General features: G+C 40.4%; 3 protein-coding genes across 3 annotated transcripts; 2 read left to right on the top strand and 1 right to left on the bottom strand.

Annotated features, from left to right (window-relative positions):
• Positions 1–7,858: 7,858 nt before the first annotated feature.
• On the top strand, positions 7,859–8,966 carry GPR141 (G protein-coupled receptor 141; the record flags this gene model as incomplete). Its single annotated transcript, XM_082661626.1, is given in 4 exon segments — positions 7,859–8,104; positions 8,108–8,178; positions 8,398–8,539; positions 8,541–8,966. Coding segments are annotated over 4 exon segments (885 nt in total).
• Positions 8,967–21,352: 12,386 nt separating this feature from the next.
• On the top strand, positions 21,353–49,126 carry NME8 (NME/NM23 family member 8; the record flags this gene model as incomplete). The annotated part of the gene is made up of 15 exons (XM_082661935.1): positions 21,353–21,385; positions 21,464–21,521; positions 21,720–21,826; positions 24,438–24,509; positions 28,062–28,178; positions 34,362–34,428; positions 35,756–35,829; positions 37,287–37,379; positions 38,475–38,662; positions 42,172–42,344; positions 42,988–43,132; positions 43,814–43,921; positions 47,298–47,449; positions 47,994–48,138; positions 48,889–49,126. 15 exons carry the CDS (start codon positions 21,353–21,355, stop codon positions 49,124–49,126), a joined length of 1,770 nt encoding a protein of 589 aa, XP_082518061.1.
• Positions 49,127–57,755: 8,629 nt separating this feature from the next.
• Positions 57,756–68,768, bottom strand: SFRP4 (secreted frizzled related protein 4). The gene is made up of 6 exons (XM_082662262.1): positions 68,043–68,768; positions 66,653–66,733; positions 66,489–66,554; positions 64,367–64,565; positions 61,906–61,969; positions 57,756–59,957 (listed from the first exon to the last, which is right to left on the bottom strand). Exons 1-6 carry the CDS (start codon positions 68,485–68,487, stop codon positions 59,772–59,774), a joined length of 1,041 nt encoding a protein of 346 aa, XP_082518388.1. The 5' UTR covers positions 68,488–68,768; the 3' UTR covers positions 57,756–59,771.
• Between the last annotated feature and the right edge of the window lie 3,321 nt (positions 68,769–72,089).

Below are 72,089 nucleotides of genomic sequence, written 5' to 3' on the forward strand. Positions count from 1 at the left end.
ACAGTGCAGTTAGGGTCAGTGAAATCCATCTTAGGAAAGTGGTAAATAAATCGGTAACTGCTAATTCTCAAACCCTGTTTACATGCCCAAGCCACTGACTGAGACTCTGAAATGCCAGGCAGTGTTCTCTGTTTGATCTAAGGTCCAAAAACTAAGTACACAGCATATCCTTATATATGTTAGAGGGGGTATATCTCAGCGGAACAGAAGGCAGGCGATGGACCGATAACGAACAATTAAGAAATTAAAACACCTCATGGAAAATCACATGCAAAGACTTCAACCAGGGCAATGTGGTGGTCCCTGAGCAGTTGCCTAACCCTGTGGCAGTCAGAGAGGGCTTCTCAGAGGTGGTAACACCAACGCTGAGAACAGAATGACAAGAGGCAGCCTGACATGTGGAAGTGAGAAAAGCACTCCGGGCAGAGAGACCCACAGATGCAAAATACACAATGTATTTGGGTGGGCTCGAGGAGCAAAAAGAAACCAGAGAGACGGAGCATAGCATAGTGTGAGCTGAGGTCAACAGAGGGCTTCACAGACCAGCATAAATCCCTCTCTGCCTTTATTAGAGTTTTTTCCTTAATGTCTAACCTTAATCTCTCTTGTTTTACTTAAAATCGCTTATCCTTTTATCAGATGTAGGGAACACTGTGTCAGGACAACATACACATTTATACATGTTTAAAGACCAATAGCCAGGGCTCTCGACCATCCAAGGCTTTTGGGTGCCAACTCTGGTTTCATTATTTGCGACCATATCTATACTAGAAAATAAATGCCAGAAAATATTTAATTTAGAAAAAACAGGTTTCCTACAACATGCTTGTTTGATATGCTTCAGTCTGTGTGGTGTCTGAAGATGCTCAGAGATGCTGCCCTGGGTCACCTTCCTCAGGGGGAGGAGTGGGAGGGACAGAAGGGCCTCCGGGGCCTCCATCTCCCATCTGGGAAATAAGGGGAGGGCTGGAAGGCGCTGTCCGGACTCCTCTCATTTCAAATCTCACTGTCTCCATGAAAGAAAGTTACATTGTATCTGAGAGAGACCAAGGGAGCTAGACATAATCACAAAGGGAGAGAACTGAAGAGAGGAACTAGAATGCAGGTCCTAGAGTGAGGAGAGGTCCAAGGCCCAGGTGCTGCCTTGAATATCCAGGTCAGCTGAGCCTTTGTGTGTTTTGGATCAGACAGGGCGCCAAGCCTGGCATTTCAGTGTCTTGGCTAATGACTTAGGAGTGTAAACAGCTTTGAGAATTAGCAGTTGCAGATTTTATTACCACTTTCCTAAGGACATTTCACAGTAGCAATTTAACAACTCTAGAAAGACAAGCGACCCGCACCCCATTCTTTCAGGAGCAGAGACTGCCCACCAAATGGCCATCTCAAAGGGCACCTCCCATGAAGGGGGAAGATGGGGCAAGATGGTGACATCTCCAGCAGCATCTGCTTTGGACCTTCTCCTGCAGAGGACAGATGAACTTTTCCTTCTGAAAACCCACTTAGGCTTATCACCAATGCTAATGTCTTACTTTAATCGTTTGTCTGAGGGGCAAGCTATGTTTAAAGAAGAATTTTAATTCTCTAGGATTTTAAAATATACTTCTATTTAAAGATTAAGGTCCATTCCAAAAATAAGATTCCAGATATCACAGAGAAGTAGATGGAAAATTAAGCTGTTGATTGTTAATGTGTCTGCAAGAGACAATCTCAAGTTTACCACGCATGCATCATGCAGTGGACATGAAGGCTTGGAATGGGGTATGTATTTTCCATCCTTATCTGATTTCTAAATAGGCCTGTGACCTTGTGGTAATTTTCTAAACCTCTGAATTGTGGTGGTTTCCTCTGTTAAATTAGAGGGTCATAAAGAAGACATACAGATGGCCAAGTGGCACATGAGAAGTTGCTCAACATCACTTGTTATTAGAGAAATGCAAATCAAAACTACAATGAGGTATCACCTCACAGTGGTCAGAATGGCCATCATCAAAAAGTCTACAAACAATAAATGCTGGAGAGGGTGTGGAGAAAAGGAACCCTCATGCACTGTTGGTGGGAAGGTAAATTGGTACAGCCACTGTGGAAAACAGTATGGAGGTTCCTCAAAACACTAAAAATAGAGCTACCATATGATTCAGCAATCCCACTCCTGGGCATATATCCAAAGAAAACCATAATTTGAAAAAATACATGCACCCCAATATTCACTGCAGCACTATTTACAATAGCCAAGACATGGAAGCAACCTCAACCTAAATGTCCATCAACAGATGAATGGATAAAGAAGATGTGGTACACATAACAATGGACTATTACTCAGCCATAAAGAAGAATGAAATAATGCCATTTGCAGCAACATAGAAGGACCTAGAGATTATCATACTAAGTGAAGTAAGTCATACAGAGAAAGACAAATATCATATGATATCACTTACATGCAGAATCAAAAAAAAGATACAAATGAACTTATTTACAGAAGAGAAACAGACTCACAGACTTGGAAAACTAACTTATGGTTACCAAAGGGGAAATAATGGAGGGGAAGGATAAATTAGGAGTTTAGGATTAACACATACACACTATTATATACAAAATAATCAACAATGATCAACTGTATAGCACAAGGAACTCTACTCAGTATTCTGTGTTAACCTATTTGGGAAAATAATCTGAAAAAGAATAGTTATATGCTTATGTGTAACTGACTCACTGTGCTGTATACCTGAAACTAACACAACATTGTAAATCAACTATACTGCAATAAATCATATTTTCTCTAAGAAAAAAAAAGGTTGTACTGTACTGAACTGGGTAATGTCTAAGCTCTCAAACTAAGGTTTTGTTATTTTCTTAAAAATCTTGGTACTCCTGAATGAAAAGAGCTGAATTCTGAGTGTAGTGAGAAAAAAAAAATTAAATACAAGCATTCTTCTAGATGTGTTTTAAACATAATATACACACATTTTAGTACTTTGAATTCCTTATATTGTCAGTGTGAATGCTATCAATTTGTGTGCTGGCTATAGTTCTGAATTATAGCCGATTTTTATTTTTAGGCTCCACTGTCGGTCACATCTATCTTGTTTCCCAGTTAGTCCTTCGTCAAAGAAGCAACCTCTAAAAATAGCATGGTTTCTATGGGAACATACTTTATCCCAAAGATTCCAGGAAACACATTTTATCTGAAAAATGAGACCTGCCAGACAATATGTCAAAATCCAGGCCTACAACCCAGATTTCGTATTTTTGAAATAATTTGATTTAAGGCGAGATGTTTAAAATGGGTTGAAAAATTGGTTCCATGAGAAATTTTCCAGCTGAGTTGAATTGGTACAAATTTGCTTTTGACAGTAAGACTTGGAAATCCCATCTTATACTGAGCGTTTTTCTTGAAATAATTAAGCATATGGCTCTATGAGGTTTAGATTCTGTTGTTTTGTATCTCTGTGGCTACAAGCACTTTTGGGTGATCATCTAGCAGATGGCGTAGGAGGAGATGATATTCATTCTTTCTGAAGCAAATGAAAATTTTATCAAGTTGTTACCTATATGTAGTCCATAATGAGTTTGCTTTACAGTTGACAGAGTTTTGGTCCTTTTGAATTCCTGTAGCTGAACCGTAATATGATTTGGGGCTGAATTTGCCCGCAACTGTTGAAGGCATGTTGGTCTCTTTCATCTTTAGGTGTACTAAACCCAACTTCCTTAAAATTATGCTTTGAGGTCTTAGCACAGCTCAAGGTGACTATGAAGTTAGAACAGGAAGTGAGAAGACTGATGTAAGAAAATTTACTTTTGAGAAAAAACGTGCCCTCTTGTGGAAGTTACATCACCAGACAGTCGAGCTTCAAAAGGAACCATATCTCCAAATGGCAGTTACTGAGGGAAGGGAGTCTTGGAAAGTGAAAGCCAGAGATATAAATATGTTGAGTTTACTGTTGAGAATATAAAAATCTCACAGAAAGTACTCCACTCCGTCATTCTTATACTGAATATGAAACATTTTGGATACAAGTGTGATAAGAAAGAGCATTGGGAAAAAAATTCTAAGTTTTTCATGTTAATAAGAAAAGTTACTGCAAATAAGTCATTGATAGTGAAAATGAACGTCTTAGAATACTTTGAATCTGTCTCACCACTAGCTGCAGAGCTACACATCCGTTTGTGGCCCAGATGGTTTATCTGGGTCCTCCATCTTGACTGTTTAACTTTGGAAGACCTCAGTCTAAAGCTTGAGCTCTTTGCCAGTTCATTATTCATCCCATGACCTTTCTTGACTGGAGACTTGATTCTAGCAAACCGTTCTTATTACCTGTTCTGATGTAGATCACCAGCAAATGATCAAAGTGCCTTGCGGCTTCCACGAGCAGCAGATCATAAGAGGAAAACAACAAGTAAGTAGTTTGGGTGTTCATTTAAATGTTTCTGCATAGGAAACAGATCTAGAAATTTCAGTACTTGCCTTTTTTTTAAAATTTATTTTTATTGGAGTATAGTTGCTTTACAATGCTGTGTTAGTTTCTACTGTACAGCAAAGTGAATCAGCTATATATATATAGTATATATATATATATACTATATATATACATATATCCAGCTATATATATATATATATATATATATATATATATATATATCCCCTCTTTTTTGGATTTCCTTCCCATTTAGGTCACCACAGAGCACTGAGTAGAGTTCCCTGTGCTATACAGTAGGTTCTCATTAGTTATCTATTTTATATATAGTATCAATAGTGTACATATGTCAATCCCAATCTCCTAATTCGTTCCACCACCCCGCTTCCCCCCTTGGTATCCATACGTTTGATCTCTACGTCTGTGTCTCTTTTTCTGCTTTGCAAATAAGATCATCTATACCATTTTTCTAGATTCCGTATATATGTGTTAATATACGATATTTGGTTTTCTCTTTCTGACTTACTTCACTCTGTATGACAGTTTCCAGGTCCATCCACGTCCCTACAAATGACCCAATTTCATTCCTTTTTATGGCTGAGTAATAGTCTCAGTACTTGGTTTTTTAAATTAATCTATTTATTTGTTTGTTGGGTTTTTGAATTTTATTTTTTTATACAGCAGGTTCTTATTAGTTACCCATTTTATACATATTAGTGTATATATGTCAATCCCTATCTCCCAATTCATCCCACCCCCCCCTTCCCTCCTTGGTATCCATACGTTTGATCTCTACGTCTGTGTCTCTTTTTCTGCTTTGCAAATAGGATCATCTATACCATTTTTCTAGATTCCATATTATGTGTTAATATACGATATTTGTTTTTCTCTTTCTGACTTATTTCACTCTGTATGACAGTTTCCAGGTCCATCCACATCTCTACAAATGACCCAATTTCATTCCGTTTTATGGCTGAGTAATAGTCTCAGCACTTGGTTTTCATGAGCAAAAGTTTCCAGGGGATGGTGGTCGTAACGGTAAGGCCCTGAGAGCAAGGAAAGTGATGATCCAACTCCTCCCTTCCCTATGAGTTTATCTCAATGCATTTAAATACTTATAGCATGATTCTGGGAGGTAACTAAAAAAGGATGGCATTGTATGTTTATGATACATCTTTGTGTACATTATTGAGGTAGAAGTGGCATTGACGCTTTGATGACCTAGTTCCTGTCAGGGAATTTGTTGGGTCTTTAGACATGCAATTTAACTTACTTCTCATAACATCCTTACAAAATAGATCTCATTCCCATATTTGCGACTGAAGAGGCAACTTCAGTGTTAATTATTTGTCCCATTATTAGCCAGCTAATAACCTATTTCCAAACGTCACACTGCCTTGGCAGTTGTGTCCATTTAAACCAGTGGGACCTGATAAATTATTTAAGTTTTCCTTTCTTTAAGGTCATATCAAACTTAAATCTTGTCTGCTTGGACTTGAGGACTACCAAAATTTTAAAACTAAGTCAGTAGTATCACATTTGTTGTTCATAAGTCACATAAAACTATTTTGTTTCATACAAAAAGTGTACAGGCATTATGCATTTTATATATATATATGTGTGTGTATATATATATATACGTATATATATATATAGTTTGCTAAAATGCATATTTCAGCACATAAAGCTTAGATTGTTATGCAAATTATAATTATATTTCTAAGTTACAATAAAATCTTATTTGAGGGTAGTCAATGAATGTGACAGGTCCAATGTAATTTTTCATAAATGAAAATTTAGTTATTCTAAGAAGATTCCATAGCAGCAGAAGAAAAATTCTAAGATATTTAGATGTTCACTGTGGAATAACTTCTCCCTCAGATACAAATGCTCAGACTCTGCTTCTGGCCAGGTGAGCAGCAGATACGTGAGGAAAATGGACACAGATCCTTCCAGAGAGAAAAGTCTGACCTGTTGATGCCTGGGTCTAATACCATCTGATCAAAGGTCTGAAAAAGTCTGCTTTTAATTGTAGGATATTTATTAAATGCTTAATAATGCAACAACAATTTTATGTCACATAACTGTGTATCTGCCCTATGTAGACTAAGGAGAAAGCGGTAAATAATGTCTTTTTGCTTTTGTTGTTTCGCCTTAAGAATCATAACTTTATGTGGCTTTTTTTTTTTTCAGTTATAAAGCTGTCTCAAATGCACTGGCTCATTTCATTTTCCAGTGACAAAGGCAGTGTGACCCTTTGCATTTCATAGCCAGAGCTCCGTGAGGCCAGGAGACTTATACACACCCTAAGAGCAACCAAATGGCCAAGTGACACTTAGATACAGGAAAACACATTGCCAAGCAGTCTGCCTCTCTGCTATATGATCACTATCCCTTATGCATCCGTACCTGAAAAACTTAAGTGAAAACTAAACAGAACCCACCCCCGAACCCCAACTTTTTACCAAAATGTAACATACCAGTCCAGGAAAAGTTTCAGAGTTTGGAAGAAGAGTGCAGGTAATATGTATATTATATGCTGCTCTTTCCCCCAAAGCTGTTCACAGGAAAAAAAAAAAAATATATATATATATATATATTTTTTTTTAATTTTAATTTTATTTTTTTTTTGCAGTACGCAGGCCTCTCACTGTCGTGGCCTCTCCCGTTGCGGAGCACAGGCTCCGGACGCGCAGGCTCAGCGGCCATGGCTCACGGGCCCAGCCGCTCCGCGGCATGTGGGATCCTCCCGGACCGGGGTACGAACCCGCATCCCCTGCATCGGCAGGCGGACTCCCAACCACTGCGCCACCAGGGAAGCCCAGGAAATATTTTAAAGTGTCTGATATACCTTCTTCCAATAATTACATGTGATTTACATGGTCTTCTCTGCGGTATCTCAAACTGGACTTTCTGACAATAGGATGGACAGCTTTTACAGATCTGAGATGAACGAGTGTTGGGTGTATATGGACCCTGCCTTTATTTAAAATTTATTTTGTTCATCATCAATTTTTTTGCATTAATTTTGATTTTTTAAAAATATCGCATTAGACTACTATTTATTTTGATGACTGAGTCTCTAGCCGTTCCTTAAACTTTATGCCAGAGGCTAATATGTCTTATGCTCATCCCCGCCCTGGTAGGTGAGTTTAGACATATCTGTGAATAGAATGCCTGAGTGCAGTTACAAGTTTTATATACAGGCAGTCTTATTTTTGTCATTTTGTTTCACTCTCTCTGTCTCTTCAATATCTTTGGGTAATTAAGACGAGTCTCTGACAGTACTTATTGGGTACCCAGTTTTAGGCTTGTAAACAGTGGGCTGGGATGGCAAAACAAGACTATTCATGTGCAGTTGCTGTGCAGTTTCAATATATCCATTCTAATTTTGTAAAACTTTTGATTTAGGGGTTTATGGTCTTCTAAGCATTTCGTGGTGAAATATGGAGCCGATCAATACAACCGCCCTGTCAAACGCTTCCAACATAGACCTGGGCCGCTGCGACAGGCACTGCAGGACGATTCTCATAACACTCCACGGCGCGGTTCTGCTGGGAGGTGCTGCAGGAGCTATTACGATGTCTTGTATGACGCCAAGAAGGAACAGCCAATCAGTGATTGCCACCATCGTTCTCAACATCATAGTGCTACACTCCATCCTCCTGGTCAGCCTTCCCTTTCGCCTCAGCTAGTATATAACAGTCGTCTGGGAGTTTGGATTCTTCACCTGCCGATTGGTTAGCAGCATAATATATGGTCATATGTACTTCACCTTAGCTTTCTTTCTTTTTTTTTTTTGCAGTACGCGGGCCTCTCACTGTTGTGGCCTCTCCCGTTGCTGAGCACAGGCCCGGGACACGCAGGCTCAGCAGCCATGGCTCACGGGCCCAGCCACTCCACGGCATGTGGGATCTTCCCGGACCGGGACACGAACCCGTGTCCCCTGCATCGGCAGGCTGACTCTCAACCACTGCGCCACCAGGGAAGCCCCCACCTTTGCTTTCAATGTGGCCATCATCATACTCCGATTGCTCATGTATTTTAAGAAACTCCAAATGCAGCAGTTCCAAAAGTACCATGCGGTGGTTTTAAGCATGATTATTTGGATGGTGGGTGGTGTCATTTTTTTTGCCAATATCTTTTTTACAATATGGCACCCATCCAAGTTACTCAGAACAACGATGCTTTGAGTTCTACAGAGACCTCAACCACAGGGAATGCATTATCTTGAACTACTCTACGATCATCATTATGATGACAATGGTTGCGACCCTCTTTCTGATACAGATGGGGGTTATCGTTCAACTGGTAAAGACTCTTTGGCCAGACATGTGGGCCCATCAAGAATGCAGAGCTCAAATCCAGAGCTTCTTCTTCCTCCTCGTAATAGTGGTCTGTTTTGTACCCCACCATGCCTTCCGGGTACATTTCATTCAACATTATTCAGAGATAGAAAATTCTGAGTTAGTTCTTTATAATGAAATTTTTGTTGCTTTAACTACTGCTTGTTGCCTGGATATGCTGTGTTTCGTAGGGGGTGTTATCCACTAAATACTCCTATGTTACTTGCTTTGTAATCAGTTTTTCGCTATTGTGATAAAATAGTTTTGATTTAGTGGGCGCTTCCATGACTTCGAAATTTTTCAAATTCTTGCTCTTAATCATCATCAAAATTATTTTTCCATGAAAAGGTAATGAAGATTGATTGTTTCCCTCTTCTCGGAGAACTGTTATCAGTTCTTCATTAATGAAGAACATGTTTGATCACCTTAACTCTACACAAGTTGACCCCGACCATCCAGACTCAACCCCTACCTCTTTTTTCTTGCGCTGTTTACTTCTGCTAAGCACAGCTATTGCCTTTCCCCATGCACTCTCCAGGCTGTTCTCCTCTTTGCATTTACTCCCACTGAGCTTTGATCGTAGAACGTTGTTTCCCTCTATTGCTAAATTATTCTTCAAAGTCCAGAGAACCTGAAGATAAAGACTCTACAGAAGCCTTAACTTATTCAACTTATCCTCAACTTCTTGAAAATTTCTGATAGCCAGGAAAGCTATGGCCGCTGGCTGTGGTATGTGTAGGAAAGGATTAGCTCAGATAGTCAAGAGACGTAGAGGAAATTCTTTCGGGACTGATGGGGTACTGATGTGGTTTGATTCTGATTAAGGTAGAGAAGGTAGTCAGGAAGCCGAGGTTACGTCCCAGATCTACCTTCCCAGACATGGATCCGTGAAGCAGGAAAAGAAATAGGAAAAAGTGGAAGCCAGCTGGACTTAGTTTAAGCGTGATGACAGACTGTTTTAGAGCCATGCCTTTCAGACTGTGGGACTGTCCTTAAGCTGGTTCAAGGCATCCTATATGACCAAGTGGTTTTATACAATTAAAATCAACACTGGTATCAGTTAAAGTCAATAAAACAACCAAGACAACCAACTCAGAACTCAGATTCTACTTAGCAAGTACAGACATTGATACGCCCTTATGCTTTGCTTTGCATATAATTACGCTCCATAAAGAGGACTTACGACTTCTTCCAACTCATTCTGGATTTTGGAGAAAACTGAAAAAATGCACCAATGATTACAAATGTACATGTATCTTGAAATTGGCTTTTGAGTTTCCATTTCCACATGATTTTCTACTGGGTCTATCAGGCAGAAAGTCAAATAGATTACTTGAAAAGGAGGGAAAATGGTACCCCCTGCACCAGGGAGAAATGATGCAGTATCTAAAGTTCACCATACTGTAAGGTCATCATCATAAACCTGTTATATGGGGACAATCTTTTTTTTTTTCTTTTCTTTTTTGGTTGCGTTGGGTCTTCATTGCTGCGCGCGGGCTTTCTCTAAGTTGTGGCAAGCGGGGGCTACTCTTCGTTGTGGTGCGCGGGCTTCTCATTGCGGTGGCTTCTCTTGTTGTGGAGCTCGGGCTCTAGGTGCGTGGGCTTCAGTAGTTGTGGCACACGGCTCAGTAGTTGTGGCTCATGGGATCTAGAGCACAGGCTCAGTAGTTGTGGTGCACGGGCTTCGTTGCTCTGTGGCATGTGGGATCTTCCCGGACCAGGGCTTGAACCCATGTCCCCTGCATCAGCAGGCAGATTCTTAACCAGTGCGCCACCAGGGAAGCCCGACAATCCTTTTTTTTTAATGCATTTGCTTTTGAGCAGTAGTCTTCAGAGTGTGAGTGGGAATAATAATAATTTAGTGGAATGCAGAAATAGTAGTAGAAATTTATTTCTATTTATTTTCTATTAAAATATAGTATGTTGTGCTGATATTCATAAAGGAACTATAGCAATGCATGGGTATAAACTATGAATAGTACTTTATGGGGATGTATACAAATTTTTTTTAATGATAAGGATGTAAGATCAAAATAACCTGAAATCCACTGTTCCTGAAGACCATTCAAGCAATGACAATATTCTCTCTCAAAAGGTTTTTCTCTTAGGGATAAGACTGCTCTTTGTTTAGTGAAGTATCTTGATGAAATGTAACGAAATGTAACTATCAAGATAATATAGAAAAAAACATATCAGGTATTACTATCAGATACCTGATGCATGTATTCGTACAGACCATCTATTATTGCCCTTGTCAAACTGCCTTATAATTATCTGTCTGTATGTAATTATCTCTTATACTCCCCACACTTCAGACCATGAGATACCTGAGAGCAAGGAATGGGTCTTATCTGATTGTATATATTTAATCCTACCCTACAAATCAAACCACTCTTGAAGCTAGAAAAGGGTGGAATCAGATACTGGGGGCTGGATATTGTGAAATCTGGAATTGTGAATTCTGTCCTCAAGGAGTAATCACCTGTTCATGAGCCCTCTGCCTAGGGCGGAAGCTGCTCACACAACAGATAATAAACCAGTGACCTCAGAAATCTGGTCAGATGGAGGTTTGTGCAAGTGTCTCCCAACCTGGATGATGATAAACATTGGTATTTCAGAGTGAAAATTACTGAGATGGAGAGTACTCTAGATTTCAGAGATTAACCAGATCAAGGATAGATCTTCTGATTAATTGATTTACTGATAATTTTCTTTTCCTCTCAACCAGTTATTTTGTCCCTTGATAGCAAATAAATCTTCAATAAAACTCTGTGCATAAAAAGTTACTATTAAGTCCTCCACTTATAAGGAACTACAACAAAGATAAACTCTCTATCTACTTTACTAATACTAAACCCAGAATCTTCAGTCTTAGAAAGGGGCTATCAGCTGGATCAACTCCTCTGAGCTGATCCAGTCAAGGTCCCACGAGGAAATGATGTTCCACACAAATCAGGATAATTCAAGGATAACTCAATGATGAGAACTAGTTATAAAGAAGTGGATACAATGCAGGGAAACCAGAAACAATGGTATTCCAGGGCTAGTAACCGTAGCGCTGCCACTATCCCTATGCCCAAAATGGTAAACAGGGAGAGTGGTGACCAAAAGCTGGAAATAGGAGTAACATGGAGTGAGCTGCTTTGAAAGAAGCTCTGACCTTGTGCTGACAAATCCATCATCTCAAGGCAAAGCTGCAGAAAATAAACCAGTGGAATAAATACCACCATCTTATTGTTCTCCATCCCTCCAATGTTTTGGTGATGTTCTCTGTTGGCTGAATTCACCAGAAGCCAGAAGGCAAGGAAGACTGTTGAGGAGGTTCATACACGTCGGCTTCTCTGGGCGGACAGCAGGGTAGAGAATCATGGAGAAAAATGGTGACAAACCCCGGCTTTCAAAAATATTCCTTAATGAGGTCATTGCTCCTCAAACAGAAGCAAAAAGCAGAGATCAAACTTGGTAGTAAGATGTGATTTAAAAAAGAAAACAAAGATGATAAAATATAAGCTGGCACATTTCAAGGAATAAGCAACAAAAACATTTCAGAAATGAAGGTTCTATTGAAAAACCTCATAAAAGAGAACTGAACTGTTTAAAACATAGTAAAGAACCTGGAGATCAGGATCAGTAAAAGCAAACATAATTATATGAAAAAATTTTTTTAAATTGAGAAGAATTAGCATGACAATGATGGTTGAGGAACACAGCAAGGGAGTTCTAATACACACATTGGTATCTTCTTATTAGTTGTTATTTCATCTTTTTTTACAAATACACTTTTGCTGGGTATAGAATTCTAGGTTGACAGTTCTTTTCTTCCATTATCTTCTCGCTTAGAGCTTTGGTTTCAGGATAATTCTGTCCTCATAAAATGAGTTTGGAAATAGTCCTCCTCTATTTTCTGGAAGAGTCTGAGAAGGATTGGCATTAAGTCTTCTCTAAATGTTCGCTGGAATTCACTTTTGAAGTCATCTGATCCTGGATTCTTCTTTCTTACAATGTTTTTGATTACTGATTTCATTTCTTTACTTATAGATCTGTTGAGATTGTCCCTTTCATCTTGAATCATTTTATGTAATTTGTATGTTGGTGGGAATTTATACTTCTTCTAAGTTATCCAAGTTATTAGTGAACAATTGTTCATAGTATTCTCTTAAAATCCTTTTTTATTTCTGTAAGCTTGGTAGTAATTTCCCCACTTTCATATCTGATTTTGTGTATTTGTGTTTTCTCTCTTATTTTCTTTGTCAGCCTAGCTAAAGGTAAGTCAATTTTTGTTATATTTTCTAAGAATCAACTTTCGGTTTTGTCGATTCTCTCTGTTCTTTATCTTTGTCCACTGTAAATTTCATTATTTCCTGCCCTTTACTAGCATTCATTGTAATTTTACCTGGTTGGATGTTGGATATTTCTGTATTTTTGTCAATATTCTTGAGCTTTCTTCTGGGTTGCAGTTTGATCCTTTAAGGTGTTGTTTTGAAGATCTGTTGGCAGGTCCAGAGCAGTATTCCATCTATTTATTTCACGCTATTCAGGCAAGATCTTCTTGAGTACTATACCTAATGTCTCATAAATTATTAAATTCTTCAATCTGTCTGGTGGGAACATGTACTATTTCCAACCCTACGTGAGCAATGGGCACAATTCCCACTAATCCTCTTATATTCTTCCTTCCCTAGACAGATCAGTATTCAGCTGAATACTCAGGAGGGGGTGGTTATATAAATGCCTGGAGTTCTCTCTCTGCTTTGCTCTCTCCTTTCTGTTACTCGGCTCTGAAAATTCTAGCTGCCTGGATTCTCAGCTCAGCCTCCTCAACCCAGGAATTCTGCCTGGTTCCACCTGGGTTCTCCCTCCCTGTGTGGCAAGCTAGAAACTGACAAGGCAGTAAACTGAAGCCGTCATAGGGTTCATCTCCTTTATTTCCCATTTCTCACTGATCACTGCCCTTCTTTACCTGATGCCCATCCAATGTCTTAAAAACCACTGTTACACGTATTTTTTCAGTTTCTTTTTATTGTTCCAGGTAGTATGTTAAATCTGGTCTCTATTATGCCATCTTGGCCAGAATCACAGGAATTTAATATATGACAACATGTCATAGCTATGCATGACCTTCTTTCTTATTCTATGGGCTGAGCAATTTGTCTCAGATGATATCATGGTGCTAAGATGACCTACATATAGATGCCGTAATAAAATTTTGTTTCCTTCTTTTATTGATCAATCACTGAATCATCCGTGTAAAAGGATATCAGCATTGATCATCTGAAAACATTTCAGTCACGTAATTCTTTTCCCTTGCCCATGCCCCCTCCTATCTCCCTTGCATTCCTTCTCCACCATCTCCATTCAATTCTTAACAGAGATAGGAATTTTTGTGAAAAGCTACTTTTGCAAGTTTTAGGTAGATTGGACTTCCACACAGGTTTGCTAATCAAAATATTTTAGAGTTATATCTTTGCGTGACAAAAGATAACGGTTACTGAACGTTCACCATAAGCTGGAGACTGCTCTAAGCATTTTATATCTTGTAAGTCATTGAATCCACACAGCAGTCATTAAATAGGTTCTGTTATTAGCTCCAGTAAAGACTACAGAGAGGTTAAGAAACTTGCTTAAGGTCACAAAGACTACCATATCTAATACTGTTTTATGGGGATTTCACAGAAAAGTGTGTGTGTTGCGCAGAGGGAGGAGGACAAATTAGCTAGAAAAAGGCTTAATGTAATAAGCTTTATTTATTCACAAATTACTGACCACACAGAGCAAGGGTAATCCTGATTGTGCTATTATTCAAACCTAAGCTATTGTGCACAAGGCCGATTGTTTCCTGGGGATTCACCAATTCCGTGGATCACAACGCTGCTCCTGATTGACCTGTCAACAGAGGTAATGAGTCTTCTCTTTCCATCTTGCCATCCTAAAAGCTGAACTCTTGATTTTCCCTCCAGGTCTGATCCTCCTTTCACATCCCTCATTCATGTGAAAAACATCATTCACTCGCCCAAACTTGAAACTCAGGAGATTTCTATAATTTCTCCTACCTGCTCCCTACGAAGCATCCCTGAGTCCCATTCATAACTACGCGAGTCTGTCTCTTTCACACTGCACTTCTGGTCTCTGCCTTCACTGAGGTCTTTAGCCCTCCTCTCCTGGGTTGCTCCAACAGTCCCCTGTCTATTACCTCCTGGCCCCCCTCCCAACCACATTTGCTTCAACTGCCAGGCTGATGTCGCAGTGGTTTTCCTACTATTGAAAACTTTTTATGTCAACCACGGATTGTAAATCCTCCCACTTTAAACTTTGAGAAGCTTGACACTGTTTTCACATGGAGACCACATGTACTATCTTGCTTATGGGACCTTCTGTGCTCCAGTCACAGTTGCCCTTTCCAGGCTCATCATGACCCCACGTGGATCCTTGATTTCAGGCAGATCATCACATTCACAGTTCTATGTGTCCAACTCTATCATCTCTGTGACGTGGCACAGCCTGTTTTCTCCACCTTGAAGTCACGTTCCTCCCTCGTCCTCCCTTCATCCCAATGGCCTCACTTCTATGGTCCACACTCAACTCTACCTTACCTTCTGCCTCCAGTTCCTTTATGGAGAGCAGAGGGAGTAATTAATTATTTTATATTTCTTTTGCAAAGGCTCATGGACCACATCCCATGATGCCCCTTCCTTGTTTCCAGACTGAGTTATGAACCTTCTCATTAACTAATTCCCCTATTATCCTATGCAGACCTCTATCATAGCAACTTTCCTCTGGCATGCTAAGACACGGTGCCAGAGACTGAGAGCAGAGAAGAAACTAAACGATATTTCTTTCTGTCTTATGTTTTCATTATTCTCAGAGCCTTAATTTTGTATTTAGTGGGAAAAGAGAATATTATTATTCAGATGACATTTAAGTTGGTATCAAAATCTGGAATTTTTTATCTAAAGGAGGTAGGGAAAATTAACAAAAATGTGCATATATTTCTCCTAGATAGACTAGTTTGTTTCTATCTCTAGCTCAAGTAATGAACTGAAAGTAAATCCCTAAACTATTTCTTTTCTTTATAGCCTAATTACCTCTACCAGATCGCTTGCATTTAAAAATAGGAGTTCTGTGTACCCTCACTAAGGAGTTTATAAATGTGTCAAGAATATCTGCTATTTCCAAATGCACTAATTTGCCAACTAAGTTTTGAGTGTTTATGTGCAAGTGGTGAGGCCAGGTGCCAGAGAGAACCGCAAGAGGAAGAGAGTAAAGTGAAGATAATTCAGCAATTCAGCTACCCAGTTCCTCTCCTCTGGGTTTTCATGTATATTCAGAGATCCAGAGAACCTACAAGTAAAACAGTAAGGTGCTGATAAACCTATGACCCAAGAAAAAAACTGAATACTATAGATAGCGCTGCACAAGGACCAAAAAAAAGGCAGGGCAGGGCAGGAAAGAGCACTTTGAATGAAACTTGAAAGATAATGTCAAATACATACAAGAAGCAAAACAAACTACTACTAGATCCTTCAGGAGTAACCCTCTCAGGGGGTCTTTGGCATTTCTAACTTACACTCTCCTATAATCAAATATAAATATATTTTCTTTTAAATAACATTTTCAGAGTGCACTTGTCCTTGAAGTCCATACTAGGAAGACCCAAATCAAAAGCTCATCAAGTTTCTGTTTCAAAGCCTCAACAGTCAAGCTTTTTGCAATTAGTAGGAATGATGTTTAAAAACTTGGGCTTCCCTGGTGGCGCAGTGGTTGAGAGTCCTCCTGCCGATGCAGGGGACACGGGTTCGAGCCCCGGTCCGGGAAGATCCCACATGCTGCGGAGCGGCTGGGCCCGTGAGCCATGGCCGCTGAGCCTGCGCATCCGGAGCCTGTGCTCCGCAACGGGAGAGGCCACAGCAGTGAGAGGCCCGCGTGCCGCAAAAAAAACCCAAAACCCTCAATTTCACCTATTGCCTTGCATGTCTTGAACACTGGTAAATGTCTGTGATCATTTGAGAATAGATTGCAGCTTCTTTTTGTAGCAGTGATGTTTTTCCTTAAATAGTAAAATCACTATGTGAAGACTTTGAAACATGTGCATGAACAGTTGTGGCACCTACTAAACGCTTCCTGTACGTGCTGCACAATAACATCTTTTTGGGTTAATACGAGAAATTTCATTAAAAAAAATTTCCAAGTGCTGCACATGGGTTGGAGTACAGGAAGCAACTATAGGGTTAAGAGATGCAATTGACCTTTGTAGACAGGATCCTTATTCCCATAATGGACCAAGTAGATGAGCAGAATTACCTGCAAGAAAATTTCTGAACAGCACCTTACAATCAAGGGTATATATCAAGGGTACGTATTGTCTCTACACTTCACCTTCTGGTGTTATAGGAGTGGTATATATTTTTGATAACTGCTATTTCACCAGGGTTAGGTTGTCAGTAAATTGACTCTTAGGTTCAACCCAATAGTTGGCACAGAGGAAGAGGTTCCTAAACAGGAAAGTTCTGGCACCTGTGTTGCTGCCAACGTGAGTCCACAGGAAAACTTTGGTTCCCCAGAGGTTTATCAGATGGCTTTCTGGGGGAACCTATGAGAAGAACTGGGATAAAAAAAGCTAAAGCTTGTGAAATGGGCTCCAGAAATTATGTGACTGTTAGCCTAAAATCAAGAAATAGTTACGTTAAAAAAAACAAACTGCGAATGGAGCAGTGCATGGTGGGAGGTGTGCTCCCAGGCTACTCAGAACCAGGACAGACACGAGCAGGGAATGTTGGTAATCAGAGTTGTATTTGTCTTTCTCCAGCAAACCAGAGAAATAAAAAGTTCGTGAGAAAGATGCCACCTTAGAAGAACAGAGTGACCCATGTGAAACTTGCTTAAAACAGGGAATTAAACTGGAAGTTACACACACGACTTGTACTCCAAGTATAGATATTACTAGTGAGTTCACCCCCATAAAAATGGGTACAAAGTAATTCCCAGGCCAAGTCAGCCACTCACCCTGTCTATTACCCTCCGAGGAGGGGTGATGAGAAAACACTCATCCTGGGGCAACGGGGAAAGGAAGTTAGACCACTGGAAAGGCAGTAGCTAAGGAAGCCTCAGAAGCACCATCTCTAAAAATTATCTGCTGCAGGAAATTAAAGAAAACTTGAGGAAAGTTTGATTTCTAAGCAAAGTTAAGAATCATAAAGTTATATAGGGAAGGCAATAATCACAGGGGAGGCTGTGACGAAAATTCAGCAGGTTAATATCCAGTCAACATGGTTGACTGAGCTGGCGCAGAAAGATGCCCAGTTTAGGTCTAAATAAAATACTGAATAAAATAACTCAATTTTTTAATTTCAACAACTTTTAATTTACCTGAAAACAAAAGGAAAGAAATACCTAGGACAGAGAAGCAAAAGAGGAAATTGAAGTCATAGGGGTGAGCTGAACGGAGCAGAAAGATTTCATTGGAGTGTTAGAATGGAAAACAAGCCGTAACAGATGTGGCTGGGATTCTGATATCTACTTCCCTGTAGGTCCACATACTACGGGGTTGAGAGTCCATAATTCACAGTTAGCTCTAACTACTTGTATACTGCTGGAAATAAAGGTGGGCTGTCCCATTTCTGAAATGGAACTATAAACATTTGCCCTCCAACTGGTTTAGTGGCAGGAGTGAGGTGCTTGCCATCCATAGGAATTCTACTTGGGTAAAAAGTCACTGATGAGAAATTCAAGTCCGAGAATTGTGCTAGTCATAAATATGGATTTGGATTTTCAGCTAAGGGAAACAGGAAATCTAAGCTGAGAAATTAACATACATATTGTCTGGTGGTCTAAATATTGATGGGCCAGGGAAAGGCACATGGGACATCATTGTGTAGCTATGCTTCCACAGTCCTGTCACAGGGGCTCATACTAAAAGCAATCCCTGCTGGATGCAAACTATTATATATAGAATGGATAAACAACAAGGTCGTGCTGTACAGCACAGGGAACTATATTCAATATCCTGCGATAAACCATAATGGAAAAGAATATGAGGGACTTCTCTGGTGGCGCAATGGTTAAGAATTTGCCTGCCGATGCAGGGACATGGGTTCGAGCCCTGGTCCGGGAAGATCCCACATGCCGCAGAGCAACTAAGCCCATGCGCCACGACTACTGAGCCTGAGCTCTAGAGCCCGCGAGCCACAACTACTGAGCCTGCGTGCCGCAACTACTGAAGCCCGCACCCTAGAGCCCATGTTCTGCAACAAGAGAAGCCACTGCAATGAGAGGCCTGCACACCGCAACGAAGAGTAGTCCCTGCTCGCCACTAGAGAAAGCCCACGCGGAGCAGAGAAGACCCAACACTGCCAAAAATAAATAAATAAAATAAATTAAAAACAGAAAAGAATATGAAAAAGAATACATACATACATATAACTGAATCACTTTGCTATACAGCAGAAATGAACAAAACATTGTAAATCAACTATACTTGAATAAAATTTTTAAAAAAGCAATCCTTGCTAAAAATTAACTCACAAGAAAAGTCACAAACACCAAAAAAACAAAAACAAAAAAATCACCATGAAGAACAGTCAGCTGACCCAATGCATTGGGTAGACTTGTATCCTAAGAGTAAGAGAAAACAAAGTAAGCTGAAAAACGTTAAGGTAAGCATAAATGATAGAATTCACACGGCATGAAAAGGAGAGTATGCTTTTTTAAAGTTACTTTAAAAATTTCCTGATATAAATTCTGCAAATGACATAATGAAGTAAAACACACACAGAGACGTGCACACACACCGAGGTTTTACAAGACGAAGAAAGATGGGCCAGAAGAACTGTCCCAGGTTGGAGAAGTGCAAGGAGAGGACAACTAAATGTCATGTCCCGGACCAGGAAACGTTCATTCTTAGGAAAACGGAAAAGATCTGTACGAGGTCTACAGTGTAGTTAACACTTTATCAACGTTAGCTTCCTGGTTTCAATAATTATACCATAATTATGAAAGATGCCAAGCTAAGGGGAGAGCGTATGGTAGCTCAGGGTACTACTTTTGCAATTTTCTTGTAAGTCTAACTTGATTTCTAAATGATTTTTTTCAAAAGAAGAGCAGAGGTAGGCGCAGGAGAATTTGGAGAGACCGGCTGGCCTGGACCTTGGAGAGCCCTCCGCTCCAATCCGAGGCACACAGGTTCATTCCTGTACGCGGTGAGCAGCCGTGGCAGAGACACGGCGGAATCTGCGCGAGCGAGCGCACGTTGGAGGCGGAGGGGAGAGGCTGGGGGCGCCCAGTCGGGAGGAGGCAGCAGGGAGGGTACGAACTTCGGCGCCAACTGCTCTGTAACCGCTGCCCAGGTCTGCGCGCTGGAGTCGCGGTCCTCGGGTGGGGGGGACAGGGCTCGCGGGCAGCCGGATGGGTGGAAGGAAACGTTGACGCCCTTCGCTTCCCCGCCCATCCTGGTATCCATCCTCTGCCTGGTCTTTCAGCGGGACCAGCCGAGGCAGAGGCGGCCTGGCAGCCCGGCGCCCCCTCTCCACTCCCACCCCCCGCCCCGGTCCTGCGGGGCGCCCCAGGGACTTGGACTTGGCTGAACTCACCCCGCTGAAACTCAGGCCTCGGTAAGGGAGGTGATTTACAACCCCCTTTAGTTCGTGTTCTTGAAACACCCCCAATCTAGCAACCACAGGAGGAGCCCACACCCGTTGCTGGATGGAGTCTGCTTGTGGTCACTCCTTTGTTTCACACTAGTGTCCGCTGTCACACACGCAGTCAGATCCGCAGCTAAATGACCCTGACACCCGTGAATAGGGCGTTTGGGCCTCACTGATTTAACAACTGCGGAAAGTTTATGTCTTGGCCCAGAGCACACTAGTGGCCTCGTTCTAAAAATTAAATCTCCTTGGCATGGACCCAAGAAAGATCCATGAGCGTGTTCATAGACAACTAACACGTGTGCACACAGAGAGGACACTCCATTGTACTGCAGGCAAACAAAACTAAGAAACTGTGACTCCTAACAGTTCTTTTTTTTTTAGAAGCTAATGCTTTATTGCCGGTTCAGTCCCAGGAAATCTAGAGTGAAGGACAGTGGGTGCATTACCGAGCTGGCCATAGTTTTGCAAAACACGCAACTGGTTGCTCATCTTACGGAACACCTTTTTAAAAAAAAATGTTCATTTTTTTATGCAATTTTAAAAGGTTACTTCCTATTTACAGTTATTAAAAAATATTGGCTATATTCCCCGTATTATACAATACATCCTGGAGCCTGTCATGCACCCAACAGTTTGTACCTCCTATTCTGGTAACCACTAGTTTGTTCTCGATATTTGTGAGTCTGCTTCTTTTATGTCTTATTTTGCTTCAGAATTATTGGGAGAGAAAGATACTACGGCTGCTGCAAGCATTTACCACAGTGCCCAGCCTGAAGAGTTCTTCAGAGACCCTGGCTTCTCTCTCTCCAGAAGAGGGGAAAGTGCATAATCCAGTATTGCTGAAGGAAAACTTCTGCAGTGCGTAAGATGCTGCTTGAATGAATAAAGAACATTATTTAAATTTCCTTTGACGTGTTTTCTATTTTTCTTCCCCCTTTCATGTGATAGTGGATACATGGCAAGCAAACAGCGAGAAATCCAGTTACAGGTGGGCATGACACATCAGCAAGTCTTTACTGGGTGCGTTGTCCCTTGAAGACCTTTGACAGTACCTTCCTTTTTGCAGGAGACCATCAATAATCAAAGCCTGTGGGAGGAGATGTTGCAGAACAAAGGCCTAACAGGTACTGGGGCTCCGCAGGTGTTCGCCATCCGGAGTTGGATCCAGGGCACCTCCAGGCACCCCAACATGGAGCACCACGCCCCACTTACCAGAATAAAAAGCTGCTCTGTTTTTACCCTGCCCCTGCCCCAAAGATTGGGATAAGCTGCTACTCTAGACTCTTTGACTCTGTTCTTTCACAAATATTATTATCTTCTAGTGATCGATGTTTACCAAGCCTGGTGTGGACCTTGCAAAGCAATGCAAACCTTATTCAGAAAATTGAAAAATGAGCTGAACGAAGATGAAATTCTGCATTTTGCTGTAGTAAGGCTTTCATTTCCATTAACCTATTATTTTCTTGTTACTTTATAGTCTCTTTAAGGATTGTCTTAATTCAAACAATCTGTCAACTCTTCAAAATGGACAGTGTTTAGTTAGCAGTTTTACTCTATATTTAATTCTACTGGATCTGAGAACGAATGTAATTTTTATCCCATTCCTATAATACTGAGGTTATTTACCATGGTTGTGAACGTTAGAAAAACATAAAAATGGTTATCTGTCTATTGCCATACTTCTTTTCACTTGACCATATGGTGTGTGTTCAGAATAAGGGCTGTAAATGCCTTTTACTGGAAAGCATTGGGTAGGACTCTGGTCATTTACCCAGTTAATTGTAAAATGGTAGCGATTTTACCCTCCCTTATTTGCCTCCCACATGTGACAACGGATTAAAATATTACAGCCAAACTCATTAGGGTCTCATGAGTCCCCAATGTATTGATTATTCCGTTTATCCATGTCAAATTATCAACTGCTTAGAGCTTTGAGTCTAATATAACCACTAGGCATAAATGGCTTTTGAGCACGCGAACTGTGGCTAGTGTAATTGTATTAAATTTATATAAAAAAACAGATACTCCATTCGGTTATTGTAAAACTTTTAAAATTATCTGGGACAACCTGGATATGTGAATCTACCTCTTTGACTGTAAACTTTATGAAATCTAATTAGAGATCAATTATTTATGATTAAAATTTGGCCCACAAATTGAGATGTACTCTAAGGGTAAAATACACACTAGGTTTTGAGGCCTTCATATGAAAAAAGAATGTGAAATATCCCATTAATTTTTTACATCGATGATATGTTAAAATGATCATTTGGGGATATACTGGATTAGGTAAAGTATATTATTAGATTATTTTCACCTGTTTTTTAGTTTTTAAATGTGGCTACTAGAGAATTTAAAAGTATATATGTGACTCACATTCTAGTTCTATTGGACAGAAACATGTCCAGACCAGTTCATTTCATCACTATGTCTATATCACTGGGAAGTGCTAGTAAACTCTTTCCAAAATATGTCCTATTTATAATGCTACCGTCTGTTGAAATTAACAACAAAAAATTTTGAGCATTCTCTCTGAATGGTTCCTCTTCTGTTTGAGCTTATCCAACTGCAGTATATTCACATAGATCGATACTATTTTTCTGCTATGATCAGCTCATCAACAGTGAAAAAAATTTTTTAAAGTCTCCAAACCTCTGCTGGGCGCAGTGGAGGGGCGCCCTCTGCTGGATACTTTTTTTCCTGCAGTTTATCAGGGAAAGGGATCCTTTCTGAACTTGTAAACTGAAGTCCAAAATTGAAACCTATGAGGTTCATTACCTATTGAAATCACCTTAAGCTGAATGGTCAGTACCAAATTTTTTCTATTATGTGCCCCTTTTAAAAGACTTGAAGACTTGTCCTAACATTGTGCCTATACATATAAAAATTCAGTAAATGTTTTATATTATAGTTTTTAAGGAATATTACCAAATGCTTTAATTGTTAATACTTTATTATAATATAAAAATTGCAATGATGATGGCTAGACTACTTTTAAATGTAATCTTTGGCTACTGTCTTTTAATATTATAGATTAGTTCCTTTCAACAATAGAACCTACTTTTTTAAGAAGAAAGAGAGAAAGAAAAGAAAGAAAGAAAGAGAAAAGAGAGAAAGAAAAGAGAATGATGTAGAATTCAATATGCCAAAAAAAGATTACAACACAGCCCCTCTGGCTGGCTGACACAGGGCTGAGGGACCTTGGCTCGGCTCTGCCCTCACCATCCTTGGCCACGGTTGAGGCACCTCTAGAAATCCCAGTTTGAAAATAATTGCCTTAGGTTCCAAAAAACAACTCTTATGTAGAAGACCCTACAACACAACGTATCCTGACAGCTGGCCCAAGGGATGTTATGTTAATATGCAGGAACATACTATTACTTAATATATAGTTGTTGGTAATCAATTTAGGACAACTTGAAATTTGTGAGAAAACTTTAAAATCAAAGACTTTGAAATCTGACCACCAGTTTATTCAAGAAACATTTAGGAAGCTCCTTTTTATGCATGGCCCTCTGACTGATAAGGTGGGGGGTGACATGCGAGGGTGAGCATAAAACATCATCTCTCTGTGCATGCAGCTCTCCAAACAGAGATGAGCTAGGTCCCTATAATGGTAGTACAATATTGAAAGGAACTATAGGTGCCCGGAGAGAAGGGTAGTGAAGTGCTATGTGGAGGGGAGATGATTTGCGGCAGGAGGGTCAAGGCAGAGTTCTTGGAGAACATTGGAGCTGGGTTGGAAAAGGAAGGGCAGGAGCAGGTAACAAGGGGGAAAGTGCAGGTGGTGTAACGCAGACCACAGGAGCTGAGTTTAGCTGCAGGCTGGGTAAAGATGAACAGTGAGAAGTAAGGTTGAAGCCAAATGATGCAGGGTCTGGACTGCCAGAATGTGTAATTTGATTCTAAAGACGGCTATAACATACTCATAAAATGTTGTAGTAAACATAGAAAAAAGTATCTCTGCATTTTTTGAATGTAGTATATCAAATGACTTGAGTGTAGTGTCCTTTATTATTATATGAAATAATCTTTTTCAGGCGGAAGCTGACAGCATTGTGACTTTGCAGCCATTTAGAGATAAATGTGAACCTGTTTTTCTCTTTAGTGTTGTAAGTATATTTATTATCTCAAGTGTATTATCAGATTCCAATTTGCAGCTAAAGAGCAAATAACATTGTACAACTACTGGAACTGTTTTCTGATGACAGTAACTGTAGACTTTTTTTTGCCTTAAATATGCTTGTCAATTAAAATATTTATAACTTGACCTGTAGGAGCGCATAACGGATTGAGAAGATTAGACTATCACACACTTAGTTGATCAGGGAAAAGAAAAATAAAATGGTATTTACCTTTCCTAGGGAAATATCAGAGACTTGTATGATGAATTATTACTTACAGGAGTGAAAAATTGGAAATGTCTTGGGTACCCAGTGGAAGAGAATTGGTTATAAATATTCATGTATACCAATACGAGGAAATATTTGTATGATCACTATCTTGTATATCGCTTTTATCTCTGTATTTACAAATGCATAGAAAGAAGGCAGGCAGTGTATTCACCAAAAGTTAATAGTAGTTTTCTATGTATGGGGAAAGGATGCATAATTTAAATTTTCTTCTTATACTTTTCAATATTTTCCAAATATTCCAAGATAAACACAACTTTAATAATCAGAAAAACCTTATAAGTGCTGTTTCCTAAAAGAAGAATATCTGGGTAAGTACTAACTTGTGTGATACAGAGCATAGCTGCTACAAAGCTGAAGAATTGGGATAGTAAGGAAACACCTCCCAGAGAGGGTTTGGACTGTTCTCTTGCTGTTGAAAAGGCATTTTTTGATATTATAAATAATTATTAAAAAAACACTTCTCAGATATAATTTTTGCTTGTGTTAAACAATAATCTTACAGCTACTTCTGGGAGGTGAATGACTGGGTTAATTGAATTTAAAAAATTACACTGTAGATCTTGCTGTCAGTTGGCTAGGAATTGGCTAGGAAGGATTTGATGATTTATGTGAGGGGTCAGCCAGCTTATTTGTAACGGGCCAGAGAGTAAGTGTTTCAGCTTTGCAGAAATACTATGTCTGTACTGGGTCATAGTTTGCTGAGCCCTGGCCTAGATGTCGTTTAGGTAACTGCACGAGGCAGAAGTGGGCTCGGCGGGCTAATTGGACAACGAGAAGGCTTTAGTAGCAGCAGCAGTTGGGAGCCTGGGACTGAGGAGGGGAGGCTGAGCAGGTGGCCACCATGTAGCGTCTGCAGCTCTGGGGCGGCCATCACCTGCTGAGCGAGTCAGATCTGAGCAGCAGACCCCTGCCCACCCTGAAGACTTTGGCATGTGGCCCAAAATCCTCCTTTCAAACCCACGTGCTGCCATCACTCTGGGACTTCAACATCCTGGCCTCTCGATTCTTCACCTCCTAACTGTCAATGAAATCTCCAACGCACCTCCTCCAGTCACGCCTCAGACTTTGTTATCATCCGTTGCTCCCTGTTCAATGTTCTAATTTAAGAATCTCCATGGGAAATTTAGGCAATATTTTGTAATAACTGCAAATGGAAAGTAACCTTGAAACACTGTATAAAAATTAAAAAAAAAAAAAGAATCTCAATCTGTGACCACAAAACCACGTTTGCAGTGGGCAGCATTCTTAGCTGACAGCAAATTCATTGCAGCGTCTCAGCAGGAAGGGCTTTTTCAATGGATATTAGAAAGCTCTTGGCGGTTCCTTTTAGTGGGAAATAGTAAATAGAGTGTCAGGTTTCATTCAAACCTTTCTCAACTGGAGCCTTCTTATGGCCTTTGAATATGATTAAATCTTTCCAATGAAAAGAAATAATACCTCTTTTTGATACCACGTCCCTCTCCAGCTACCATTCGCCTCTATGCTTTACCTCACAGCTAAACTGCTCAGAAGAGTTTCTATATTTATTTCCACTCCATTTCTTCTCATCCCATTAATTCTTCAACCCATTCAATCTAACTTCTTTCTGATTATTCCACCAAATTGGCTGTTGCTAATGTATCCAGTGACCAGCCTGTTGCTAAATATAATGAATGCTTTTAGGTGCTCATCGTTTTGTACCTCTCAAATGCAGTAAATGTGGTGACCATGCCCTCCTTTTTGGAACATTTTCTTCTTTTGGCTTTTGTGACTTGGTTTTCCTTTTGCTTCCTAGATGCTACTCCCCCTCCCCTTTGCAGGTTCACCTTTGCAGGTTCACCTTTCTTCATGCAGCCATTACATATCAACTTTATCATGCTATATACTCTCCTTAGAAAACTTCGACACACAGTTTCAATCATCGCCTCATATATCAATAACTCAAGTTCATGTCTTCAGCTGAATCCTATACTTGGAGCACGAGACTTGTGTATCCAACTGGGCCCTTGATCTCTCCTCTGGTGTCTCAAGGGCATCTCACAATGAACTGGTCCAACAGCAGACTCCTGGGCTTCCCCATCCCCATTGGAAACGTTATTTTCTAGAGTTGCTTCATTTGGTGAATAACATCTCAACTTACTCAGTTTCTCAAGTCAGAAACAGAAAAGTCATCGTGGTGACTTCTCCTTACCTCACACCCCATGCACACCAGACCTTGGTCCTGTTAATTTAACTACCCAAGTCTTTCTCACACTCGTCTGCTTCTTTCCCTTCTTTCCATCTCCAACAGCACCGCCGTAGACTGAGGAACTGTCTCTTCCATCTTTACCTCTAGAATAGCTTCCGATTTGTATACAAGCAGCTTCTCCTGCTGCACCTCTAACCCTTTCTCCATATGGTAGGTAAGATGATCTTTCCACGGATCTTTAGCAGTTCTAATTGTGGTCCCTGCCTGTGTTTAAACATTCAAAAGGCTGCCCACCGCACTTAGGATAAAGGCAGCATCCTCCCATGACCCAGAAGGCTCTGCACGCTATGGCTCCCCCTAGCTGTTGGGCTTCGTCTCATACCAGGCATCCCCTCACTTTCTCCACTGGCCTTCTTATTTGCCATATTCCCTTCTAGCCGTAGGACGCTTGTGGCTCTATTCCTTTTGCCTAGAATGCCCTTTCTTCTCCTTTTTATTTCTTAACCTATCCTTCACATTTTAAATTCCTGATATTGACGAAGTACCTTTGCTAATGTTCTTGATCAGAACAAATTCCTATAGATGCTCCCAGCTCTCTGTACCTCTCTTGGTGGTACCTGTCATGGTTGTTATCTCAAATGTGTTTGCGGGGTTGGTTTTTTTTTTTTTGGTAATTTAATTACATTAGGTACCAGGACTATTATTCCGTACCATCATGCCTGATACAATGCTAGTAAACTGGTGTTTAGTAAATATGTGTTGAAAGACAGACAAAGGGGAGTAGTATCAAAAATAATTAGGGGGAGTAGTGTTGGGAGGCCTGTACAGAACCATTAAAATTTAATGCAGCGATAGCCTGTCTTTGGTTGTAGGAGGACAGATAAATTAGAGGTAGAACTCAAAGAGCTGGATTTACCAAATGGAAATACTTTTATATCACGAATACTTATTTTAAAATGACTAATTACAGTAGCTAAAAAGGGATTGGTGGGTCAGGGTGGGGTGAGTTAGTCCAGCTGAAGTGTTAATTCTTGACCCATTCTGAAAATGAGTTTCCTTCCCGCTTTTGTTTCCCCTTATAGAATGGCAAAATTGTGGCAAAAATCAAGGGTGCAAATGCACCACTTGTGAGTCAAAAAATTATTACCTTGATCAATGAGGAGAAGAAAATTGCAGCAGGTGAAATGGTTCGACCTCAGGTAATACTTTGGATTCCTGATAATTTTATTTTTAAAAATTAGTTTTAAAAAAAGATGCATTATGTCTTTTTTTGGTTTGTTTTCCTAAAGCATTTCCCCTAGTTTTATAGCTATCTAGGTGTCTAAATGGTGCAACCTTTCTTGGGAAGTATTTTGGCAATATGAATCAAAGGCCTTAAAAAACACATGTATCCTTTGACCGAGCAATTACACTCCAATAATTTTCCTTAAGAAAATAATGAAACAAATATAGAAAACGATGTTTATTTCAGTGTTGTCTATGTTATTAAAAATTTGGAATTAACCTAAATGCCTAGCAACAGTGAATAGATGACATAAATGCCTGTAATTTATGTCATAAATTATACAAATTCATACAGTGGAATATTATTTAGTATCTTCTAGCTCTGTTTATTGATATGGAAAGAGGGCCAAGATAGACTGACAAATGAAAAATAGAGTATTATTTAATAGGATGCTTAGAATAAGATCCTATGTGTGTGAAATGTATTACCTGTGTAATAATAAAATATTTTAAAATTCAGAAATGAACCATAAAGCATGTAGAGATATGAACATAATAGCATAAGAAAGTAAGCCATATAGGAAAGTGATCAGAAATATAGGCAGATAAATAGGAGTGGTTGGTGTTATTTAAACACACACACATGCACACAAAACAACAAACAACAAAAACAAGAAACAAAAAATAGAGACTAGCTGAGAAATACTGAAGAATAGAAATAATGAGAAGGTATAGGCTCAAGCTTTTATTAAGTATTTACTATAAAAAAGCGTCAGTTTAAATCAGGAAAGGATAAAAAACTCACCAAACAAACTTAGTAATATTGGGTTAACTATTTGTATAAGAGATTTGTATTCTTTCCTCATATACATAAACAAATTTCAGATGAATTAAAGAGCTGAATATGTTGAAACAAAGCATGAAAGTATTAGAAGAAAATATTGGAAAACATTTATCTTGTCATAGGTTGAGAAAGGCCTCGTAAGTATAGTATAAGGCAGAGATATCAAAAAAAGAAAAAATTGATAGATTTGATCATTTAAAAGTTTGAATAAAATGTAAAAGGAAAGCAGCAAACTTGGAGAGAAGCTTGCACTGTGTATCAACGTGCTAATATCCATAGTGTGTACAAAGTACTTTAAAAGTATTAAGGAAAAAAAAATGAACATTTTGATGGAAAACTGACAAATGACAAATATGGGGAATTTACATTTACAATAGTGATTTTTCTCACCCAAGGACATTTTTCTGTACATTTTCAGGTTTTCTTGTTTTTCAGGGAATCTTCGCCCTTCCTTTCTCTCCGTCTCCCTTCCTCCCTCCCTCTTCCCACTCCCCCTACTTCTTTTTGAAAATTATAGTAACTAGGAGTTATTGTGGACTTACTGTTTGCTAAGATTTTCAGAAAGATATCCTCATTTAATCTTTTACATTCCACTTTTATCGATATCATTGACAACTAACATTTTATTAGTTTAAGGTATACAACATAATGATTTGATATATGTGTATACTGGGAAATGATTACTACACTTAGTTAACATTTCATGTCACATAGTTAATTTTTTTCTGAAAAACTTTTTCATGATAAATTTTAAGATCTACTCTTTTAGCCACTTCCAAAATATACAATACACGTTATTACCTATAGTCACCATGCTGTATATTACACCCCCAGAACTTATTTATCTTATAACTGGAAGTTGTATCTTTTGACCTCCTTCACCCAATTCCCCTACTCATCACCCTCCGTCTCTGGCAGCTACCATTCCGTTCTCTGTGCCTATGAGTTATTTTTTCCAGATTCCACATATAAGAGAGATTATGCAGTATTTATCTTTCTCTGACTTATTTCATGTAACATTAATGCCCTCAAGCTCCATCCAGGTTGTCACAAATGGTAAGATTTCCTCCTTTTTTATGGAGGAATAGCATTTCATCATGTATATATATATATATATATCATGTATTTATCCATTCATCCATGAATGGACACTTAGATTGTTTCCATATCTTGGCTACTGTAAATAATGGTGCAATGATCATGGGAGGGCAGATAACTTTTTGAGAGAGCGATTTCATAGCTTGTCATAACAGTCTCTTAAGATCCTTTGTGTTTCTGTGGTATCAGTTATAATGTCTCCTCTTTCATTTCCAATTTTATTTATTGGAGTCTTCTCAGTTATAATGTCTCCTCTTTCATTTCCAATTTTATTTATTGGAGTCTTCTCTCTCTTTTTTTTTCCTCACAGTCTAGCTAAAGTTCTGTTTTATTTTTTCAAAAACCAGCTCTTAGTTTCATTGATTTTTTTTCTATTGTCTTTTTAGTCTCTCTTTTATTTATTTCTGCTCTGATCTTTATTTCCTTCATCTGCTGACTTTCACTTCATTTTTTTTGTTTGTTTTTTCTAGTGTCTTAAAGTGTAAAGTTAGGTTGTTTATTTGAGATCCTTCTCTTTTCTTAATATAGGCTATGAACTTCACTCTTAGAACACCTTTGTTACATCCCATAAGTTTAGGTATGCTGTAATTCCATTTTCACTCATCTCTAGATTTTTTTTATGTCTCTTTTGATTTCTAATTTGACCCACTGGTTGCTCAGTAGCATGTTATTTAATCTCCACATTGTGAATTTTCCAGTTGTCTTCTTTTAATTGATGTCTATTTCCAGACCATTGTGGTTAGAAAAGATGCTTGATATGATTTCAATCTACTTAAATGTTTTGTGGCCTAACATATGATCTGTCCTGGAGAACGTTCCATGTGTGCTTGAGAAGAATGTGTATTCTGCTGCTTTTGGATAGAATGTTCGGGATATATCTGTTTAATCCATCTAGTCTAACATGTCCAATGTTTCTTTACTGATTTTCTGTCTGGATGGTTTACCCATTGCTGGTTCTACTGAACCCAGGGACACCAGCCCTGCTGGGGGCCAGAGCCGGACTATCAAGTGCTGTGTCCTTGGAGTAACAGCCACAAAAGCCAGGGTACCAGATGTGCACACAGGCTATCTTCACAAAGACACTAGTGACCTGGAGCGGGGCAGAGGGAGAGCATGAAGATGGCCCCTGCTGGCTTCCCTGGTCTCTGGAAAGGATTGCTGTCAGCCCTAGACCTGTGTTAAATTAGAAGCCTGACCCTCAGGCTATAGCTTATCAGATTTGCAAATAGGCCCCTGCATTGAGCCCTGGGGGGATAGCCACAGGGAGTCCAGCACAAGCCAAGCCTGTTAAGAGTTCAGTTTACTATAGTCTGGATGCAAGCCCCAGGGCTTTTACAGCCAGGCATCTGGGGGCCCCATCTCTCAGTTAGAAGTCTTAAAACTGAGGTCACTAGATGTTGGGTTCAAGCCCTTCAGTCCTCAGGGAGATGCTGGGAGTTGTGAGTTCCCTCTCAATTGTATGTTGCTGTGCCGGGGATGGAGTTTATGGCGAGACTGTGACTCAGCCTCTCCTACCCGATTCGGTATGTGTTCTTTTCTCATTTGTCTGATATGTAGGAGTCGCTCAGTTGAGAACTGTTCCACAAGCAGCTGTAGGTTTGGTATGTCTGAGGGAGGAAGTGAGTTCAGGAGCCTTCTATGTTGTCATCTCGAATATGAACATGGAGAAACCTTATGAAGTATTTATGAACGATAAGACAGGCTTAAAAACATTATGTCCTTTCCTTAGAAACAGGCAACTAGTAGGAGGTAAAAGCAGAATTTGAAGTCAGGCAGAACGACTTTTAAACACATTCTTCTAATTGCTATACTGTACCCAGCTTTCTCTACGTGTGCTCTGTACTGTGGCTTTATTGTTGTTCTTGCAGAATGACATCCTGTTTTAATGAATAATAGTGGGTATGTAAGAAATTTATTAATATCTTATGTTTATTTTATATTACTCCATTTTGTTGGACACTTCTATTATTTAGTTTTCTTATCAATTGCCTTGTCTAGCGCAGTAATAGTAATAAAATACAAGCCACGATGTGAGCCACATACGTAATTTATAATATTCTACTAGTCAATTGAAAACAATAAAAAAAGAAACAGGTGAAATTAATTTTTAAAACATCTTTTCTTACATCCAGTATATTAAAAAGATTGCCATTCAAAGATGTACTCAATATAACTTACAAGCTTTTGCACAGCAAAGGAAACCATAAACAAAACGAAAAGACAACCTATGGACTGGGAGAAAATATTTGCAAATGATGTGACCAGCAAGGGCTTAATTTCCAAAATATACAAACAGCTCCTACAGTTTAATAACAAAAAACAAACAACCCAGTCAAAAAATGGGCAGAAGACCTAAATAGACATTTCTCCAAATAAGACACATAGAGGGCTAACAGGCACCTGAAAAGATGCTCAGCTTTTGGATTACTAGAGAAATGCAAATCAAAACTACAATAAGATACCACCTCACGCTGGACAGAATGGTGATCATTAAAAAAATCTACAAATAATAAATGCTGTTGAGGGTGTGGAGAAAAGGGAACCCTCCTACACTGTTGGTAGGAATGTAAATTGGTACAGCCACTGGGGAAAACAGTATGGAGGTTCCTTAAAAAGAGCTACCATATGATCCAGCACTCCCACTCCTGGGCATATACCCAGACACAACTATAATTCAAAAAGATACATGCACCCCTATGTTCACTGCAGCACTATTTACAATAGCCAAGACATGAAAACAACCTAAATGTCCACTGACAGATGAATGAATAAAGAAGATGTGGTACATATATACAGTGGAATACTACTCAGCCATTAAAAAAGAATGAATTAATGCCATTTGCAGCAACTAGAGATTTTCATACTAAGTGAAGTAAGTCAGAAAGAGAAAGACTAATAGCATATGGTATCACTTATATGTATAACCTAAAATATGACATAAATAAACATATCTACGAAACAAAAACAGACTCACAGACACAGAGAACAGACTTGTGGTTGCCAAGGGGTTGGGGGGAGGGAAGGATTGGGAGCTTGGGATTAGCAGATACAAACTATTATATATAGAATGGATACACAACAAGGTCCCACTGAATAGCACAGAGATCTATACTCAATATCCTATGATAAACCATAATGGAAAAGAATATGAAAAAATAATGTTATATATATATATATGTATAACTGAGTCACTTTGATGTACAGCAGAAATTAAACACAACATTGTATATCAACTATACATCAATAAAATGTTTAAAAATATATGTACTCAATGTAAAAAATAAGGTATTCCAGATTTATTTTTTCAAACCAAATCTTTGGAATGTGCTGTGTATTTTTCATTTATAGCGCATCTTAATTTGGACTAACCTCATTTCAGGTGCTCAAATACAGCATTATGTGGTTAGTAGCTGCCCTGTTTGTCAGGGCAGGTCCAATAAATACAAGGCAGGTCACTTTGAAGTTATAGCTGGCATAATTATCTTATTCCTGACTATAATAGGAGTGAATGCTTTCAGTGTAGTTATTTCCAAACGTTTTTGGGTCTATATTCCATTGAGAATCTGAAATTCTGCAAATCTCTTGCCCCTGAAATGTATATATGTAAATATATAAACCTTTCAGGTTGTTTACAGAATCACAGAAGCACTTTCAGGACTTCTCCAGAAATTAAGAATCCCCCATCCTTCCTAGTGTTTTACTCTATAGTAGGAAATTGGCTATTGTTTTGAGAAAGGCTTTTTTTTTTTTTTCATAAGTTAAGGAAGTATCTTTCTGTTCCTCCCAACCACTGTGCCACGAGGGAAGCCCTCTGTTCCTCATTTACTAAGAGCAGTGGTCAGGAATGGATCTTGAAGCGTACAAATGCCCTTTCAATCTTTACCATAATAATTATATGTTTATTGCTTTCTTACTTGTTAATCACTGCTTCTTTCTTATTTTATTCCTTGTGCTCTTAAGTTTTAAATATTTTGTTTTTAAGCATTTTCCATACAGCACATATATGCGTTATTTCTCATTGTCTCCCCACTCTGTTTATTCCTAATTTTATTTTAGTGGGAAGGTTGGGGAAAAGTAGTGTTAGATAAATGCAGGCACATTTCCACTTTACTTTCTATCCCTTGGATTATAAATATTGATTAAAAACAAAATTTCTAAAAACTCTTTCACTATCGTATTAAAATGTAACTGTTTTATTTCCATTCCTTTTCCACAGTATCATGAAATTGTGTTTGTAGACTCAGATTCAGAGGATGCTGGGGAAGCAAGCTATGGAAGTGTTGGTAAGTAAATCTACTTTAAAGTAATAGTGAGGGAAATTGTGTACATGGATACTCATTACAGCATCACTTGCAGCACAAAGCTGGTAGTGACACCAGTGTTAATTGATAAAGGACTGGTAGCATCAATGATGATTTGTGCGATACTGGATTCAGCTTAAAAAGCAATCTCGGGCTTCCCTGGTGGCACAGTGGTTGAGAGTCCGCCTGCCGATGCAGGGGACACGGGTTCGTGCCCCGGTCCGGGAAGATCCCACATGCCGCAGAGCGGCTGGGCCCGTGAGCCATGGCCGCTGAGCCTGCGCGTCCGGAGCCTGTGCTCCGCAACGGGAGAGGTCACACAGTGAGAGGCCCACGTACCGCAAAAAAAAAAAAAAAAAAAAAAAGAAGCAATCTCTTTTGCTCCCCTTGCCTTGCCTTTGGTCTCTGTGCCTTGCCTTCAGAGGTTACCCTCGATCAGGGGCTCCTGTGCCCTGTGAGTAATCTGGACAGCAGTTTCCTCTTATTTCATCCTTCATCATCTTCCAGAAACTTGTAAAAATAATTTCTTCCTTGATGACCCACACTCCTGGTTTACTTTAAGATGAACAACTTCCTGCCTTCATTGGATTGTCGGAGTGGGCGTGTTAGTGTGTGTTCATACCCTGGAGGGAACAGAGGCAAACCGATTGCTCAGTGAGCTATTCTGCACTAAAAGCTCATCATCAGAATGTGTAGATAAATGTGGATAAATTCATAGATGGTAAAGCCATCGGTTTGTAATGTTTGCTTGCACTGAAACTGTTGTCACTAGTGATACTGAGCTGGATGGATCATGGGTGCGATTCTAATGCACATGAATTGTATTAAAATAACTAGTGCCGGGAATTCCCTGGCGGTCCAGTGGTTAGTAGGACTCTGTGCTCTCACTGCGGAGGGCCCGGGTTCAATCCCTGGTTGGGGAACTAAGATCCCACAAGCTGTGTGATGCAGCAATAGAATAGAAAAAGTAGAGTAGAGTAGAATAGAATAGAATAGAATAGAATAGAATAAAATAAAATAAAATAAAATAAAATAAAATAAAATAAAATAAAATAAAATAGTGCCCACCTACTCTTTCTTTTCCGGCCTACTGACTACAAACTCTTGTGAATGTTTCTCCTGCATGCAAATATAGGAACTGTACTTTGATTCTAAGTAGAAACTCTTTGGTAGTTGCAATGCCATAATAACAAAGCTGTTGATGGACAAAAATTCACTGGACATTAGTAGTTTACATTTCTAATTGCCAAATCCTTCATTCTCTAGAGTCTGTGCCAAGAAAATGAAATTCTTCTATTTTTTTTCCTAGACCAACTATACAGCATTGCCATTATCAAACCCAATGCTGTGACTGCTAGAAAAGTTAAAGAAATTAAAGAAAAAGTAAGTGATATTTCCCAAGAATAGTTTAAATTAATTGTAAAATTAATTTTTAAATTAACTGTAAAAAAACAATCCCTTAATTTTCAATTTGGAGACAAGCTTGTTATTTAGAGAAAAACAGAATATAATGAACTTCTGGTTCATTTGAATGAATGTTTTGTCTTCTTTGAATATCTTGTCTTACAAAGGCTAGACCTATTCAACATCCTTATTTAAATAACTCTGCTCTACCAGCATCCAATATAAATGATAAAAATTACAGTTCTTGCATTGGATTGTAACAGATTTCTTTGTGTTTAGTTGTTAGCAGTGCAGACTTGTATAAGCTCACATCAGCTTGCTTTATTCCCTGTGTGTTGTCACAAACATATGGTCCTTTTTAGATACATGATAACATGAGGAAGCATTTAAGGTTTTGCTTTTAGAGCCCAAATAAAAAATTTTTAGAGTAAAATTGCATTCTAAACCAAAGGTCAGCAGACTTTTCCTATAAAGAGCCAGACAGTAACTATTTTCAGGTTTGTGGGTCATGTGATCTCTGTCACAGCAGCTTAACTCTGCCATCATATCGAGAGAGCAGCATTAGACAGTAGATAAACAAATGGGCATGGCTGTGTTCCAGTAAACTTTGTTTCCAAAAACGGTGGCAGGCCAGGTTTTGACTGTGGGCTGTGGTTTGTTGACCCCTGAACAAAGATGTTGTGTTGAAACAAAATTGTATTGAAATTTGTAAGAATGTTGCATGTGTTACAGAGGAGGTCCCATGGGGAACCATGTCAGGATGGGCTGGGTATCTCTTGATGAACTTCCCATCATGCATTCTTTCTTCAGCCAAAGCAGCAACAATTAAACTACTATAAAGCAGATGGTCCATTTTATACATTGCTATACTTGGGTGACATGCACACTGAATTTGTCATTAAATTTAAAAATTTTAAGACAAAGCATGGCTGCATCTTAAATTCTATCCTTCCCTGTAATTTGGATATTTTTGTTGCCATCAGAATAAGATATACTAGATGACGAGTTACAGACTTAACCAAGGAAAGCCTTAAAAGAAGAAACTGAAAACAATTTTGAAAATAGATGGTTAAGAAGTACCTGTAAATGTCTGTCTTTTGAATGATTCAGAAAACTATGATGTCTTTCTTGGAATTCAATTAGATTTTTTTTTCTTTTTTCATCTTGAGACAATTCACTTAAATAATAGAAATATTGTGGAATCTCTGGTTCAAGCCGTGAAAACCTAAATACTAGGGGGCATGAAAAGGACCTTCTTTGTTTACTTATTTTGGGGCCTCTTCCAACCTCGTGTCCCATGGATTGTGCTGAGGCACAACCATGAAATGCATGCAAATCTGGGGGGTTTATTAAGCCTAGGAAACAAATGTCCTTGACTTGTTTTACCTGTGTGGTCCCACGACACACGTGGACCTGACCATGCTCTCTAATTGAAGATTATCGATGCAGAATTTGTCATAGAAGCAGAGGATAAGAAAATGCTCACTGAAGAACAAGTGAGGTACTTCTACAGCCGAATAGCAGACCAGGTAAGAAAGTTAAAAAAGCCATTGTGTTGTCAAATACAGTGGATTCCTATAAGTTTAGGATCCTCATTATAGAAAGACGAATGAGTCTGACCAACCAAGTAAGCTCTAGGTGTCCCTGTTGGTGTCCATATCCTGGTTAATCCAAAGATGGGGACTATGGAGAAATCTCCAGTAGAAATAGAGGCAGCCAGGCAAAAGTGGATGCACTGATTGTGTTTTGTTGGAGCGAAGATCTCTTTATGGTATGTCCTCTAAGACTCCCTGCATCAGCCCTCAGGAAATGAATATCCAGGCCTTTCCTGTAGGTCCTTATCCCAGGTTGAAGGCTGCCTGTGGTAAACTTCACAGGAAAGCTTTAATCCTTTCTCTACCTAAAGGTACATCCTTTCTGTCAAGCTATTTTTTAGATTCTCTTTTGCCTGGGGGCAGTGCTTTGTGTTAGAAAGTGCAATGGCTTGGGGGCGTCAGGAGACGTAGCTTCTAGAAATGCACTGTTCAACATGGTAGCCATTAGATACATGTGGCCATCTGAACTTAAATTCATTAAAATTAAATAAAGTTAAAAATTCGGAGTCTCAGTGGCGGTAGCCACATTTCAGTGCTCAGCAGCTGTGGTTACATATGCTGGAGAGCACAGAACATGCTGGTCGTCACAGAAAGTTCTACCGAACAGCACTTTATAAACTAGCCGCACCACTCAGACAATCTCTCTTGGCCCCGGGAAAGGGTTGGACCAGCTACATGAGCATCACCTGGGAACTTTTGAGAAAATCCAATTCCTGGGCACCCTAAACCTACTGAATCATAGAGTCTGGGGCTGGACACCAGAAATTTGTGTTTTAGCAAGCCCTCCAGATGATCTGGAAGCATCCAGCAGTTTGAGAGTAGTTATTAGACTATCTTTAAGATCAGTCCCTGCCAGCTGTGAACTTCTGTCCTTCACAGATGTGTTTGTTAACAGGAGGATTGTGTGTAACTTTCTCTTGCCCAGTGATCATGAAGGGGAAGATGTCCTTGACTTGGGTAGGGGCCACCATGGTACTCTATCCATTTTGGGAGCCTAATAATATTATTTTATTTTATTTTATTTTGTAGCCTGACTTTGAAGATTTTGTTTCTTTTATGACAAGTGGCCTAAGCTATATTCTAGTTGTATCGCAAGCAAAGGAAAAATGGCCTTCCTGGGATGGAAGTGAATCTAATTCTGAGACGGAATCTAAAGAACCATGGGATGACCACGAGAAGACGGCCAAGTCCTCGGGGATGAAGCAGAAGAGGGAAAGGTAGCTCCAGACCAGGAAACGAATTGTTTACAATGTGTTAGTAGGTAATGGAGTGTAATGTCCAAATATCACAAATCTAAAGACAAACATCTTTAGGGACTTCCCTGGTGGTCCATCTGGTTAAGACTCCGTGCTTCCACTGCAGGGGTCACGGGTTTGATCCCTGGTCAGGGAACTAGGATTCCTGCATGCTGTACTGCATGGCCAAAAAGAAAAAAAAGAAAAAAAAAAAAAGGACAAACATCTTTATGTCGAAGCTACAACTATTCCTTCCAGTCTAAAATTTTATATATTCAACAAAGCTGGAGTTGCCCTCAAAGTTTATGTCAAGAGGATTACAAAGGGAAGAATTTCCCATTTGTCTCTCTAATGCTGGGCGCACCAGTCTGGCCTCCTGGGGTAGAACGGGACCAGGCCTAGTCCCTCCCAAGCCAGCCCCCTCTCCCGTCTCTCCACATGCCAGTTCTGCCTCTCCGTGTCCTACAGAGACACCAAAGTGCTCTGCCCTTTTACTCAAGGCAGTGAGTGAGTGGTGAGACTGCTAACAACTAAACAGTTGCATATTTTTGTTAACGGTTTGTAAATATACGAAAGTGAACGTAAGTCATTTACAGACTGTTGGTTTTATGTGCTTGCCATTTGTGCCTTCTATTCCTCTGAAGATGCAGAAACTCCAGTGCTCACCCCATGAATTAACAGAGCCATGTCTGAAAGGGGGGTGAGCAGGACCAAGTTCAGAGTAGCTGAGTCCTGAGGCTTCGTGATGTGTGTCTCCCCCTTCTGGGTAGCCCACCTCCATTGCATGTTTAGGCTGAGCATCTCTGGAACTTTCCTTGCTGTCTTATTAATAAGTTATAGTGGCTTTTCTTGAGTAGGTCCATCTGCTGGTCCCTAGCGATGTCATAATTTTTAGGTAGCAGGGAGACCCTAATATCATTAATTTCCAGTTTGAAGTGGGATAGAACAACTCATAGGGTAAATCAACTGCTGACAAAGGGCTTTGTAAACAGTAGTAGTTACTCTGTGAGTTTTAAGGGAAAATGATACTTAGTGGTTAGAGAGCAGGTTTGGGTGGGAAGTGTTGGGCTCAAAAAGATACCAGATTTCATACCAGAATTTTGGAGCCATTTTTTTAAAAAATTATTCTGTGAAACACTATTAACACAGCTGGCATAAGAGGAGTCAGTGTTCCACTGGTGCTGTTATTCAGATAGGTGTCTACTGCATCCAACTTTTGGAAGCAGTTGTCTCCAGTTTTTCAATATGCACGTAATAAGATGAACAATTTAAGCACTTGGCAGGATTGGGGTGGAATGAGATGTGTTGATGTTATTTTGCAAAGTCTGCAGTATTTTCCTTTTAATGGACGTCCTCTTTTCCTCTGGCCTGTGTTTATCCCGAGCATCGACCCAAGCAGGCAGCACGAAGTGGTAGGGAGCATGTTTTCCTGGGAATCAGTTTTCACAGCTCTTTTTCTGCAGACATGGCCTAACAGGTGCTGTAAACTTCCACCTGCCATTTTTTAAAGTAGAACCAGAACCTAAAGGATCAAGGACATAAACTCTCATGTAGAATAAAGAGTAGATATAAAGATGAAGGAATATAGTCAGGTATATGGCTGTTATACTAAATACGAGAAGGTTAACTACCCTGTCAAATATAGAGATTACCAGATTAAGGTCAAAAACAAACGAAATTAAAAACCATATAATAATAATTGATGCAGACAAAAATCATCAGTGGGTGCTAAATCCACTGTATGAATAATATATGCATTTTCAAATAGTGTCCTTTCAGATTTCTTATTATTTACAAAGTGGAAATTGTAGCTTTTCAATGGAGAAAACTGGGGGATACCACTCTGGCCATGTTAATATCACCAATAATGGGAAAAACTGACAGTGTGTACCTCCTATTGTGATGTATACTGGTGTGGTATTCCCAAAGTATCATACCCAGAATGTGATAGGAAACTATGGGGCCATTCCATAGTTTGAAACCATCCAAAATGAGGAGCCTATTGTACAAAGCAACTGGCCTGGAGTCTTCAAAATATCAGTATCATAAAAGACAAGACGCAAGAGGGAGGAGATATGATGTATGCATATGTATAGCTGATTCACTTTGTTATCAAGCAGAAACTAACACACCACTGTAAAGCAATTATACTCCAATAAAGATGTTAAAAAAAAAAGAAATTAAAAAGAAAAGACAAGAAAGACTGAGCCATTGTTAGAGGCTGAAGAAGCCTAGGCACTTCAGGCAACTGCATGCAATGTATGATCCAGGATTAGGAAAAATTACTATCGATAGGAGAGCATTATAAAATTGCTGAAATTTGAATATGGACTGTTCATGAGATAATAGTCTTATATCAGTGTAAGCTTTCCTGAGGTATTTAGGAGGGTGAATGGTGAAAATATCTGCAGTCTATTCTTAAATGCTTAAGCCAAAACACACACAGACACACACACTCTCATTGGGGGATGAGAGAGAAAGAGAAAGAACAAATGTGACAAAATGCTGACAGTTGTTGAATCTAAAGTTCATTATCCTGATCTTGCAATTTTTCTGCCAATTTATATTTTTTCAAAATAAAAAGTTTTAAAAACTGTACTCATCTACATTCTACTTAGAAGAGACAAAGAAAAATAAAAAAAATAAAGGAATGGTAAAAAAATTAGCCAGGAAAAATAAAGTATTAGAATTGAACATTAAAAGTGTTAAACTTGATAAAGAAGGACATGATGTATAAGAGAACATTTATGAAGAAGATAGAGTAGTCAAAAAATGTATGTCCCAAACAACATAGATTACATAAAGATACAAGTACCAGAAAAACAAAGAGAACTGGATAAAAATAACTTTACGGTCAGAGATCTCAATACACAGCAGACAAAAAAGCAAGGGTATATAGGGATGGCAAATACATATTCCATAATTGTGTATAATAAATGATCTATAATATATGAAATATGAATATATAACCTCAAATCCCACAAATAAATTTGCTTTGTTTACAAAGAAAACCTTAACAAATTTTTAAAAATTAAGATCTCACCGCATGCATTTGCTGATTATAATCCAATAAAGTTGGAAATAAATAATAAAATGATCCAAATGTCTTATCTATTTGAAAACATGAAATGTATTCCTAAATAAGCCTTGATTCACAGACAAAATTAAAAGGAAAAATAGAAACTATCTGGAAAGCTTTACATAGAGGAAAGAAACAATTTTTTTAACATATTTTATTTTGGTCTCCTTAAAATCCTCTCATGAAATCAAACATACATGATTTCATGTAACTGATTTTTGGATTGGTTCAATAAAGGTGGAACTAAATACATATTCTTTGATGTGATAGAGAGATATAACTTATCTTTATGTGAAATTCAATATTTATTTGTTTTACTAAACTCTAATTTATTTGTGAACATATTATCAATTTTAATTTTCTGGCATGATTATTAAACTTCAGTTTATAATTATATTTTGGACTTCAACAGTTTCCAAGAATACCTAGAAAGACAACAAATATCTCAGTTTTGTGATGTTGAAGAGAATATAAGTAATACTGAGTTTATTGATGTCTTCATCCCTGATTTTAAAAAAATTAAAGGCATAAAATTAGAAAAGATACTGGCATTACTTCGACCAGCCCTCTTTAACAAAAGGAAAGGTAAGGAATAAAGTATAAATTGTTTAACTACTTTGTACATGGGATTTGAATAAGCTCTAGTATAATTATATTAAAAGATACGAGGGCTTCCCTGGTGGCGCGGTGGTTGAGAGTCCGCCTGCCGATTCAGGGGACACGGGTTCGTGGCCCGGTCCGGGAAGATCCCACATGCCTTAGAGCAGCTGGGCACGTGAGCCATGGCCGCTGAGCCTGCGCGTCCAGAGCCTGTGCTCCGCAACGGGAGAGGCCACAACAGCGAGAGGCCCGCGAACCGCAAAGAAAAAAAAAAAAAGATATGTACTTAATTATTTTGTTTTCTGAGCCCTAGCACATCTGAGAATGTCATTATATTAACTTTATGTGTGAAATAAAACTTATCTGACTATACAATTTTTTTTTTTTTAATAAATCCCCCATCCCCAAACCTATAAATTTTGGTCCACTGAAAAATTGGAAATGGCATCATAAATTTGATATGTTAAGAATATTATTCACCTTAAATTAAAATCTAATAAGCTATTTTTATAAACTTAAATTTCACATGAGAATGAAATGCATTCTATGTCCTCATGATAATGCAGTCTGTATTGTGTGTATAACCAATAATCTAGCACTTTAAAACTTATTATGACTTTTTATTTAGAGGATGTTTTGAATATTATTCAAGATGAAGGCTTTAAAATACTGATGCAGAGACAAATAGTGTTATCAGAAAAAGAAGCAAAAACACTGTGCATGGAACATGAAAATAAAGATTATTTTGGAAATCTTATAGAAAATATGACCAGGTAAAACAGATTGCAGGTTGAGAAAGCACAGTCTGATTTACGTTTGAATCATTTAAACCTCTTAACCCTGCTTTCTGTACAAGTTGCCAAATCTCTCAATGCTGTAAAGATGTGCTGAGTCTACTTCTTTGCCAGTCTCCCTCCCATTTTGATTCCCTGCTCAACTGTGTGTCTTCTCTGGTCCTCCTGGAATGTTATTAGAGTAAAGCAAGGTTCTGGGTGAAGCCCCTGGAGTCCAGTTGAGTTGAATGCTGGAAGCCAGAGTGTGCAGCATCCTGAAGTCCAAGTAAGAGAGCTGTGACTGACTCTCAAGGACTTTGGTAATCCTAAAGATCACTAGTCCTAGGAGACGAATGGGATGCTAGAAATCTGTCAGGTTTCTAGAAGAGTAAATGAAACAGCAGCTGGGGCAGAAAGCCAGCAAGGGTATATAAATCAGCAGGAGCATGGGGACGATATAGGGACCACCCTATCAGAACCAAGTCCCTTCTCTTCCCTTCCTTTCTCCGCTTCCATTCTTTTATGAAGATGCTCTCGAGAGTACACCAACAGAAATTAATTTCATACTCTTGATAAAAAGGGTTATTTTACTTTTTTCATCTAACAAACACACTTGTATTATCTACCTATAAATAGCTACAAGCTATCCTTTCATTAACTTTGTTTCTTCTTTTCTAACAGCGGTCCATCTCTAGTCCTTGTTTTAGTAAGAGAAAATGGTTTAGGACACTGGAAACAGTTAATTGGACCAAGCTCTGTGGAAGAAGCCAAAGAATACCTTCCAGACAGGTATGATTCACGTCATGGGTCTCAAACTTTTTTCATGGGAGCCATGGTGATTTTTGGGGGGATATGGGGGTATAGGAACCAGAGCTCTAGTCCAAGGTTCTCTTCTGAGGCTTTGCAAGAGAAGGTTGTGGGCTGCTTGGTTTGAGACTGGTAGGTGGTAGCTACCCAGCCAAAAGGCCATATCTTGGCAGACACATCTGCCCCATGCACTAGTTAGGAGAAGTTCTTTTGAGAAGCGTGTGATAGTTGCTTCAGATCCTTTAATTGATCACAACCATTTCAAGACAAAAAGGGAACCTTCTTGCACTTGTTGGTGGGAATGTAAATTGACACAACCACTATGGAGAACAGTATGGAGGTTCCTTAAAAAACTACAAATAGAACTACCATATGACCCAGCAATCCCACTACTGGGCATATACCCGAGAAAACCATAATTCAAAAAGACACATGCACCCCAATGTTCATTGCAGCACTATTTACAATAGCCAGGACATGGAAGCAACCTAAGTGTCCATTGACAGATGAATGGATAAAGAAGATGTGGCACATATATACAATGGAATATTACTCAGCCATAAAAAGAAACGAAATTGAGCTATTTGTAGTGAGGTGGATGCACCTAGAGTCTGTCATACAGAGTGAAGTAAGTCAGAAAGAGAAAAACAAATACCGTATGCTAACACATATATATGGAATCTAAGGGAAAAAAATGGTTCTGAAGAACCTAGGGGCAGGACAGGAATAAAAGACGCAGGCGTAGAGAATGGACTTGAGGACACGGGGTGGGGGAAGGGTAAGCTGGGATGAAGTGAGAGAGTGGCACTGACATATATACACTACTGAATGTAAAATAGATAGCTAGTGGGAAGCAGCCGCATAGCACAGGGAGATCAGCTCGGAGCTTTGTGACCACCTAGAGGGGTGGGATAGGGAGGGTGGGAGGGAGGGGATATGGGGATATATGTATACGTATAGCTGATTCACTTTGTTATACAGCAGAAACTAACCCAACAATGTAAAGCAATTATACTCCAATAAAGATGTTAAAAAAAAAATAGAGTTTCAAGACGATGATTAACAATATGTAGCCTAACACACCATTGTAAAGCAATTATACCCCAATAAAGATGTTAAAAAAAAAAAAAACAATATGTAGCCTACAATTTGGTAGGAACATTTACTAAGTTAAAGTACTGATGAATCTTAGAACTTTGTAATCAGTTCAACCCTGGCATGTTAGCTGTCACCTAGGCAGCATTTTAAAAATATTTTTTGATCTTAGCTGTTGGGCTTGGTCTCAGCTAGAGGAGGGAGATAGTATCTCATGCATTTCCATTCTTGGCATGCAGCTGATGGAAACAAACTGAATTGTAATTCGCTTGAATTCTTTGTGCTGACTTCAGAGTAGGACTGAAGTCAGGGGAAGAAGAGCCCTCCTTTAAGTGAGCAGGAATAAAGATGCTTTATCAGGCACAGCAAACTTGCATACCCACTGCCACAATAAATAACAGGACTAATGAAACATCACGTATATAAAAGTTGCAATGTTTTCTTTTGGGTAGGAGATCATGAATTGCACTTGTCCTGAATGGATATATTTCACCCCTCCTTTTAGCCCTACTCACTTACGTCTTTGCTCCTGTGCCAGACAATTGCTGTAAAGGATAATATGTGTTGGACACTCTTTATGTGGAATGAGCAGGGTGCCCCAGAACCTCTTAAATGAAATGTAGCAGAGAATGCGATACATGGCATCAGAGAGAGGAATTCCTATCAATACCTGGCCTATGCATGTAGGCACACTCTTCTAGAAATTGTGGTTCCACGTGTGGAGGCTACGTACCAGCATAGAGACATTTTCTCCAGGTGAAGGAACTCAGTAATTGCCCCTCTCCTCCCCACTATTATAGTGAGAGTTCCCATCCTAAGCCCTTACGACCCCTAATGTTGCCACAAGTTCACAATTACTCTTAACTATTATTTTTGATCGGTCCCCGTTTTCCAGGTTGCATTAGAAATAACTCCTTCAGCAGAGCTCTGCCCTTTCCTGCCCTTGGGCGTCATAGTCTACACTCCCCATTGCTTAATCTGAAATACAGTCACTTGCATGCAAGAGAAACACAGCAACCCTTCTCTCCCATCCTTACACACACACACACACACACACACACACTTTTTCCAATAACCACGTCTAACAGCCTAACAGAGGGGCTGCTTGTAGTTCTCTGCATTGAATGGAGTCAGTGCTGATGATGGGTTAGGCTGTTTTTATCATTCATTGTGCAAATCCCCCATCCCTGGCAATCACAGGCTCCAAGCGTCTTAGTCTGCTAATATCTTCAAACCAGAGGTGTGAGAAGAGCCAAGGGCTGAGTGGGAGGGTCAAGTTGGATAACGAAAAAAGGAAATCTGAAATGGTCACTGAAACCAGAGAGGCAAGAAGAGGGTCTTTAAGTTGAGGACAGAAAGCCAAGTTTCCAGTGATGTCAGCCTATTAACAAGAATGGAGGTTATTCACTGTGGCTGGATTTTGTGGGTCGCTTGCTTAGGACTGTGTGTGAAGGGCAGAAAATGTAATGAGCGATAAGTATCTCCTCTACTGAAATATAAATAGATGGAGAGACAGAAAGAAGAAGGGGCAACTGAAAAACACTGAGGAACGATAACTGATTTTAGAGGTATGTATTCATCTATCATACAGAAACGGAACCAGAATAAACTGTCTACCCCAACATGGATTGCCCATTACCATCAATGTCACTCCTGCCTCTCTCCACAAAGCCATCCTGTACTCTCCTCTTTTATTGCTTTTGCTCACCTGGAGGGTTCCACTGCAGTGTCTCCTGGATTCAATATTTATAATTTGGTATCTTTGATATAGGGTCAAATGACGTCTCTAGTGCTTGATATTATTTAGTGATGAAAGAAGGGGAAGGAATATTTATTGACAGCTTAATATGTACCATATATTTCAAATACATCATCTGATTACATCCTCAAGACCTCCTTCCAAAACAGGGTTTATTATCATATTTATGTTTGAGACAACTGAAGCAGAGAGAAGGGAACTAATTGCCCAGTATCACACAGCTAACAAGTGATGCCACCAGGGTTCTATAGTCTGTGCTTTTTCACTGCACCAGGGCGTTCATTCCATCTTTCACAGCTGTCAGTCTCCATTATGACGATTACTGAAATGTTCATGTCCTTTCTTCCTAACGACTGTTCCTCCCTGGAAGGAAGTAGCATGCCCCAAGCCACTCTGCAGTTACTTCCACTTGCACGATGCAAACATGAATAGTTTTACATTGTGTTATGTTGTGTTATATTATATGTCATGTTATAAGTTTTTGACTTGACTTCTTTTTCAAAGTTTATGCGCACAATTTGCAATGGAGAGTCTGCCTATCAACCAGTTGTATGGAAGTGATTCACTAGAAGCTGCCGAAAGGGACATACAGTATTTCTTTCCTCCTGAACACACTGCAGCACTGATTAAACCTCATGTAACACAAGAGCAAAGAGGTAAATATATAAAAATAGAGCCGATGTATACATTTTTCTTCAATTTTGTGAAATTTTGCAAACTGCAGTAAAGTTGAAAGAATAAAGCAATGAGCACCTTCATCTTCACGAGGGAGTGCTCCAAGTTTAGGCTGTTGGTGGAATTTTGACCAGATTGACTTCATTTAGTTCCCGTAGCGGTGCCCTGCCGGTTCAGGGAGAAGAGCTCAGAGAGGCTGGCCCTTTCAATCCACATGCAGCAGGAAGTTCCTTGGCATGTGCAGCACAGGCATGAAAACACGTGTTCACTTTTAGCCCAGGAGCAGATTTCCTCCCAGATGGATTCTGGAAAGATGGATCTGAGACTGAACATCCGCGTTAACATACTGAAGTTCTTCCGAACGTCCAACTGGTGCTTTTTCAGCTTAGTTTAGCATAGTTTTGGTTTTTTAAAACCACTGGATTCAAGTAACAGTGTGACCTTCCTTAGTTATTTCAATCCACTTGAATACGGAGCAAAAATAGAGGCAGTCTGCCAAGACTACCAAATATCTGTTTTCCCTAGAGGATATCCTGACGCTTATCAAAGAGGCTGGATTTGATATAACACAGATGAAGGAGACGCTCCTAACTGAAGAGGAAGCGGACAAAATTTATTTTAAAATAAAAGGAAAAGCCTTTTATAAAGATGTATTGGAAGTTTTATCGGAGTAAGTTTCTGATATATAGGTCTTTACATTATAAAAGTGGTAACTGTTCATTGTAGAAACTTTGAAAAATACAAAAATTCATGAAAATATTGCATTTTTAATACAATTCATGAAAAGACACCCTGGTAGTATTTGGAGTTCTTTTTTTTTGTCTAATTCCTTCTTTGCTTCTCTGTTTTCCTCTCTCTCCTTCCTTCCTTTCTCTGTTTTTTTAGGTTTTCACATTAGATATAGAGGTATCTGATTTGAAATCCCTGCTTTGGCAACATATTTAATCTTTGCCTTAGTTTCCTTATCCATAAAATGGGGATGATAATAGTACCTACCTCACAGGTACGAATGTGAGGGCTAAGTACTTCATATACTGAAAGTAATTTACATTGAAAGTAATTGGAATAGTGCCTGGCACGTATCCCTGCAATTAAACTACAACACTCTTCTAGCACAAAACGCTGTTGCAAGGGAATTCTCAGGCGGTCCAGTGGTTAGGACTCCCAGCTTCCAGTGCAGGGGGCACAGGTTCGATCCCTGGTTGGGGAACTAAGATCCTATAAAACGCACCGTGCAGCCAAAAAAAAAAAAAAAAAATTAATAAACAAAGAAGAAAAAGAAAGCACAAAATCACACTGACAAGGACAAAGAATAAGGATGAGCTCTCTGGATGGAGCTGTGGCATTCTGTCTTTAGCTGTGTGTGCAGTCTCTACAGTTGCCAATAGCCCAAGTCTTCTGAAACCATTGTTGTTTGCAGGGGTCCATCTTTGGTCATGATCCTGACCAAGTGGAATGCTATTTCAGACTGGAGACGATTGATGGGTCCCACAGACCCAGAGGAAGCAAGATTTCTGTCCCCAGACTCTATCCGAGCCCAGTTTGGAAGAAGTATGTTGAAAAATGCTGTCCATGGAGCTTCTGATATGCAGGAGGCAGTGGAGGCTATTAATAGAGTGTTTGAAGACTTTGTTGCTGAGAACCTTGAGAAAAACTAAAGTACAGTACCTCTTTAATTATTACTCTATCCTTTTTTCTTGTTACAGTGGCTGGGCCTAAGACAAGGCTGTTGTGGAAAGACCAGACCTTTTCCCATGTCCCTGTATTAAACCTCACCTGCCAGACACACTCTGCGGTTCCACAGCAGCCTGGGAGCCTCAAAGCCAAGCCTTGTAGATGCCAGGGACCTGGGAGACAGTGGGGCAAGAGAGACACCCGTGGGTTTGCAAGCCTTGGTCTTGAGCTGTCCGTGCCATCTGCCATGACTCAGGCTCATCAGTCTCTCTCCTTGATCTCCCTCCACTTCTTCACTCTGAATGGCCAAAGTCTCATTCAGCAGCCTCAACTCTATTCTCTAAGTATCTGGAAACTTGGAGCCTATTAACTACCGCTGGGTGCTATATGATAAGGGAATAGAATAGAATATTAGAAAGTGTAGAGTAAAAGGCAATCATTTCTATTCCTTGACAAAGAGGTGCTTACTGGGGACAAGTAGCAACATAATACGTATGTGGATTGAGTCTGCTCAGTTGTTGATGGAAAACTTAAAAACTTTTCTATCCTGGGCAATGTGGGAGACAGAGTGTAAGACAGATGATTTTTCCCATCAAACCTGCTTTCCTTCTTTACTTTCAAAGAGCAGGCTCACGAATGTACACCTATACGACGCTGGCTGCTGACATGAACATGACTCTACAGCTTCTTCACGTGTGGAGTGGAGTGCCCACCTGGATGAGTCAAATGGAGACTCAGCCTCCGGAGCATAATAAGGAAGCAAAGTGAAGGGGAGCGAGCCCTCCACACCCAGCAGGTTCCTCAGGGACAGACGAGCAAGCACGCTGTTTCCTGATATTACCATTTAGGCTATGATTTCTCCAGGTATAAGGAGACTGTATCAAAATATTAGATGCATGAACTAAATTCTGGTATAGTGCAGCTCGTTCCATTTGTCTGACTCAACTATAAACCAAAGCATGATGTCACAACCCTTGAACATTTATGTTGGGAAAATATGTATTGTATGTCCGCTTGAACTGTGGGTTCTTGGTTAATACACCATCATGAAGGCTGTTACCTTCAGGGAAATGCAAATATAATGGGGAGACAAAACTCACAGAAACAATACCTAATTATAACTATCATCAGACAGTACATTATTAAGCATGTCAATGATGAATGACTGGGGGGTGGTGGTGAGTAGAACTACATTCTGTTTATAGCATCTATTAGAAATATGGTGTAGATCTAACGTCAACATATCCCTCCCTTTTGTGATGAGGGGAACATTATGAATAATACAGGGGATTTTGAATTAGTGTATATTTCAGGGCTGAATTGATGGGTGTATGTCTGATGGGTAGGAGCTGGAGAAGGTAAGGGATGAAATAGATCTTGAAAAATGGGTAGGATTTTCAAAATCAGACACAGACGTAGAGAACAAATGTATGGATACCAAGGGGGAAGGTGGGGGGAGGAATTGGGAGATTGGGATTGACACATATACACTATTGATACTATATATAAAACTAATGACAACATGCTGTATAGCATGGGGAACTCTACTTAATGCACTATGGTGACCTAAATGGAAAGGAAATCCAAAAAAAGAGGGGATATATGTATATGTATAGTTGATTCATTTTGCTGCACAGCAGAAACTAACATAACATTGTAAAGCGACTATACTCCAATAAAAATTAATTTAAAAAAAAATTCAATTTACTACAGCATCAAAAGAGTAAAATACTTAGGAGTAAACTTAATCCATGTACGAGTGCAAGACTTTTACACTGAAACTTATAAAACAATGATGAAACTAAAGAAGACACTAATAAGTAGAAAGATATCCTATGTTCATGGACTGGAAAACTTAATACTGTTAAGATGACAATGCTACCCAAATTAATATAGAGATTCAATGCAATCTCTATAAAAATTCCAACAGTATTTTTTGCAGAAATGGAAAAACCCATACTAAAATTCATTATCAAATTTCAAGGGACTCAGAATAGCTAAAATAATCTTGAAAAAGAACAAAGTTGGAGTACTCTCACTTCTTGATTTCAAAACGTATTACAAAGTGACACTGGTCAAAACAGTGTGGTAGTGGCATAAGGAAAGACACATAAACAAATGGAATAGAACTGAGAACCTATAAATAAACTTTTACATCCATGGTCAGTTGGTGTTTGACAAAGGTGCCAAGGTCATTCAGTGAGAAGAGAACAGTCTCTTCAGTAAATAGTACTGGGAAAACTAGCTATCCTTTAAAATAATGAACTTGGACCACTGACCTTACACTATATACAAAAAAATAATTCAGAATGGATTAAAGACCTACATTTAAGAGCTAAAACTCTTACAAGAAAAAAACAGGGGAAAATCTGCAAGACCTTGGATTAGGCAATAGTTTCTTAAATATGACCCCAAAAGCACAGGCAACAAAGGAAAAAGATAAACTGGTCTTCATAAGAATTAAAACCTTCAGGGAAACAGGTTCCTTTCTTTTGGAGTGAGCTGACCTTGGCAGGGCACTATGGCCCCTAGGTACCCATGCCTGTGACCCTGCCTCTGCCTACACAGTCCAGACACAGGGGTGGGGATCTGGGCTCCTTGGGTGCTGAGAGTTGCATGGTGTGGGCAGCGCAGTTTGCAACCCGGTACCTGGCCGCGCGCATCCATGCCCTCTAGGCCTGTGTGGCCAGGTCCTACCCCTCCCCACCAAGGCAACTGCCTGGACAAGCAGGTCCTCACACTGTGCCTCTGATGGGGAGGCTGCAGAGGTCGTTCGAGCCAGAGCCCATATGGCCCTCCTGCCCATGTGGGATGCGGGGCCTCTCTCCAGACCTCTGCTTTTTCATCTGCTCTCTCTGCACTGGGCGCAAGAGGGACCTCTGATGTTTGACATCCTAAGCTGCCATCTCTGTTCTCGCCAGGTTGTTAGGCTGCAGTGGGTCCATCCAACTCCAAGGCTGACAAGACAGAAGTTAATCCTCTGGGATTCCTCTCAGGAAAGCTGGAGCACCGGACACGTGAACGAACTCCTTCCCTCCCCTGGAGTTAGGGGGTCTCTTTCTGGTTGTGTGGCACTCCTAAGGGTGCCTTAAGCCTGAGGTGGGAGGGTCTGCTTTCATGGTCACCTACAGTGCAGGGGCTTTTCACTTAGTTTCTGGATTTCTCACAAGGGAATCTGTCCATGAATATTTGCTGACCTGGTGAGTTTGGGGGGAAGGATGGTCTAGGGATTCCTACTCTGCCACCATCTTGCTGACATCACCTCTTGATCATTTGGTATTTATAATATATTACTCACTCCCAAACTCTAGTATTCCAGCACAGTTTTGAAAAGCACACCTGTGAATACCCATCTGTATTGGTAACTTATACAAAATCTAATTGCATGTGAATTATCCATAAGTATATTTCTCATTTTTTCCCTTTAGAATACATTTTTTTTCAAACTAGGGTAAATTAATTATTGGGTTTCTTTGGATTATGTAGAGAAATAAATAGAGTAAAAACCTTCACCTTCCTCACCCCTTCAAATTGAATACACTTATCTGATGCTTGACACGCCTGGTAGTATCGGGCATTCGTAATATGACTGTGTTAAGTGACACACTGTCATTGCCTCAGGAGTGGTCCAGGACTTCAAAAGCATGAAAGCCAAAAACTCTTAATAACCAGCAGATGGCATGATTCACTCAGTTGTCTATGTGTACGCAGCTGTACAAAGATTTTAAAAGCAAGACGTAGGGAAAAGCTATTTCTTTCAGATTGTAGAATTAGCTTTCAGTAGTCAGAAAACTAACAATCAATGTCCAAAGAGATATTCAATTAAACTTTAGTTTGTGCCAGCGTTGGTCTTGAGGCAGCATGAGGCAGGCATTTGGGGGAGCCGGGGTTGGTGGTATCTGGGAATATCTTCTTGCCCCAGAGGAAGAAAGGTTAGAAAAGACTAGAAAGGTATCAAGGCTCCAGCTCAGTGATGTGATCTTGAATCTTAGCTGGACTTTAGGCAGAACACACATATCCTTGGCCACTGTGGCTGAGGCAGTTGAGGACTGCAAAATTGGTGGGCGTGCCTTGAAGCACTGCGCTGAGATTTGTAACCATGATGAGAAGCGCATGATGGTGGGGATATGGGTCCAAATACACGGACTGGCTCAGAAGGTAGGCAATGGTGTGCCTGTGCGGGAAGGAAGCACCACTATCCCAACAGCCAGAAAGAGCTGGGGATGAGTCTGCTCTTCATGAACTGTACCATACACAACAGTCTCCATCCTTCAGCACTGGCTCAGTCATGCACATTGACCCTGAAGCCAGAGTTTCTCTGATTGCCCTACTTGGCCCCTCTAGCCCCCTTCCAAGACAGGAGACCTGAAGCATTCTGGATTAGAGCCTAATACTTTCCAGGATCCCCTCCCTGGATCCTGTTCCCTGTAAGCAGATGCTCTGCAGAAAATGGACAGATTTCCTAAAATACGCTATGCTCTATTTTATGGCCCTCTTCCTGGAGTCTCTTGGCGCCCTTTCTTTTCACTGGAGTTAATCTGCTGCTATTGGGGACTTCCCTGGTGGTGCAGTGGTTAAGAATCTGCCTGCCAATGCAGGGGACACGGGTTCGATCCCTGGTCCGGGGATATCCCACATGCCACGGAGCAACTAAGCCCGTGCACCACAACTACTGAGCCCGCAAGCTTCAACTACGGAAGCCTGCGCACTCTAGGGCCTGTGCTCCGCAACGAGAAGCCAGCGCAATGAGAAGCCCGTGCACCTCAACGAAGAGTAGCCTCCGCTCGCCGCAACTAGAGAAAGCCTGCGCGCAGCAACGAAGACCCAATGCAACCAAAAAAAAAAAAAATCTGCTGCTACTGATGCTTGCCTGTACTGTCCGAACTTGCTCACCCCTTGGAAGCTACTTTGGATGACCTCCAAAGCCAGTTTTTTTAAATGCTTTTCAGAAAGGAAGAAAGTTTACTAAGCAATGGTTCACGTGATTTTCAGCTGCTGAAATATCTCAATGACAATAAATATCTGAAGCCATTAGATGACTAAAAATGTTAATAAATTTTAAACACCCATCTGTTCGATTGAACAACAGCGTCTTAGATACCCCTTGATACCATAATGGAACTTTATTCATAGTACCATTTTTTGCTTTTGCTTTTAGACCTCATCCTATTATTCATGTTATTACAACTTTCTGAGACTTGGGATCAGCACTCTTGTTCTGAGTCTTCCCTCTCATCTAAATTTAATTGCTAATCAAGTATGTTCTTTTTCCCTCTAAAATATATCACTAATGTGATCCAAACTTGCCATTACAAAGTGGTTCTCATCTAGATATTACAGCTACAGGTTTTAGAATTATCTAGTTATGAAACTACTCTCATATAAATATTGCTACTAGATATATTAGACTTATGCATATACTGCCTGAAATTGTAAAGGCAAAATCACACACCACAGAGTTTCTTTCAAAACTTGCCTTTCAAAAAAAGGTTTCCTTACATTCTAGTAGAAAGAGACCTCTCTTAGGTATAATAGTAAATATTGTTAAGATCTGTAGGATAGGAAGGCAGAGCTGTCCCTGGAGACTAGGGACTCCCTGATGGCTGGCTTGGGTCCAAGTTCCCCAGTAGCCTTGCCAAACCTTCCTTAGACATTGAGGCAGTCTGGAGGGCTTCCTCCCCAGCTTTCCGTCCCTCTTCCCTCTCTGTCATGGTTCTCCCAGCCCTGTTCACCTCCTGCCTCACTCTCCCTCACAGGTGTTTCCTCTAATAGGGTCCACATTTCGTTTAATTCCATTTTGGTGCCTGCTTCTCTGAGCACCCAGACTAACACACATGTAAGCAATAAAATAGTTTTCATGTCTGCATGTCTACCTGGCTTAAATCCATACTATTGATACATTCAATCTCTCTCTCTCTCTTTCATAATGTTTGTAGTATCTTCTAATTATAAAAGCAACACATGTTCATTAGACAAAATACAAGAAAGCATTTATGGCTTGTATTCTTTTGTGCCTCATTTTTCTTCCTGATCCTGAGAACCCAATAACAGTGGAAAATTATTTGGGTCATAAAAATCTGTCCTCCCCTGGCATGCCTTGGGAGCCACATTCGAAAGTCCATCCTCACAAGTTATTGACAAAATAAACTAGTCATTCATTCCCCAGCTGCCTGGAGTGTGGAGAATGTTGCCAGCAGAGGGCTCATAGATGAAGAGAGACATCTAGTTCCCAGCTAAAATTTATAAAAGTTACGAGAAGGAGAAGATAATTTTAGTAAGGAGCTGGAAAATCAGCACTTTGATACACCTATGGGCCAAGCATCCTGGAGGGTTACTGACAATAAGATCAAGAACTTTCCTTGCTGGGCATACTCCTTGGCCCAGCAATGCCACTTAAATGAACTTATCCCCCAGAACTAATTAAGGATGTACACAGATATTAGCTACCAAGCTGTTTATTCAGTTATTCAGTACATTCAGTTAAGAAACAACCTAAATCCCTAATTACATGAGGGTCTGTTGAGTAATGCTCACCACGGAATACCTCGTGGCCATTATAATAAATAAGCTGGCCTGGGCTTTATTGACATGAGAGCTACTTCATATAAAGGGCCGACTGACGGTTATGAAACAGTATGTATAATAGGCTTCTAATTTTTTTTTTTATCATTATATAAACGCATAGAGGGAGATGGTGGACTGCGAGAGAAGTGACCGTCAGGAAAAGGGGAATTTGGACACAGACACCCGGACGAGCGCCACGTGACCGCTGAGGCACAGACGGGAGTTACCCTGCCTGAAGCCGAGGAATGCCCGGCATTGCTAGCAACCAGCAGAAGCCAGGGGGAAAGTATTTGGTAACCAAACTGATGGAATTTGAAAGAACTGGGAGTTTTCTGAAGAAGGTGTCTTCATCAAGAGGACAGGGTGGTGGAATCGAAATACCGTGGGCTCGCCCCCCTCTCACGAGCCACTCGAATCGCAACTAACTGCCGAACAATCATTGATAGCAAAGATTGGAACCTACCAAAAATGATATGCTACATCCAAAGACACAAAGAAGAAACCCAACGAGATGGCAGGAGGGGCGCACTCGCGATATAATCAAATCCCATACCCCCAGGTGGGCGACCCACAAACTGGAGAACAATTATATCGCAGAAGCTCTCCCACAGGAGTGAGAGCTCTGAGCCCCATGCCAGGCTCCCCAGCCTGGGGGTCTGGCCTCGGGAGGAGGCGCCCCCAGAGCATTTGGCTTTGAAGGCCATTGGGGCTTGAGTGCAGGAGCCACGCAGGGCCGGGGGGAACAGAGACTCCTCCACTCGCGGAGGGCGCACACAAGGTTTCACGTGCACCGGGACCCAGGGCAAAGCAAAGCCTGGGCCAGACCTACCTGCGGGTCCTGGAGGGTCTCCGGGGGAGGCGGGGGTCGGCTGTGGCTCACTGTGGGAGCGAGGGCACTGGAGGCGCAGGTCCTGGGGGAAGAGTCCTCCGCGTGAACGCTCCTGGAGGCGGCCATTTTGGTTTGGGTTTTTTTTTTTTTTTTTTGGCCCTGCCGTGCTGCATGTGGGATCTTAGTTCCCTGACCAGGACCCGCACCCCCTGCGTTGGAAGAGCAGAGTCTGAATCACTGGACTACCAGGGAAGTCCCTGGAGGATACCATGGGGGCACCAAGAGCCGGCCCTGGCAGGTTCCAGGGCTAGGGCGCCTCAGGCCAAACAAGTAACAGGGCGGGAACGCAGCCCCACCCATCAGTGGACAGGCTGAGCCCACACCCACCTCTAGGCATGGCCCTGCCCACCAGAGGGCCAAGACCCGCCGGTGGGCAGGCACCGCCCCACCCACCAGGAAGTCTGCGCGAGCCACTTAGACTAGCAGGCGGCAGACACCAGAAGCGAAGAAGCCACGATTCAGCAGCCTGCGGAATCGAGTCTGAAAACGCAGATCGGAACCTACCCTGGGACCAGCTGGTCCGTGAACCTTGGGCGACAAGAGGGGAGTGTACTTGCTGGGACACATAGGACGTCCCCGACAGAGGGCCACTTCTCCAAGGTCAAGAAACGTAACTAACCTTCCACATATATAAAAATATAAATAGAAATTTAGACAAAATGAGAGGAATATGTTCCAAAGGAACAAGATAAAACCCCAGAAGAAAAACTAAGTGACGTGGAGATAGGCAATCTACCCGAGAAAGAGTTCAGAGTAACAATCGTAAAGATGATACAAGAGGGAAGAGATATGGGAACATATGTATATATATAACTGATTCATTTTGTTGTAAAGCAGAAACTAACACACCATTGTAAAGAAATTATACTCCAATAAAGATGTTAAAAAATAAAAAAAAAGATGATACAAGAACTCGGGAAAAGAATGGACGTACAGAGCGAGTATTTATATAAATGCAGAGGAAACACCTGGAAAATTATATACCAAAATACTAACAGTGATTATCTCTACAGAGTGGTGAGTGGGATTAGGTAGGATTTTAATTCCATTATTTTTTTATTTTATGTATTTATTGAATGCTTTATAGAAAATACATATTTACTGTATCATTGAAAGACCAACAAAAGTATTTTTAAAAATAAATGTCTCTAGTTGTCCTCAATTATGAAATTTGTTGATGAACATATTGCAAAATTGTTATTTTTTTCTGATTAAAGTAACCCAACTCTCAAATAATACCTATTTCGGAGATAGTACCACAGCCTTCCTCTCCATATATTTATATTTACCTCTCATATGTATCTAGGTGGAGAAAATATTTTAAGGGAGAAAAATAAATTCGTGGCTCTCACACAAAAGCCACTTCCACACTTGTTATATTACTCTCAGTGTGGGCTGCTGTTCATTTTCAACTTTTTTATAATAAATATCCAAACAGTGGCCTCGATCCTTTATCAATTAATCAAACTAATAAATGTGTCTAATTACATTTTTGTGTGATATGCAGTATATGATTTCAGTTAAATATTCAAAGGAAACAGTGTTTAAGTTTGTAAAGTCATCTCCAAACTCTTATTATGTCGTTTTGCACTTAAAAAAAAAAGTTTTACAGAAGCGTTTTTTCTTCATTTCCACTGAGAGTTGTAACTCGCCTCCCCGCGCCCTCCTCCCCAGATTCCTACTATGCTAAGGAGGTAAGCTAGGGTACCAATGCCTTTTCATGGCCTTTCCTAGGTTTATTTAATTTAGATGCTATGCCAAACACCTGTCTGGCTTTCCTTAAGGGCCAAAGCGGAGTATTTTATTGATACCCCTGTGTGGGTGGATCTATTGGATTCCTTCAATTCTGCTGCCCTGGGGTAGCGATGCAGGTGAAGTTACACTTTCAGGAGGAGATGGGTGCCCTTGCCAGCATCCTCATTAACGCTATTTCTCCATTTTCCCCTGGCTTACCCACACACCTCACTTCTGTGTCCTAATGGTTACAGAGGTGAAATTAAAAAATCATGTGTGAATGCAACCTGTAACTTACCCCTTCTCTGAGAAGCAGGGACAATGGTACATCTAAAGGAGATTTTACTCTTAAGCTTTCAGATTGCTCCTCTACATTCTTGAATGCTGGATGAACAAGTGATTACAGTTGCTTTTTCCAAGTGCAGAGCTGGTGTGTGGCAAGGCTGCCATAGCAGGCTGGGGACCAGGCGCTTTGGACTCCGACCCTGCCACCTCAGACCCAAGGCACCCTTGGGAGCACCAGCAATCAGCAGAGAGACTGGGCATCAAGATACCTGGGACGTCCTGGGAAGAGATGAGCACCACACCCACGTGTGTGAGATGCTTGGGGTTGACTGATTGGTACCTAAATCATAAGAGGAGAAACAAACAGTTTCTGGTGCTACTTAAAGGGAACTGATAAACATTGTGCATATAAAATCAGAGCATCTCCACCATGGCATGGTAACTAGAAAACAAGGATCCAGACTTTGTCTGTCTGCCTTTCCCTTTTATTTATTTAACAATACTATTGTTTTCGTTTTTAGAGCTTCTAGCTAAAAACAGAGCAGAAAGGCTTCTTCGTAAAAACAAAAAACCAAAAACCAAACTCATTACAATTTTCCATATCCTACTTTTCTAGATTGTTCAAAATCCCCTTTCATCACAAAAATTCTTCTGCAAACAGTAAACACATAAGATCTTTTAGACATTCATTCCTCTTGATTTCCTCCTTAGAAGCATTACATTTTCAATCACATTTTTAAAAATCGCTAACATCCTAACAACCAACTGAAATAAAACATATCGTTAAAAAAAATTGGGTGTTTTGTTTGTAGTACGGCATTTACTTTACAATGCACATATTAGGTCAAATTGTAAGAACAAAAGCATCTTTCCCCACGTGGAGCTCCCACAGAGTATGCACATGGTTTATTCTCAACTCAATAAGCTCTTTCGACCAGCTTTCATATACCTTCCATACCAAAAGGCATACCTACCACTATGGCTTGGAGTGACTTAAAAAGAAAAGTTGAAGCATATCATTAAGAAAAATGCTGCAAGACGTGTCTATGAAAAGGACTGCAGTTGTTAAGGCAAGGGGTGTACGGCCTTCTACAGGCTGCGTGGGTAATGCCTGGCCTCACCCGGAGAGGAAGTCCCCATTTTGGAAAGCAGTTAGCTCACACTCGTTTTGGGTTTGTTCTCTTTGGAGCACTCCTAGCTTTAATGTTCTTCTTGGGGCTGGCTGGTTTGGGGGCAGGCGGCTTCCCCTTGGGTTTCGGGGCATTACTGCGGCTGGTGCGCCCCGCTGTGCGCTTCTTGTCCTGGATTGTCCTCTGTTGTTCCTGCAGCCTCTCTTCCCACTGCTGGGAGGCAACGTGTACACATGACTGTCAAGTACATCTCACCCCTTTATGCTCTTAAACTAATATCCAAAATAATGCAGACTTTCACTGTAATATATTCATCAAGACATCCAAGATTATAATAGCTACTCTACCCTACGATGGTGAGCATGTATCCTGTACCAGATGCTTTGGAAAGCGCTGAGTATATGGTGACATCTTGACAAGCAATCATTTCGTTGAAACAACAGCCCTTCTAGGTGGACACCATTGTCGTGACCCGGAAACAAGCACAGTGATATTATTTGCAGAAAGTCACACAGCCGACAAATGTCAGAGCTGGAATTCAAATTCACCAGTCTGACTCCAGAGCCCAAGGCCCTAGCTCATGCAACTTTTCCCATAGGCCCTCTCATGCAACTTTCCTATACAGCAAAGCCTTCTAAAAAACGTTTTACCAAGGCTAAAATCAGAAATTTTTCAGCTACACTAGAAAGTCAGGGTTTCTTATCACACTTATGGGTTCACCTAACTCTCTTACATCCGAAGGAAGTTAGAAGCTCCACCCACAACCAGTAATCCACTCAAGTGTTAGCTACCCAGAGCCAATGAGAAATGAGTCATTCTAGATAGTCAAGTCTCCTGGATAGAAAAGGATTTACTCTTTAAATATGAAAATGTGTAAGAAAAAAATGAAAAAGCGAGTCCACTTGAATAGACATTACTTTTCATTATAACACATAAGTCCCTACTTTGTTAGAGTATATTTCAATTAGCAAAATATTTGAACATGACCATAGGCCAGGCAGTGGAAATACAGTGAAATGAAAAACACTGTCCCCACCCTCCTAGGGCACAACTCTAGTCTGTTCTAAAATAATAAACTCATTACTGTATGTTGTTATGAGTATATTTTCATATTCTTAAGTTGGAGTATTTGCTGTCAACGTGAATGACCCAAACAGCTATGATTCTTGAAAGCTTTCTTTCCTCTCAACAATGTCAGGTTTTTATGGTAGCCTTGCTTTCTAGATCAAGTCATCTAATCTACTGCAGTTTTGGGAACCAGATAACCAATCTTGCTAGAATTTTCTGTCCAGTAAGACCAAGCGTGCTCCTGAGCAGCTCATGAATGTTTAGCTCAGATGCAAGAGCAGTGTTTGGGTCTGTTATTCAGAAATGCACTCAGTAGGAGAGGCTGTGTTGAAACTACCTTCTCCAAAAATCAGTATTAATATACACTCTCCCCTTGCCCAGGACTTTTTATTCCTGCAAAGTAAGAGAACACAGGCAGTAGCAGTATCTTTTGTGAATGTGGAAACACAAATTCTCCTGCATATATCTAAATATATTTTCAGGAGAAGGGATGCTTTAAAAATTCCATCCCAATGACCTGATTTATTTAGTTCTGGAATGATTTCACATGTCTGGGCAAAAAATTATTCTAACTCCTCTGAGTTGCCAATATTTCTATGACGTTGCTACTAAAATTATGGGTCTGGCCACAAAAGTATTACTCTGTGTATATGATTTATTTTGACAAAAGTCTTAAAATTATTTTAAATACAGGGAAAGATTCTGCTTTATAGAGTGATAGGGTGATTTTTAAAACTAGGTATTCACACCCCTACATGTATATGTCTGTATTAATCCCACTGGATATTAATTCTGTTCAAGTATTTGACTGTTTGCTAAAACAACCAAAAAACGAATTTAATCTGGAAATAACCAGTAGATCAGTATTGAATGCAACCGAATCACCTTTGAAGCTAAAGAGAAATTTATGGTAGACACTCCAAGTGAGAAAAATTATTCTCTCAACTACCTATTCAAAAGAAGACAAATACTGCTGCTATTGTCGGCTCCTATGATAGCCTGGAGCTGAAAGAATGTGAAGAATTCCCAAATTCTATAGAATTTCTTTACATGCATTCAAATCCATATTCCTAGTATTGCTAATTATACTTACTATGGATCTTTTACTAAGTTGATCTCTCCATTTTTCAACTAAACAATTTTCAAGAAGCATCATCCTGAAAAAAAGGAATTTATCTTAATAAGCAATACTTATTATGAAAGTAAGAAGTTCAAAAATACAAAAAATTGTAAAAAACAAAATTCTTCACTAACTGTTAACCCCACAATTCCCCATTTATATTTTATTGATATTTCATTTCATTCTTCCTTGTACCTATATATATTTTTAGATCACACTGTATATTTAGATCACACTGTATATTTCCTTTTAGCATTGTATGCATTTTCTGATATAATTGAATAATTCAAAAAATATAACTTTCATAACCATATAAATTATAACTATGGATAGCCATAATATATTTAACTATTTCTCCACTATCGAACCTCCTCTTTTGCTTAGCTATTATTATTAGCATTGCATTGAATATCGCTAGTGTGCACTGGCTAGTTATATCCTTAAGATAGATTTCCGAATGTAGAAATCTGGGTCAGAGTATGTATTTTTTTCTTAAGGTTTTCAATGCATAGTGCTAAGTTATTTTCAAAATGGCTGAACTTTCATTTAATTCACCAACACTAAGACTAGGTAAAAATGGAATCTTGTTTTTATTTGGGCTGCAGAATTAGGAGATAAATATTTTAATGTTTATTTACTACTTGTACTTCTGCAACTTTGTATAGATTTACAGATGTACACGTATTTCTATATTGTAGTCTTAATGTTTTAAATATTCATTTATATGAACTTTTTATAGAGTAAGATTACTATTCTTTTGTCATACCTGTTGCAAGTACTTTTTGTCTTTCTCTTTTTGATTTTTATGTACACAATAGTGTCATCAAATATGTGCATTGACATTTTCCCTCGTAATTTCTTACATTACTTTTATGTTTACAAACCACTTTGCTTTTCAGATAGCATACATTTATTTACCGACCTTTATCCTTTTTGATTAGGTTTTTAAACTAGTTACCTCTTTAACCCATTTGAAATTTATTTTAGAGTACAAAGTGAAAATGCATACTATTTTTCCAAGTAAAGCTATTTGCAACATTTAGTAAATAATAGTTTCATTTCTATTGATTTGCCATATTTCCTTCATGATACAAGTTCTTGTATGAATTATAATCTGTTGCAAGACTTTTTCCTCTGCTCTATTTATCTACACATCTACTGTTGCTCCGCATGGTTTGAACTAGCTTTATCCTACTCTTGTTGTCTCATAAGGCACATTTCCTCTCATCCCTCTTATTTTCAGAACCTCCTTTACATGCCCTTACCAGTTTATTCTTCCAAATGATCATTAGCATTATTTGTGAAGACATAAATCTCAATCATCCAGAAAATTTTTACTAGGATTTTGATCAGAATTACACTGTCTATAAATTAATGGGAAAATGACACGAAGGCTGTTATTTAACTCATGTATAATCCATTCACCTGTGCAGAGACCCGGCACATCCCCAGAACTGCTTCTAGTACTGGAGCGGATGCAAAAGTCATACAAGAGACCAGCCCAGAAATATTCATTCAACATTCATTCACTCAATGTCTTTAGAAAGACAAGATATAAGCCGCAAAACAGCTTTAAAACCAAGAACGCAAGGAATTTTGAAGAGGGTACTAAGTACTGATAGACTCCAGAACAAGAAAGCATTCAAGTGAAGTCAGTTTCAAAAGGTGTTTTTTTTGTTTTTGTTTTTTTCAGAAATAGAATCTTGAGCTGTATCCAGAAGAAACAGGTGAGCATTATTAATGGCAGAGAATCAAAGGGAAGACTTTTTATATAAAGATTAGTAGTTCTGCTGGAGAAATAGATTGCAGCAAGTTATGGGACTCAGTCTGGAACCTGCACTGAAGTGTTTGATTTTTATATTTTAAGGACTTGTTATATTATAAGGATAAATAAAAAGATGCTAAGGAAAGATGTGTGGGGAGACACCTTCAGCTAGAGATACGCGTATAATAGATGTGTGTGAGTGTGCACGTGTGTGTACGTGTGTGTGTATGTAACACTCCAACCAACAAATGTTGTAAATTCAGTGTAAAGAAAATGTGTGGAAGTATAGTCTCAAATGGCCATTTTCCTTTGATTTGTAAGTTATTAAAGAGACCTTAAGAAAATTCAGTATTTGCCACACTAAGATTGATTTGAAAAGAATTGGTTTTACTCAAAGTAATATATTTGTCTATAAGTTTTTAAAATCAGGTAATGAATTCTGAAATTGATTTTTAAAGAGTCCACTCAAATATATTTCCATTTTTCCTTAATTCTATGAAGAATTAATCGATATTTAGGAGATACGATATCCTAACCAAGGCATCTATTCAAACTGATTTTTCAAAAAGCTAGAGCCGTTTTTTTTTCTTCCTTTTTAAACCACGATTAAGTGGAATTTTATGTTTTTCCTAGGCAGTGTGTAATTTTTTTCTGCCCGTCTGTGCCTACCGTGAGCGCCACTCATAACACATGATGAGAACATCTTGGTGGGGCAGGATGTGAGGACACTGGCAGGATGAATTCGTAATGAGTGGGACTTGAGTTCGAGGGATGGGTGATGAGGACTTGAAGATCTCTTTCACATCCACTACTGTAGTTACTTCATTACAGCCACTCCTCTGCACAGCTTTTATTTTGGCATGAATGACTGCAATTGAAAAATCGATATGTGTTATTGAAGCTTTGCAGAAAAATATGGATGGTTTATTCCTGCCAACTCCTGAGTCTCTCTTAAAGAATCACTCCTGTAATTATGGTCATGTCCAAGCTGCCCGAATGCAGGCAAAAAAGCCCACACAATCGTGTGCTAAATGTAAGGCCTCGCATATTGTCAACAATGTCTTAAAAGTTCTGAATCATGCTGCAAGACGGAAAAGTAAATTCACAAGCAGGCTTAGTGTGGGATCTGTCTTTGGGTCAGTGACTGCTCCACAATGGACCACAGATAGGGTTTGAATAGAGAATCCCATGGATCCTTCTCAGCCCTAAAATTCTATAATTCTATGATTAGGGGTTTTTGGGGGGCCAGAAACATATCAGGAAATTTAGTTACATAGAATGTCGATAAAATTTTATAGAAACAATACTTGCTTCTACTCTGTCATGTAATGATTTGAAGTGAGAATCATATATTCTCAGATTCAGAAGCCACCTGAAAGTTTGTATGGTTCAATCACCCATCTGCTGCTTGAACTCGCTCTGCTCCAGAGGAAGTTATTACAGTCATAACATTTTTGCACCGGAAGGAGTCTCTGAAGACTACTGTTCTCAATCCTTTAATTTCCCAAACTGCCCAAGCAGGGTCCATGGTGGGTAGAGGTAGAACTGTTATTACAGATGGCTGGTAATATCACTGTCTCTGATCCTGCTTTCAATTCTGACTCTTTTGGTCCCTTGCTATCTATTACTGCCTGCAGTGGAGTTGTAATCAGCCGAGGGTGGCTCTGTCTTGGATTCCATCCTAGGAAGGTGGTTTATGAAGGAGCTAAAGAATGTAAATAGAAAATAGTTTCATTATCAAAGTGGTTCTGAAGCAATGATTCCCCAGAGAACAGCATGACAGTGAAACTCAGACTGGACAACTAAGTAACTAAGGCTGGATAGTGTCAGATGAGGGACTTTGTGGATCAGATTACGATGATATCTACATAGAACAGGTTTAAAATAACAACAACAAAAAGCTACTAGAAAAGATAGTGTACTTTTTTTTTGGTTGAATTATGCACTTCGGCTATGTGTGATTTGAAAATCCGACAACCTAAATAAGAGGTTATTTTTTCAGACTTTTATAGTGCCATGGTCTTCCTGCTTTTATGTGGGTTGTATAATATAAAGGTTCTTATGATATAAAATTTCAGTTTGAAATATGGAAAGCTGAGTTAGCAAATAAAATGAACAGTTTTCCCCAGTTTCTGTTATTTCAGTAGAAATAATTTAAGAAATGCAAAAAAAAAAAAACCCAGAAAATAGCCCAAAAAGATATTTTAAAGGAACACATTTTTAATTAAATTTACTTTCAAATGATGATAGCAGAATTAAATTTGCTGAAAACATTCAAAGTAGCATGATTGACTTATTCTCTGAAGAAAGTGCTGTCTGAGTCTTTCTAATAAGAGAAGAGGGCATTTAAGCTATGCCGATACTTACAGCCACAGGGTCTTGTGATTAACATATTCCCACAATTTCTTTAAGGTGTTTAATATTTGTAGCTGTTTATAGGTAAAAAGATACATGTGCAGATCTTAATTCCTGGGTCTCTGGGCCTCAGGTCAAATCCGTGGATCGTCACCCATCCTTCCTGCAGCAGTGAAATCCTGAGAAAAGTGAGGTGCTCTCCCGGCTGACAGCACTTCTCACCAGGACGTGTAGGATGAGGAATCACACTAATTCACACCACCGTTCTCACCTGGGTGCTTTACCCAGAAAAGCAAGACGTTTTTACAGTTGTTATTGTGCCACCTAGAGCCCACATGATTAACTAGAAAAATCCCTCTTCGTCACTTCATGACTAGCAGACCTGGCTTTGTCATGTGCCAAGTCCCCAACCCAATGGTTTCAGCAGATGATTTACCGTAACTGTAGTTTTTGCTCAGGTACGTCGCCAGGGTCGGCTTCACCTTTTTGCACTTGCACCGGTCTAAAGAAGACAAAAGAGAGACCAAAAATTGAAAAAAAAGATTCAGAAATCACTCTGGGGGGAAGAAAGAGAGGGAGCCTTGAGGACAAAGAACTCACCAGGGCTTAGGCGTTTACAGTCAATGTCAAGAGGCCTTTCCTGTACCATCATGTCTGGAGTGATGTCTATCCACTTAACGTCTGAAACACACACAGGGCCACATGGGTGTGGTCAGTGATTTGGTCTGTTCACCCAGCTGGAATAAGGAATCATCTGGAGACACTGACAACACAGCAGTGCACACACACACACACACACACACACACACACATCCTAAATGGTAAAAATTGTATGTGATTGTCAACTACTTCTTTCATATAGACTCTCTGGGCTTAGGAAAGAAGACTTTTGTCTGGGACTGCTTATCCAGAACAAATTGATGTGAAGGCACGTCCATTTAAACTGGCTGATAACATACAGTCAACCTGGATAAATTACATCCTTCCGCCCCAAACCTATTTTAAAATGTTGATTTTTCAAGTTGACAGTTTACACTGATCAGAATAACCCAAATATTTCCAAATCCCCACCTCACATTTTGCAGAAACAGTCCATAGGTACCCCAAACAAGCATAGCCCTGTATCATTTCTATAATTTAAGCAATGAATATGTTTTTTCTAAAACTCTGAATTAGAGAGGAGTTTCGATTTTTCCTCTTCATTTTACTTCTTCTCCTCCACGTTTTGGGCAATGCTCTGAGGTATAACTTCAGAGACTACACTAAAGCAACACCATAGTTTCTTTAAATGTGCAGCAACCTGGGTTAGGCATAAAAGGAGGCAAAAATATACTTAGGTTTTATTTCAAGAAGTGGATTTAAACCTGCTCCTTCTTCCTAGAAAAGCAGGAAAAAAGACCAAAGAGAAAAGAAGGAAGTGGTGGTTGAGCTCGAGTTGACTAAGATGCCACAGAGGTTGGCCCTGGGTCAAAGACTATGAAACAGATGTCACAGTTTTCCAGGGCAACTAAATTTACAAACTGCACTCCTGGTGGGGAGTGAGAACTAGTACTGTTTTTTCAGAAGAGCTTTCAAGAGCTAACATTAAATGAAGAATCCTGGTGGGAATATTTTAATAATTAAATGATAACACGTGAAGTACTTAAAGCTGGCTCAGATCCACCTTAAACCCTATACGCTTGTTTGCTACTGCTACTATCTTATTTTATTACTATAAAGGAAAATGTCCCCAATGGTCCCCTATCTAAGCAAAATCGCCCGCCCCTCCTTATGGGACATGGTGCTCCTTAGCTCCCAAAACTCCAGTAGAGAAAGCAGACTTTTCCCGAAATCAAGTCACAGCCCTTCCCACCTCCTCCAGCTCTCCTAAGTAGAATGGGGGGCTGCTCGACCACCCGTTGGCAGCTGTAGGTGTGGCCGTCGGGTTCTCACGTGGCAGCGACAGCCCAGGGTGCCTCGTCACCCCCCTCGGTCCTTCCCCGGGCCTCACCCTCCGGGAGGTCAGTGACGATGGCCTCGGGCGAGATGCACACGCCCCGGTCGTAGACAGGCAGCTCGTCGCAGGCCAGGCTCTCGGGCCAGCTGTGGTTGTACATCTTCATGAGGGGCTCGCAGTCGTCACGCGCGCGCTGGCACACCGACTTGCACGGCTTGATGGGGTCGTGCAGGAACTCCAGGGTGCAGATGGGCGCGTACATGGCGCAGAGGAAGAAGCGCAGCACGGCGCTGCAGTTCACGTCCACCAGCTCCTCGTACTGCTCGATGGCCAGGATGGCGTTCTCCTGCGTGCTGTGGTGCAGGTGGTTGGGCATCCGCGTGATGTTCCAGGGCATGTGCCGGCACATGGGGATGCGCACCGCCTCGCACGGCGCGCCGCGCACGCCCAGCGCCAGGCGCAGCCACAGGCAGAGCGCGGTCAGGATGGAGAGGAGCATGGCACTGCTCTCCCGCGCCTCCACCCCGACAGGCAGAACGGGCCCTTCTCTCCCCGTCCCCCTAGGCTTTCTCTCTCCCTTCCCGAAGGAGGAAGTCCTTTAGGGCACAGGGGATGTGCTCGTCCCAAACTCCCGTGGGCAGCAACGCTGGGCCGCGGGGGCCGGCTGGGAGTATACGCCGTCCGACGCGCACAGCACGAGTAGCACCAGCCCTCAGCCTCCGGGGCGTGAACCCGCCCTGGTAGCTCCAGCCCCCGGCCCGGCAGCTCCGAGCGCAGCCAGTCCCGGCCATTGCGGGACCTATTTATCCCGACACCTCCCCTGACGTGGGCTCGGGAACGCTCCCTTGGCAGCTGCAGGCGCGGCGCGGGCTCCCCCTCGGCCGCCCCACCCTCGGCCCTCTCTTGCAGAAGTGGTGACATCATCTCCTCCGGGCCGCAGCCCAGGGCTGGAATCCTCCATTCCCCCAAAGTCCGTCCTTTTTAGTCTGGCCAGTCCTTTTTCTCCAGACCAAGAAAAAGAGCCTCTGGCAGTCGTTTTGGACACCGGATCCAAGAAGGTGCAAGAGAGGATTTCAAGAGAGGGAGGGACCGCCTTTCCAGTCAAAGCTGAACTTTGCGCCCTCTGCCTTATGGGTTCCCCAACTGTAGAGTTGGAGGGAAATGGGAACTTCTGCTGCTCTTTAACTCGGAAACATACTTGCCTTCTCCAGTAGGGGGCATGAGAAGCGCTGAGCGGTGAGACTATTGTGCGGGACGGGGAGAGTGCAGCTGCAAAGGGAAGGACGCCCCCCTCCCAGCCGCGAGTTGTATGGAATTTGTTTTTGTTGTTACTATTGTGGCTAGTAGACGTTACTTTGGGCTCAAGTTTTTCCAGAATGGCCTCTGATCTGTACCTGCTCCAGGAACAGAACTGCCTGAAGGTGTAACAGCATCTTCCAGTTTGAGAACGTCTTCCATCCACCAACATCCCCTTTTCCTTCTCCTGACTCCCTATTCTTCTTTCCAACGTGAATGAAAGCAGAAAACATAGAAGACTTTGGATACCACAATTTGAAAGATTTTTTTTTCCCTCCTTCATGCCAAGTGATTTCCAACCCAGCAGTCTAACATCTTGATTTTTGATTTGCTTGGAAACTGTTATTTAAATGAAGTAAGAAGCTGTGTACCATGGAGAACAATGATGTATGTTTTGTTTTCTCTTTTATTTTTATTAGAAAGAGGTAGTAGAATCCACTGCTGGCTCAGCTATCCACAGAAAAGGGAGGCTTTATTGTTCCAAGTGTACATCAATCTTCAGGCAGTAAGATTTCTGGTATATGATATTTTCTTAGGGCATTAGAATATGAAAACATGTTATCTGAATGTTAATCTTTAAAAACATGATTTAACTGGAAATCTGAACTTGAGGCAGACAGATTTTTTTGTCTCTAAAGCTTAGATCCACAAAGTTAGTTTAGTTTTGACCCTGATCAGGACTGAGGATTAAAATAGCCCAGGAAAGGAAAAGCACAACTGACATTTACTGAGCATGTACAATGGGCTCGGGGTAGTGCTAAGTGCTTTAAATGCATGATCTTATTTTTTTCCCCCAGGAACGTGAATCAAACACGGTAGGCTGAAAGGGTAAATGAGACAAATACATTTCAGGATTCACCCAAGGAGTCCAATTCTATTTTGTGGGAAGGCCGGGGTGACCAAATACAGGCAGGCCAATCTAGAGAGGTATTCCAGTTTTCTGTAGAACAGATCTGAAGCTTCAAAAATGCCAACTCAGGCTAGTGAAATATCAAGCGATGGGGATAGCCCAGAGGGGATCTCAGGCCATTTTCAGCAGTAAACTCCAGTAGGTATAAATGCCTGGCTTAGTGAAAAAGATTTTCAGCCCAAGTTCCTACCAGGGAAGAAGATACAGTTTTGAGAGAGCTGGACTCCCTGTCCTTTTCCTGGAGTTAGTTGAGGAGGGCAAACCTGGGGAGGACTCAAACTTCTGCAGCCAGTTTGAACCTGCTGCATTAGTTTAGTTATGCAAGTACCAAATCGCGACATTTCAGGTGCTTCCCTCATGTTCGCAGATGGCATGTCCTTTACGAAAGGGAGAGGAGAAGTTAAGAACCCTTCTCCATAAAGCTCTTTGCTTATCCCATTAGGTCTGTTGGTAGTCTGGCCTTAGCGTTTCTAGGAGAGGGTGGCAGTGTTGAGGGATTCATCCGGAGAGTCTGTCAACCAGTCTCCATCTTCTTGCCCGGCTTTAGCACTCAATCCATTACCTCATACTTGACATTGATTTGCCAAAAGCTCACGTAACTGGAGAAGTTCCCCTGGTCAGTGGCTTCTCTCTGGTAGCTCCTTTTCAGTCTCCTCCAGGGACTGTTTCTCTGCCCATCCGTTCAATGTCTGGAGTTCTCTAGGGCTCCATCCTCAGCCTTCTTCTCACTCTCTACACTCCCTGCTGCTCCAGGTTGGCTCAACCTCGGCACTGCTGACAGTGGGGCTGGATAATTCTTTACTGGGTGAGTGGTGGTGGTACTGGGGGCTGTCCTGCACATTGTGCAGTAGTATCTCTGGTCTCCTCCCACTAGATGCCAGGGGCAGCTTACCCCCTACCCCACTGTGATAATCAATAAGGTCTCTACATATTGTCAACTGCCCCCTGGGGGACAAAGTTGCCCTGGGTGGAAAACCACTGTGCTACTCTCCTCTCTGGCTTCGGGGACCACCTAGATGTCAGTGGCTTCCAAATCCAGACCTCTAGGCCTGCTGGTCTCTGGAATTGTTTATCCAACTGTCCCCTGGGAACTTCCACCTGTATATCCCACAGTCATCTCAAAATCAGCCAACCCTAAACTGAATTTATCTTCTCTCACTCCAGGCTGAACTCCCAGTGGTCCAAACCAGAAACCTCTTCCTCCGAGTCTAAATCCTTCTCTCTTGTTCCCAACTCTTCCACCCTCTGCATTTCTACAACCATGGCCTTAGCTCAGACAGCAGCTCTCCTCTGGATTGCAACAGTATCTTCCTCCTTCTCCCTGCCCTCTGCCTTGCCCTGCCATCCTCCACACTGACCTGGGGGAGCTTCCTAAGGCATATCCCTGATGATGCTCTCCCTAGCTTTACATTTATGGATGGCTCCAACAGCCCCGGTATTAATAACTAATCCTTAAAATGGTTTTCAAGGCCTTGAGTGATCTGGCTCCAGACTATCTTCTGCTTCATACTTGAACCCGAATATCACACTCATTTTCTCTTGTCGCCGCGCTGACTTTCATACAGGAACGCTCTCTCCCACTTTCACCTGCCTCATGCTTCTTCATCCCTGAAAGGCAGATCTAGTGAAAAGACTCTATAAACTTGGAAAGCAAGGCTTTGTTTTTGGTTTTTAAACAGTTGTTTTCTTTCTTCTTGATTCCATACTCTAGATCCTAACATTACACCAACATAAACCCAATTAACTTTCTTCTTGATGATCCTAAACTCCCAGACACATAAACCTCTAGGCTTGTGGTATTGTCAAGTGATGAGTGAGGGGAGCAGTCTCACCGCAAATGTGGCCTCCAGGCATGTCCTTGAGTCCTCAGCCCAAGAGCAAGGGCCTATGTTCTA

This window comes from Grampus griseus (genome assembly GCF_964374135.1).
Source record: "Grampus griseus genome assembly, chromosome: 9".
NCBI lineage: Eukaryota > Metazoa > Chordata > Mammalia > Artiodactyla > Delphinidae > Grampus > Grampus griseus.

What these genes read in the sequence shown, in the direction of transcription:
- SFRP4 (XM_082662262.1), bottom strand. Translation starts at nt 68,487, where the DNA reads ATGCTCCTCTCCATCCTGACCGCGCTCTGCCTGTGGCTGCGCCTGGCG. An exon ending in GAGCAAAAACTACAGTTACG is followed by an intron (nt 64,566 to 66,488) that starts GTAAATCATCTG and finishes TTTCAATTGCAG; the next exon opens with TCATTCATGCCAAAATAAAA. An exon ending in TGTTATGAGTGGCGCTCACG is followed by an intron (nt 61,970 to 64,366) that starts GTAGGCACAGAC and finishes CCTTTTTTTCAG; the next exon opens with GATGATGCTTCTTGAAAATT.